Raw genomic sequence first — 71653 nt, 5'->3', positions numbered from 1 at the left:
TAAGCTATAAACTGGAAGAAATTATTTGCAAGTCACATATCTAACAGAAGTCCACTTTGGAATAAAGAACTCTCAAAACTGAACAGTAAATAAATAATAATAAGTCAATTAGAAAATGGGCAGCCGGGGGCGGTGGCTCACGCCTGTAACCCCAGCACTTTGGGAGACCGAGGCAGGCAGATCACAAGGCCAAGAGATTGAGACCATCCTGGCCAGCATGGTGAAACCCTGTATCTACTAAAAATACAAAAATTAGCAGGGCATGATGGCTTGCGCCTGTAGTCCCAGGTACTCAGGAAGCTGAGGCAGGAGAATCGCTTGAGCCCAGGAGGTGGAGGTTGCAGTGAGCCGCGATTGCACCATGCACTCCAGCCTGGCAACAGAGCGAGACTCCTTCTCAAAAGAAAAAAAAAGAAAGAAAAGAAAATGGGCAAAAGGCGCATTTCACCAAAGAGGATATACAAATGGCAAACAAGCACAGGAAATGATGTTCAACACCATTAGCCATTATGAAAATGCAAATTAAGACCACAATGAGTTACCATTACTCACCTATTAGAACATCTGAAATAAAAAACAGTGACAGTATCAAATGCTAGCAAGGATGTGGAGAAACTAGATTTCTTGTATGTTACTGGAGTGTAAAATCATATAGCCACTCTGGAAAAATAGTTGCCACTTTCTTAAAAAAAAAAAAAAAGATACACCTACTATATGACCCAGCAATTGCACCCCTGGGCATTTACCCCAAAGAAATGAAGACTTATGCCCACACAAAAACTGATCTATGATTGTTCATAGCAACTTTACTTGTAGTCGCCAAAAACTGGAAACAACCACTATGTTCCTCGATGGGGAGTGGTTAAAGAAACTGTGGTACACCCATGTCATGGAATCCACTCAGTAATAAAAAGGAATAAACTACTGATACACACAACAACTTCGATGGATCTCAAGGGCTTTATGCTGAACAACAACAACAAAAATCTCCTCTCAAAAGGTCACATAGTGTATGATTCTATTTATATAACATCCCCAAAAAGACAAAATTTTAGACATGAAAAATACATCAATGATTGCTAGAGGTAAGGGATGATGGAGAGAATGGGGGTGACTGTGACTATACAGATGAAAGGGGGCCGAGTGTGGTGGCTCACCCATGTAATCCCAACACTTTGGGAGGCTGAGGCAGGCGGATTGCAAAAAAACAAATAACCCCATTAAAAAGTAGACAAAAGACATGAACAGACACTTCTCAAAAGAGGTGTGGATCACTTGAGGTCAGGAGTCTGAGACCAGCCTGGCCAACATGGTGAAACCATATCTTTACTAAAAATACAAAAATTAGCCAGGAGTGGTGGCTTGCACCTGTAGTCCCAGCTACTTGGGAGGCTGAGGCATAAGAATCATTTGAACTGGGAAGAGGAGGTTGCAGTGAGCTGAAATCGCACCACTGTACTCCAGTCTGGACGACAGAGCAAGACTCTGTTTCAAAAAAAAAAAGAGAGAAAGGAAAAGATGGCAGCTTTTCCCAGCTCTGCTGCTTATTCTGAATTCATTTATACAACATTTGGCTCACACTTATCAATTACCTAACGTATGTAAGTATAATGTATATTGGGGATGTAGTTATAATACAAAATTATTTTGTTTATAATATAAGTGTATTGGGGACATATTTATAATATAAAATTATTGACCCAGCACAGTGGCTCATGCCTATAATCCCAGCACTTTGGGAGGCCAAGGTGGGTAGATTACCTGAGGTCAGCAGTTTGAGACCAGCCTGGCCAACACAGTGAAACCCCGTTTCTACAAAAAAATACAAAAATTAGCCAGGCATGGTGGCACGCACCTATAATCCCATCTACTCAGGAGGCTGAGGCAGGAGAATCACTTGAACCCAGGAGGCAGAGGCTGCAGTGAGCCGAGGTCCCACCACTGCACTCCAGCTGGGCGACAAGAGCGAAACTCCGTCTCAAAATAAATAAATAAATACATAAAATAAAATTATTTTGTTGTTTATCTGAAATTCCAATTTAACTGGATGTCCTGGGTTTTTGTTTGTTTGGTCTTTCCTGCTATTTTGTTTTCTGTTGTTTTGCTAAATCTGACAACACAACCATGGTCCTTGCCTTTATGGAATGTATAACAAACAGTTGAATAAGAAGACAAAAGTCTTCAACTAACCAAAATGATAAAGTAAAAGAACAACGGTTCTATAATCAAGACTATGGAAAATTGTTTTAGACAAGGGTAGTGATGTTTGACATACTGGGACATAAAGAGAAGCCTGGAATCAGAATGATCAATGTAATTGAACAGCAGGGGCTGTGGTGCAGAAAAAGGTTTGCAGGAACTAGAAGATGGCAGAGCAGCTGGAGCTAAGTGGGAAAGACAGAAGAAAGGACCCAAGAGAGTTTGGGGAGAAAAGCCGGAGCCAAATCCCACAGGACACTGAAGAAGTATCAACAGGTATTTCACACTCGAGAAACAATTAAGGGGGACAAACTGATCTCATCCTCACTTTTGAAAGATCAATTTGACCATTCTGTAGAGAATGGGTTTGGGCAAGCACTAGAATGAAAACAAGGAAGTCAGGTGGGAGATTATGGCCGTAGATAATCCAGGCAAGAGATAATACTGGTGACTTTGTGTAAGGCGATACCAAGCACATGCAGAGGCATGGATGAGCTTTGGAAGTAGAGTCAGCAGGACTCACTGATGGATGGGAAGGAGACAAGGGAAAGGGAGGGATCAAAGATAACTCCTCCCAGGAGGTTGAGGCTGCAGTGAGTCTTGATTGCACCACAGCACTCTGGTCTGGGCAACAGAGCAAGACGCTGTCTATTTAAAAAAAAAAGTAACTCCTGGGGCTTTGGCTTAAGCAGTTGGAATAATGAATGCTGTTTTCTAAGATGATGAAAATCATGGGACAAACGGGTTAGCAGAGGAGAGGAGTTGGGAAGTCAAACTCTCCATGACAGACATAATCTTTGAGATTCTTGAGAGACAACCAAATAAGAATGCCAAGTAAACTCCCTGGAGCCCAAAGGAGAGGTCTGCTACAGAGATTGAAAAGGGAAGGTTACCAACATAAAGATCAGTGGTTCTTTTCTTTCTTTTCTTTTCTTTTCTCTTTTTAGAGAAAGGATCTCACTCTGTTGCCCAGGCTGGAGTGCAGTGGCACAATCATAGCTCACTGTAGCCTCGAACTCATAAGCTCAAATGATCCTCCTACCTCAGCCTCCTGAGTAGCTGGGACTACAGTCATACACCACCACGCCTGGCTAATTTATCCTTTATTTTTTATAGATATGGGGTCTTGCTATGTTGACCAGGCTGGACTTGAACTCCTGGCCTCAAGTGATCGTCCCACCTCAGCCTCCCAAAATGCAGGTGTGAGCCACCACATGCAACCATAAATCAATGATTCTTGATCCTGGCCACTCAATAAATTACCTACAGAGCTTTTTAAAAAGTACTGTTGCCCCACATGGACGAAATTGGAGGTTATCATCTTCAGTGAAACAACCCAGGCACAGAAAGTCAAATGTTGCACATTCTCACTCTAAGCAGGTGCTAAAAAAAAAAAAAAAATGTACACACGGATGTGGAAAGTGAAATTACACACCTCGGAAGGGTGAAAGCTAAGGTGGGGGGTGGATGATGAGAAATTGCTTAACGAGAACAATGTTCATTGGGTTATAACGACCCTAAAAGCCCTGACTGGACCACTATGCAACCTACGCATGTAACAAAATGGCACATGTGCCCAAAAATTTATTTTTAAATTTTTTAAATTTCACCTTCAATTTTAGATTTGGGGGGTACATGTACAGCTCTTCTACGTGGGTATATTGCATGATGCTGAGGCTTGGGGTGTGATAGATCCCATTACCCAAGTAGTGAGCACAGTACCTACCAGTTAGTTTTTCTACCCTTGACCCCTTCTTTCCACCCCCCAAGTAGTCCCCAGTGTCTATTGTTGCCATCTTTACATCTATGAACACATTTATTTAGCTCCCACTTGTGAGTGAGAACATGCAGTCTTTGGTCTTCTGTTCTTGCGTTAATTCACTTAGGATAATGGCCTCCAGCTGTATCCACATTGCTGCAAAGGACGTGATTTTGTTTGTTTGTATGGCTGCACAGTACTCCATGGTACATACATATTCTTCATTCAGTTCACCACTGATGGGCACCTACATTGATTCTATGACTTTGCTCTTGTGAATAGTGCTGTGATGAACCCACAAGTGTATGTGTGTTTTTGATAGAACAATTTATTTTCCTTTGGGTATATACCCAGTAATGAGATTGCTGGGTCGAATGGTAGTTCTGTCTTAAGTTCTTTGAGAAATCTCCAAACTGCTTTCCATGGTGGCTGAACTAACTTACTTACTTACATTAACTAACTTACATTAATTAACATTCTTTTTTCTCCACAGCCTCACCAACATCTATTATCCTTTCACTTTTAACAAAAGCCATTCCGACTGGTGTGAGCTGTTAATTGGTTTCTCACTGTGGTTTTGATTTGTATTTCTCTGATGATTAGAAATGTTGAGCATTTTTTTATGTTTGTTGACTGCTTGTATGTCTGTTTTGTTTTGTTTTAGATAGGGTTTCGCTCTTGTTGCCCAGGCTGGAGTGCAATGGCGTAATCTTGGCTCACTGCAACCTCTGCCCCCTGGGTTCAAACGATTCTCCTGCCTCAGCCTCCCAAGTAGCTGGGATTACCGGCACGTGCCAACACGTCTGGCTAATTTTTGTATTTTTAGTGGAGATGGGGGTTTCACGATGTTGGCCAGGCTGGTCTTGAACTCCTGACCTCAGGTGATCTGCCTGCCTCTTTAAGAAGTGTCTGTTCATCTCTTTTGCCCACTTTTTAATGGGGTCATTTGTTTTTTTGCTGGTTGAACTGTTTAAGTTCCATATTACACTTCTTTTGGATGCATAGTTTGTTAATATTTTCTCCTGTTCTCCAGGTTGTCTTTTTACTCTGTTGACAGTTTCTTTTCCTGTGCAGAAGCTCTTTCATTTAATTAGATCCCATTTGTCAATTTTTGTTTTTGTTGCAAATCGCTTTTGAGGACTTAGCCATAAATTATTTCCCAAGACCAATGTCCAAAATGGTGTTTCCTAGATTTTCTTCTAGAATTTTTAGTCTCAGGTATTACATGTAAGTCTTTAACCCATCTTGAGTTAATTTTGTGGTGATAAAGGTCCAGTTTTATTCTTTTGCATATGGCTAGCCAGTTATCCCAACACCATTTACTGAATAGAGTGTCCTTTCTCGATTGTTTATTTTTGTCAGCTTTATCAAAGGTCAGTTGGTTGTAAATGTGTGGCTTTATTTCTGGGTTCTCTATTCTGTCCTATTGGTCTACGTTTCTATTTTCATACCACTTCCATGCTGTTTTTGTAACTGTAGCCTTAGAGTATAGTTTCAGTCCAGGACTATGATACCTTCAGCTTTGTTCTTTTTGCTAAGGATTGCTTTGGCTATTGGGGCTTTTTTTTTTTTTTTTTTTTTTTTTTTGGCTCCATGTGAGCTATAGAATAGTTTCTTCTAATTCTATGAAGAATGGCTTTGATAGTTTGATAGAAATAACATTGAATCCATAGACTGTTTTGGGCAGTATGGCCATTTTAACAATATTGATTCTTCCAATCCATGAGCATGGAATGTTTTTCCATTTGTGTGTCATTTATGGTTTCTTTCAGCAATATTTTGTAGTTCTCCTTGTAGAGATCTTTCTCCTCCTTGGTTAGAGGTATTCCCAGACAGATAGGTTATTTTTTGTGTGGTCATTATAAATGCGGTTGCATTCTTGATTTGGATCTCAGCTTGATCATTATTGATGTGTAGAAATGCGACTGATGTTTGCACATTGATTTTTGTATCCTGAAACTTTACTGAGGTCGTTTATCCATCCTAGGAGCCTTTTGGTAGAGACTTTAGGATTTTCTAGATACAGAATTATATCATCAGGGAAGAGACATCATTTGACATATTCTTTCCCTGTTTGGATTACTTTTTCTTTCTCTTGCCTGATTGCTCTGGTTGGGATTTCCAGTACTGTTGTTACTGGAAAGTGGTCCCAATCCATATCCCAAGAGAGGGTTTTTGGATCTTGCGAAAGAAAAAACTCAGGGCAACTGCATAAAGTGAAAGCAAATTTATCAGGAAAGTGAAAAAAGAAAAGAATGGCTACTCCATAGACAGAGCAGCCCTGGGGGCTGCTGGTTGCCCATTTTTATGGTTATTTCTTGATGCTAAACAAGGGGTAGATTATTCATGCCTCCCTTTTTAGACCATATAGGGTAACTTCCTCACATTGCCATAGAATTTGTAAACTGCCATGGTGCTGTTGGGAGTGTAGCAGTGAGGACAATCAGAGGTCACCCTCGTGGGCATCTTGGTTTTGGTGGGTTTTAGCTGACTTCTTTGCTGCAACCTGTTTTATCAGCAAGGTCTTTATGATCTGTTATTTTGTGCCAACCTCATATCTCATCCTGTGACTTAAATGCCTTAACTGTCTGGGAATGCAGCCCAGTTGGTCTCTCAGCCTCATTCTACCCAGCTCCTATTTAAGATGGAGTTACTCTGGTTCAAACACCTCTGACACTATATTGAGTAGGAGCAGTGAGAGTGTTGGCCCATAAATTTGTACAAATAAATGTTCATACTGCTCTGTGAAAAATAATAATAATAATAATAATTTGCACCCACCAAAAAAGTGCTGCTGTCTAAGCAAATCAACCATTAATAAACTAGAATTTCTGCACGTGGAACCCAGGCATCAGATCTTCTAAGAAACGCTCACATGTGGAGATTGGGGAAAAGAGGAGGATCAAGCAAAAGATTGGAAAGAAGTGGACAATGATGGAGGAAGGAAACCAGGATATGTAGCTCCTGGAAGCTGAGAGAGGGCTGTTTTAAAAGGGAGATAAGATACTCCTGCACAAGGATTTTGTGAGCACTGAAAGAATGCATGCATATGGAAGCATTTTGTAAGCTGTTAATTGATGAACAAATACTACATGAAGTATTACTATCATCTTAAGGAAAAAAATCCTTCTCCCCAGTACAACATCTGTGTGCTTAGAGAAAGAACTTAGAAAAGCGCTGGGAGGGGGGTCCATTCCCAGCACTTACACTTATGAGAATTAACCAAAACTCTTTACAGTTATGAGGCTTAAACAAATTAATGTTCATTATGCTTAACTCAATGCCTAGTATATCATCATCATCACTATGTAATAATAATAATGATGATAGCTAATACATAGTGCTTCCTATGTGTTAGGCAATGTTCTAAGTGCTTTATATCTATTCAGGTAGCATTCAAGAATGATGAGCTATTGTTGTTTCTTTTGTTCTTATTACTAATTCCAAATGGTTTGGTTTACTTGGTGGGCATTAAGGGAGGTTATAGATGCTGGTTTGGCGTTCCAGAGCCACTACTGTTCTGATGTGAGGTTAATGATGTCCCCTGAGACCTCTCTGGAAGTAGCAGAGAAAGTGGGGAGGGAGCTTCCCTAGAACAGAGACCCACAGGTCTCCAGAACTGTGTGTCAGTTCTAGGGCCACCCAGCAGAGAGCAGAACTGTCCTATGGGAGGGCTGTGTCCCACTGTGATAACTGAATTCCTTCATGTAGGCTGTGCTTTAGGCCTCTTCAGAGCTATATGTGAAGGCGTCTGGACATGATGAGAACTTTATCTGGGTTCTTCAACTCAACTATTATTTACTGACCACTCATAGGCACCAGTGTATCTAAGCCTGTCATTGACTTTGAGAAGTAGAGATGGTTATCCCCATTTTCCAGGTCAGGAAGCTGAGGCTTACAGAGGCTAAATAACTTGCCCAAATTCACACAGCCAGTTAGCATCAGAGCCAGGACTGAAACTGGAATACCCTAAACTCAAGTTCTGACTTCTTCATCTCCCATGCATGTCACTTTTTTTTTTTTTTTTTTTTTTACCAAGTTTTGAGGGGGTAGGGCTATGGCCAAATTTTAAAAACCAAAACCAAGACCTAGAAAGACTTCACCTTCAATATGCTAGCAGGGGAAGGGAAATGGGCAAAGGACATAGGTAATTTGCAGAAGAGGCACACAAACACCAAAAATAAAAAGCGAATAAACGCAAACACACATTTTAAACATTTTAAACATTTAAACATTTTAAACACACATTTTAAAAATATACACACATCATTTTAAGCCCACCAGATTCATTTTTTAAATGTATAAAAGTCAGAAAATAACAAGCCTTGGAAAGGATGTGGGTAACACAACCCCAAGACACTATTGTAGATTTGTGCAATGACCACAGAGAGCAAGGTAATTGTATCTAAAAATGTTTAAGAAATGCTCACTCCTGAATCGTTTGAACCCAAGAAGTGGAGGTGGCAGTGAGCCAAGATCACGCCACTGCACTCCGGCCTAAGCCACAGAGCAAGACTCTGTCTCAAAAAAAGAAATGCTCACTCCCTACAACCCAGCAATTCCACTCTAAGTAGAGTCCACAGAGAAACTTCTCTCACTTATGTGCAAGGAGAAATATACAAGGATATTTCCATCAGTAACAGGAAACTATTTAAATGTCCAATATTAGAGAATGGATACATAAAAAGAGGTAAATTCATACTACATACTGTCTAGCAGTTCAAGTGAATAGACTAGATCAAAATATACCATACATGAATAGATCTGAAATAGGCAGACTTGATGGGAAAACGCAGGTTTGCAGAACAATGCATGGAATATGATATCATTGACTAAGAGAAGTGATTTGTAGGAAAAGTATAGGTCCTTGAACTAGCACAGAGTGAAGAGGGGATATATTTAGGGCCAGAGGATCTGTGGTTCAAACTTCTCGACATGTTTGTTTCAAAACTCTCCTCATTTTTTTCCAACTCCCTCTTCACCACTGTCTCCCGCTCCCTCCCTTCCTCCTTTCTTCTCTTAGAATCTCCTAATCTAGGTTCCATGAGTGGGTTTCAGAGGAACTGTAAATCCCCTAACATTTTAAGTAAAAAATTGTATTTATGAATATTTTTCTGGGGAATGGGTCCATGTCTTTCATCAGATTCTCAGAGAGGTTACAGACCCCTAAGATTAAAATTCACAGAAAAAAATGTTCAGAGCATAAATGTAGCTTTATGCAGTTTCACTGGTCTATCATGCCTTGGGAGTAGGAGTTATTTCTCATCAGAAGGAAAAAAAAAAAAAAAAACGAGAGAGAGAAAATGTGAAGTGATTTGTTCTGACCCTGTTTCCACTCATCCTGTGCCCTAGAAGAAAATGCTCTGCCTTAAGAAATAGAAACATCCCATCCTTCCCGGCCTGCCGGGCCGCTCATCCATCATCTCAGGCAGGCTCTGGGCAAATGCAGCCAGCTTCTTTTTCTGCCATTCATGACCCTTTCCATCAGATGTTGGGGTCTGACTCTGGCCAGCGTGTTGACAATTATGAAGATTTTTCTAACCCAGCCCAACAGCCTCTGCACCATCAGAACACTCCAGCTAAGGAAACTACAAGAGATCAGGAAGGGATAAACAGTTTTACAAAGGATGTCCCAGGAGAGTATCCAAATTCATAGGTCCAAGCACAACAACAAGGAGTCCCCAGGGCCTGAGGATGCTGGGATTGAATTAGGCTCTTCCACCATCTAGAGTTGTGGGATGCCATAGTTCTCTGCTCTAAACTCACAGGTCCTCTGGGGAGACCAGTGAAATGAAAGCTATCAATGCACACATCTTGGGGCAGCTGATGGTCAGCCACATGGCTCTGCTGATCCTGACTGGCTTGCTCTCATGTCCAGGTGTCAGCTGGCTATCCAGGCACCTGGACGGGCCTCTGCGGGGTGGCTGGGATGCTTCAGCTCTCCTGCAAGTGTCTCTCATGCTCCAGCACACAAGTCTGGGCATGTTCTCACGGTGATGGCAGAGGGACAAGAGACAGCAAGTGCCAGCATGCAAGCCTATTTCAAGGCTCTGTTTGCATCACATCTGCGAATACCACATTGGCCAAAGCAAGTCACAGGACCCAGCCTGGAGTCATGGACAGGTCTTGATGCCCTGACTACAGTGAGAAAGCATGGCAAGCCAAGTGAGAATCTGCAATATTTTTTAAATAATTTCACCTTTTATTTTAGTTTCAGGGGGTACATTTGCAGCCTTGTTGTGTTAGTACATTTCATGATGCTGAGGGTTGTGGTATGCTCGATCCCATCACCCAGGTAGTGAGCATAGTACTCAATAGTTTTTTAACGCTTCCCCCCCATCTCTTCCTCCCCACTCTAGTAGCCTGCAGTGTCTGTTGTTCCCATCTTTATGTCCATGAGTACCCAACATTTAGCTTCCACTTATAAGTGAGAACATGTAGTCTTTGGTTATCTATTCTTGCACTAATTCGCTTAGGATAATGGCCTCCAGTAGTATCCATGTTGCTGCAAATGAAATGATTGGGTTCTTTATTTATGGCTGTGTAGTATTCCATGGTGTATATACACCACAATTTCTTTATCCATTCCACCACTGATGGGCACCTAGGCTGATTCCATGTCTTTGCTATTGTGGATAGTGCTGCAATCAACATGTGAGTCCATGTGCCTTTCTGATAGAATGATGTGTTTTCTTTTGGGTATATACCCAGTTATGGGATTGCTAGGTCAAATGGTAGTTCTGTTTTAAGTTCATTGAGAAATCTCCAAACTACTTTCTACAGTGGCTAAACTAGTTTACATTCCCAACAACAGTGTATAAGCAAGAACCTGCATTTTGAGGTCAAGCTCTGCTTCTTACCAGCTACGCTGATGTCTTTTAAGTTCTCTGAGCAAATAAGACACTACTTTTCATCTATCTGATTAGTGAAATTTTTTTAATGTAATAATACACCGTGCATAATAAGGCAAAGAAGCAGGCACTGAATATGCTCTTGGTGGGATTTTATTCTATTTTCTACAGCAACTGAATCATACTTATCATGGTGGATTGCAAAAATACCCCCTAATTCTTCTCATCTTTGTAGGCACTCCCCTTTACAATGTTACTTAGCAGCTCCTACCTCCACGAATCTGGGTTAGTCATGGGCCTTGCTTAGGCCAAGGAGAGAACGGGAAATGTAATGCAACAGAGGCTTGAACATTGGAATTGCCTACTTTGCTGTGCTTGGAAGCCTGAGGCCACCATATGAATGAGCCCAAGCCAGCCTGCTATAGAATGAGAGGCCACGTGGAGGAAAACTGAGGTGCCTCAGCTGACCTTAGAAGCATGAGCAAGCCCAGTTAAGATCAGCCAAGCCTGGTCTAGAACAGAAAAGCCAACCACCTAAGCCCACCCCTAGTTGCCAAATCCCAGAATTATGCATGAGCTAGTAAAAGATGCCAATTCATTATATCACATCCTCATTAAGGTCAGTGTCTTTCATAAGCAGAGTTGTGATGTAGTTTCATTTGACAAATATTTATTAAGCCTATTATTATATTCTAGGATTGTCTAGGCACTGATGAAATAAAATGTAAAAAATGAAAAAATGTTTCTGCCCTCACGAAGCTTACATTCTAGAGGTAAGAGACAGAATATTGTTTTGTTCTTTTTTTTTTTTGAGACAGGGTCTTGCATTGTCACCCAGGCTGGAGTGCAATGGCACAATCATAGCTCACTGCAGCCTCAACCTCCCAGGCTCAGGCAATTTTCCCCACTCAGCCTCCTAAGTAGCTGGGACTGCAAGCCCACTCCACTGTGCCAGCTGATTTTTTATTTGTTTGTGGTAAAGATGAGGTCTTGCTGTGTTTCCCAGGCTGGTCTCCAACTCCTGGGCTCAAACAGTCCTCCCACTTCAACCTCCCAAAGTGCTGGAATGACAGGCGTGAGCCACCACGCCCAACCATAGAATTTTTTTATTTTTTTAATTACTAAGTGTAACAGATTGAACAAGAGTGATGAGTTGCTCTGGAGAAAAAGAGTAACACTATGTATAACACTATGATCCAGGAACCTTTCAAATGAGGGTGGAGAGTGTTGAGAGGGGTTGTAATAGTAAATGAGAAGGCCAGATAAAACCTCTATAAGGAGCTGACCGAGTGAAGATCTGAAGCAGGTGAGGGAATGAGCCTCACTGATATCTGGGGAGGAGTCTTCCAGGGCGAGGGAATAGCAAGAACAGTTTCTGAGGATGGGCTGGGGCCAAGAAGTGTATAGGATTCAAAGACAGAGAAGTAAAAGGGGGGCCTGATTGCATCGGGTCATGTGGTGACTCTAAGGAATCTTTTGTAAATTCTTGTATAGATCTAATATTTTAACCACGTGTGTGGTTTATAATTTTAAAAAAACATGCATAGATCAAAAACAGGCTGGGCGCAGTGGCTCATGCCTATGATATCAGCACTTTGGGAGGCCAAGGTGGGTGGATCTCCTGAGGTCAGGAGTTCGAAACCAGCCTGGGCAACATGGTGAAGCCCCCGTCTTTACTAAAAGTACAAAAATTAGCCAGGCGTGGTGGTGCGTGCCTGTAATCCCAGCTACTCAGGAGGCTGAGGCAGGAGAATCGCTTCAACCCGGGAGGCGAAGGTTGCGGTAAGCTGAGATCACATCATTGCACTCCAGCCTGGGTGTCAGAAGGAGACTCTGTCTCAAAAATACATACGTGTGTGTGTGTGTGTGTGTGTGTGTGTGTGTGTGTGAGAGAGAGAGAGAGAAAAAAAAAAACAAATAGCAATCCTGAGCTGCACCCACGGATTGCAGTATTAGTGCACTCTACATGAATTTTATTATAATCCTTGGCCCCATATTCATAGAGCTTGCCGGAGACAGCAAGAGAGAGATGTCATTTTTGGGCACAAGCTGCCCTCTGCTGTTCACTTTTGGATTAACAGCCACCGTTATCACCTGAAGAAGCAAACGCTGTCCTGGTGGAAAACAGATAACCAGTTATCAGGACACCCCGTCTTCCTTGCCAATAAGTTTAACTATCTCCAGAAGCTCTTAAAAAACAATATAAGAGGAAAGGATATCTCCCAAATCTTCATCATTCATTTCTATCCAAATATTACACTATCTCTTTTTCTTTTCTCTCTCTCTTTCTTTCTCTGTCTTGTCTTGGTCCAGTCCTGTCCTGTCCTGTCCTGTCCTGTCCTGTCTTGTCCTGTCTTGTCTTTCTGATGGGTCTTGCTGTCTCGCTCAGGCTGGAGTGCAGTGGCGTGATCATACCTCACAGAAGCCTCAAACTCCCAGGCTCAAGTGATCCTCCTGCTTTAAACTTCCAGGCGGCTGGGACTACAGGTGCACACCACCCTGCCTGGCTAATTTTTTTATTTTTTGTAGACAGGGTCTCACTATATTGCCCAGGCTGGTCTTGAACTCCTGGGCTCAAGGGATCCTCCTGCCTCAGCCTCCCAAAGTGCTGAGATTACAGTCATAAGCAACCAGCCCTGGCCTCTCTCTCTCTCTCCCTCTATATATATATATATATATATACACACACACACACAGATACATATATATATATATATATATATATACATACACACACACACACACACACACTTTTTTTTTTTTGAGACAGAGTCTCACTCTGTCGCCTGGGCTGGAATGCAGTGGTGTGATCTCGGTTCACTGCAACCTCCACCTACCAGGATCAAGGGATTCTCCTGCCTCAGCCTCCTGAATACCTGGGATTACAGGCACCCACCACCATGCCCAGCTAACTTTTTGTATTTTTAGTAGAGATGGGGTTTCACTATGTTGGCCAGGCTGGTCTCAAATGCCTGACCTCATGATCCACCTGCCTCGGCCTCCTGAGATGCTGGGATAACAGGCGTGAGCCACCACACCTGGCCTTATTTTTTAAAGATTTTTTTTAAAAGCAGTTTTAGGGTCATAGCAACACTATGAGGAAGGCAGAGAGATTTCCCATACACCCCCTTCCCCTACCCATGCATAGCCTCCCCCATGATCAACATCCTCCACCAGAGCGGTACAATTGTTGCAACTGAGGCACCTACACTGATGCGTCATTATCACCAAAGTCCCTAATTTACATTAGGGTTCACACTTGACGTTGCATAGTCTGTGGGTCTGGACAAAGGTATAATGTCATGTATCCACCATTACAGTATCACACAGAGTATTTTCACAGCCCTAAACTTCTGTGTTCCGCCTATTCATCCCTATCCACCCACCCCTAAACCTTGGCAATCACTAACCTTTTTATTGTCTCCATAGTTTTGCCTGAAAATCTGAAAAGCCTGCATACTGTATGATTCCAACTATATGACCTCCTGGAAAAGGCAAAACTGTTTAAAGATCTAAAATATTCACCCACTTGTTCACTTGATGTTCTGCAAATGCCTGTGAGGTGAGCTATGTGGGTAGTGTTAGCCCTTTTTGCAGATGAGAGAACTGAAACTTTGGAAACTTGTAGAATTTGCATTTAGTCTCATTAGCCAGTGCATGGTAAAACCAGGATGACAGTCAGAACGTTCCAACTCAGCTGGGTGCAGTGGCTCACGCCTGTAACCCCAACACTTTAGGAGGCCAAGGTGGCAGGATCGCTTGAGGCCAGGAGCTCGAGACCAGCCTGGGAAATACGGGGAGTCCCCCATCTCAACAACAACAAAAAAATTTAATTAGCTGGGCATGGTAATGCACACCTGTAGTCCCAGCTACTCAGGAGGATGAGGCTGGAGGATTGCTTAAGCATCGAGTCTGCAGTGAGCTATGATTGCATCACTGCATTCTGGCCCGGGTGACAGAGCAAGACCCTGCCTCTTAAAAAAATAAAATATGTCCGGGCACGATGGCTCACACCTGTAATCCCAATACTTTGGGAGGCCAAGGCAGGTGGATACTAAAAATGCAAAAATTAGCCAGGCATGGTGGCACACACCTGTAATCCCAGCTACTCGGGAGGCTGAGGCAGGAGAATGGCTTGAATTTGGAAGGTGGAGGTTGCAATGAGCCAAGATCACACCACTGCATTCCCATCTGGACAACAGAGTGAGACTCTATCTCAACAACAAAAAATGAATAAATAAGAACCTTCCAACCCACTTCGGTACAACTGAAGTGCAAAGAGGGTAGATTTGCTCAACATCACACAAATTTTAAGCAACAAATCCAAGATAAAAAGCCATGAGTTTTCATCACTCTTACCACAGACATGTCCAAGGAGAAGCCCAAGTAAAGACCCAGGGAGGAGATGGCCATCTACAAGTCAAGGACATAGACCTCAGAATCAGCCCTGCCAATACCTCGATCTCAGGCTTCTAGCCTCCAGAATTGTGAAAAAATACATTTCTATTGTTTAAGCCATCCAATTTGTAGTACTTTGTTATAGCAAATGACTACAAAGGGTCTCCTCTTCTTGATAATGATATGATCATTATGATATTAGAAAAGTCATACAAATGAAGTGAACAGAGCAAACAGTAATTACAGGCAGAACAGCATATGCGCCAGCCAGTTCCACCTCGGCGGAAGCTCTGGGAAGTTGTTCAGAAGGCTTTTGAACAGTGGACTGAGTTTAAGAGTGCATGTGGGCTTAGGGTGTAAATTCAAGGGATTGGGCTGCTGCTGGGAGCTCAGGGCATTCTTGGCTACTGCAGCCCTACTTTACCTTTCATTGGCATGGTCATAACTTAGGTAGAAAATGTTGATTATTTAATCATGTTGCCTTACTTTTTGGCCTGATAACCATTGATCAGTGGAAAGAAACACCTGCACAAGTCAAAGCAGGGCTCATTCCTCGGACGGTTTGTGAATTGGCTTACTAGCACTCAGACAGCTTACTGCCTTGTTTGCTTTCTTTATCCCTTGCTGTTACTGAGAAAGATTTGGCCTGATTAGAGAAATTAGGATATACAGAAGGAGTCAACAAACTGCATCAATAATCTCCAATTAAAAGACAAGGACTCAATATAAGGATAGACAAACCGATCAATGGAACAGAATAGAGTACAGGAATAGACCCACACATATTGAATCCACTTATTTTTCACAAAGGTACCAAGTCAATGCAATGGAGAAAGAGAATTTTTTAACAAAATGATGCTGGATTCGATATCCATATAGAAAAAATATAGAAGAACTTCTACCTCTACTTCACTTCATACATAAAAATGAACCCATGTTCTCAGGGTTTCCTGAGGGCTGTGTCATGGGCAAAAAATGTTTTTCAATACAAAATTTAAAGGCTGGGCATGGTGGCCCACGCCTGTAATCCCAACACTTTGGGAGGCCGAGGCTGGTGGATCACCTGAGGTCAGGAGTTCAAGACCAGCCTGGCCAACATGGTGAAACCCACCTCTACTAAAAATACAAAAACTAGTTGAGTGTCCTGGCAGGTGCCTATAATCCCAGCTACTCAGGAGGCTGAGGCAGGAGAATCACTTGAACCCAGGAAGTAGAGGTTGTAGTGAGCTGAGATCGTGCCACTGCACTCCAGTCTGGGTGACAGAGCGAGACTCCATCTCAAAAAAAAAAAAAAAAGGTAATGAATATTAATTATTAATGGAACATTTACAGGGTTAGGTCCCACACTGTGATAAAAAGGCTCATGTACATTCTGTCATGTAACCCTAGGAGATGGGTGTTGGTACTGATTACATGGGAACATGAAGCTTAGTAAATTTAAGTTAGTGGCTCTCAGTGGTATGCTAAAATCATCTTGGGAGATTTTATTTTTTAAAAAATTCTGATGATTGGGCTTCATCCCAAGTCTACTAGGTTAGAATCTCTGTGGATGGTGTCCAAGCATCTGTACTTTGTAAGTGCTCTCAGAGGTGACACTGATGTGCAACCAGGGCTGAGAATCAATGTGAATGTTAGACTGGAATTCAGGGCTTTACTGCCACTTCACATACAGAAGATGATATACAGAAGAGCTAGGAGGGAAGTGCCACAATTTTTTTTTTTTTTTTTTTTTTTTTTTTTTTTTTTAGACAGGGTCTTGTTGTGTCACCCAGGTTGGAATGCAATGGTGTGATCTTGGCTCACTGTAATCTCTGCCTCCCAGGTTCAAGTGATTCTTCTGCCTCAGCCTCCCAAGTAGCTGGGATTATAGGTGTGCACCACCACACCCAGTTAATTTTTGTATTTTCAGTAGACACAGGGTTTTGCCATGTTGACCAGGCTGGGCTCAAACTCCTGATCTCAGGTGATCTGCCTGCTTCAGCCCCCCAAAGTGCTGGGATTACAAGCATGAGCCACTGCACCCAGCCTACACTTTTAAACCAGCAGATCTCATGAGAACTCACTATCACAAGAACAGCTTTGGGGCTGGGCGTGGTGGCTCACGCCTGTACTCCCAACACTGGGAGGCTAAGGCAGGTGGATCATCTAAGGTCAGGAGTTCGAGACCAGCCTGGCCAACATGGTGAAACCCCGTCTCTACTAAAAATACAAAAAAAATTAGACAGGCTTGGTGGTGGGCGCCTGTAATCCCAGCTACTCGGGAGGCTGAGGCAGAACAATTGCTTGAACCCAGGAGGTGGAGGTTGCAATGAGCCGAGATCGTGCCACTGCACTCCAGCCCGGGCGACAAGAGTGAAACTCCGTCTCAAAAAAAACAGAACAGCTTTCGCAAAGCTGCCCCCATGATCCAATTACCTCCCATCAAGTCCCTCCCCCAACACGTGGGGATTACAATTTGAGACGAGATTTAGGTGGGGACACAGAGCCAAACCCTATCACCTAGTATTGAATTTGTTTTCAATTACTGATGAACATCTCAAGTATAAAACCGACTGGCACTGTTTCCTCTCCTCACTCCTTTCAGTACTTCCATCCTCATGTTGCTGCTTTCTCTTGTGGTCACTGAAACTCCTGAGCAGTGAGAGTCCAGACAGCTCAGAAACTGACCAATCAGAATGCAGCACTGAAACTGACCAATCAGAATGGATGCTGGACTTATCGCTGGAGCAGGATTGAGACGTTAACGTTTTGATCACTGGATCCTGAAGAGTGAAGATTCCAAGGGAGGGCAGCAGTGGGGAGCCATTCAGAGGGCTCAAGAAAGCAGCTATTTTCCAACTGAAAGTAATGCCAGTGTCTGCCTGTGCCTTGATCTAAAAAATTGAAAATACCTACTATTTATTGAGAATTATGTGGCAGACACTGTGATACATACTTAATAAACATTATTTTATTCCATTTGGTCATTGTTGAAAACATTTCCTTTTTTTTTTTTTTTTTCTTTTTTTTTGAGACAGGGTCTCACTCTGCCACCTAGGCTGGAGTGCAGTGGTACAATCATAGCTCGCTGTAGCCTCAAACTCCTGGGCTCAAGCAATCTTCCCATGTCAGCCTCTTGTGTAGCTAGGACTACATACATGCCCCACCACACCTGGGTAATTTTTTCGGGGGAAGGGGAGCACTGACAGGGTCTCACTATGTTGCCCAGGCTGGTCTCGAACTCCTGACTGTGCCTCAGCCTCCCAAAGTTCTGGGATTACAGAAGTAAACCACCGTGCCCAGGCAGGTCTGAGTAATTTTTAAAGGTAACGTTAAGATGGTCTGCCTGTCAGACATCTATTTCATGTCTCTACTCAAGGATTGCTTCTTGCATGTTGGGAGGAGAAGGAAGAAGCTAGCAGGCAGTCTACAGTCCACACTGGGCTGCCCCCACCAGCTGTCGTGTGCCTGGCAGCGCTGCTTTCAGCCCCATTCATTTCCAACTCCAAGGGGGTTTGTCACTTTGCCGGTTGTTGCCACATTTCCATCCTGAAGTGGCAGCTCCAGTTGTGTTTCCCAGATAATTTCCAAGATGCTAATTGCCACCTGCTGATTTCCTGTAAACACTGTACTTTACACATGTGATTAATCAGAGAGCTGTGGACTGTTCCGAGGAAATGTGTGTGCATGTTTGTGTGTGCGTTTCATTACCGTGGTGGATTTAAATCACGGGCAATGTTTGCTCACAAAGCTGCATTAGCAAAACGGCAGGGAAAACAAAATTACAAAATACCATAAACTGCAAGTTCACAGACTGTATACACAACAACTCAAGTCAGCCCAACAATTCCCTGACTAAATTCTGGAACCAAGCAGCAGGAAGGTAGCATCTGTAAAGGAGACTTTGAAGACTTTGAACCATTTCTTCTTCAGATTCAAGATCGACTTTGTGCCAGACCTTAGCTTTTCACTGCAAGTTACCTGCACCTTTAAACCTCCATCTCCTCATCTGTAAAAATGGATTTTTGAGTCACAGAAGATACCATGTGTTTATTTTGTATATCAGTCAGAATTGTGTGAGTTGCAAGTGACAGTAATTGAATTCAAAGTGACTTAAGCAAAACAAGGGAATATATTGGCTCAAAAACCTAGAGACAGGGGTCTAGTTTCAGGTGCAGTTGCATCTAGGAGCTCAAATAATGACTTCAAACTCTGTGGCACCCTCTCTGTTTTTTTATCTTGCCTCATTCTTTGAAGACTCTCCTTACAGCAACCTAGTAGACTTGCCAACAGGTCCAGGCATATATTTTATCTTCTCAGCAACCACTGTAAACTAGTGTAGATAGCATCTCACTTGGGAAATGACCCACTAGTGTAAGAGTTAAAGGAACATGAAAAGCAGCTTAACAGTCAAAGTCAGGTTTTTTTTGTTTTGGAGAATAAACCTGAGAGGGGCTTCTGGCCAATTTCGGTCAGGAGTACTCTTACAGACTAAGGATGTTTAAGGATATACAAAGTGGGGAGCTTATCGTAGGGTCACAATGTTTCTATGTGAGGGAAAGTTTATTATGGGGTTGGAAGGTCTCTGGTTGGAGGTGAAGCTATCTCGGGGTTGGCATGTTTCTGGTTGGAGCAGGGTTTATCTTAGGGTTGAAATGTTTCTGGTTATGCTGACATTAGCCATTAGGCTGATGTTTTGAGGCTGGATTTAGGCAGTTTTGTTTGTTTGTTTGTTTTATTTTGTTTTTAATCAAGGGGAACTTAAAATGGTGGGGTTTGTCCAAGATGGCAACGCTACTGCTCTGTCCACTAACCCATTCTCAGACCTCCTGATTTGGGTAGAGTTAATTGCCTGCTTGCTTACACCTACCCAAACTCCCAAGACATGCACAGAATCAGCCACATACATGAAGACACTGCCAGACCTCTGACCCCTAAACCAAACCAGATGGTTGTAGGGACAGCCTGGCACCATCTGATGGTGTTCGTAAGAGAAAAAAAAAATGGGGATTCCAACATCAGGATATGGATTTCACAACAGATACTCAACCTCCCATACAAACTTACGTGCTGAGTGACAAGAGGGAGACGTTTACTCAACTCGGAAGTAACTGGTCAGCCCCTTTTACACATGCCTGTTTCAGTCTTGGGCCAATAGTGGAAAATGGGTGGTTCACAGACCCAAATACAGGCACATCTGGCCAAGGTCATTATTTGCCATTTTCTGTTTCTAAGCCTCCCCAAGCCTCTATGGCTATTTATTTATTTATTTATTGAGATGGAATCTTGCTATTGCCTAGGCTGGAGTACAATGGTACGATTTCAGCTCACTGCAACATCCACCTCCTGGGTTCAAGTGATTCTCCTGCCTCAGCCTCCCGAGTAGCTGGGATTACAGACAAGTGCCACCACACCCAGCTAATTTTTGTATTTTTCATAGAGACAGGGTTTCATCATGTTGGCCAGGCTGGTTTCGAACTCCTGACCTTAGGTGATCCACCCACCTCGGCCTCCCAAAGTGCTGGGATTACAAGTGTGAGCCACTGAGCTGGCCTCTATGGCATTTCTTATAGGAAATACTGATAGAATCCCAGCCTGAGATTCTGGTCTTGAAGTATAGAACCCATTGCTCTACCTAATCACACAGCCCCTTTTTCCCATCCTACTGGGGCAAGATCCTATCCCCTGATCCCTTCATTTCCATTGTTCCTCCTCTTCAACTTCTTCCCTAGTGGGAAGACAGTCATTAGTATAATACATGAAAGCTATCCTGTGAGAGTTGACCAATATTAGCCATAGAAGTTTGATGGTCTTTGGGTACCCTGCTCTGAAAAAATGCAAGAACTCAGGGAAAAGTGGTCTTATCAAGACAGATAAAAATTTTCTGTTTAGTTCACTTAGGATAATTGCCTCCAGCTCCATCCATGTTGCTGCAAGGGATGTGATTTCATCCTTTTTATGGCTGCATAATATTTCATGTTGCAGATCTGCCACATTTTCTTTTCTTTTCTTTTCTTTTTTTTGTTTGCTTTTCTTTTTTGAGACAGGGTCCCACTCCACCAGCCATCACAGCACCATCATAGCTCACTGCAGCTCCACCTCCTGGGTTCAAGTGCTCCTCCCACCTCAGCCTCCCTAGAAGATGGGACTACAGGTGCATGCCACCACACCTGGCTAATTTTTTATTTTTATTTTTGTCATTATGTTGCTCAGGCTGGTCTTGGTCTCAAGCAATCCTTCTGACTCAGCCTCTCAAAGTGTTGGGATTACAGGTGTGGGCCACCGTGTCCAGCCCACCACATTTTCTGCCTGTCAACCACTGGCAGACACTTAGGTTGGTTCCATGACTTTGCCATTGAAAACAGCTGCATTTGATCATCTGATTAAGAGGGATTTTTCTTCTGTTTGACAGGATTGCAGCAAGCTCTCCTAAGGTTTTACTCTGAAAATAGGGAAAGGCCTGCAGCATATTTTCCTTGTCCCAGGCTAAAATGACTTGGCACAATCAACTACAAGGGGTGAGCTGGATTGGTCACAGGAGGGCATACATGGACATCAGACTTTTCCAATAACTAGAAGCCTCATCACAAAGTAGGCAATGGGGTCAGTAACAGGTGTTCCCAGAACTCCAGAGACAAAGGCCAGCTAGAACCCAAAGTGCTATCCATGCATCCCAGACAAGAATAGGGATTAGACCACAGGTTGGCTCAAGTAAATTTTGTCAAAAGGTTTGCTTGCAGCTGTCTTGGCCAACGTTATCCAATCAAGGTAATCAAAGTTCTGGCATTTGCAACCTCTCTCCCTTCACCAACTACCCACTCAGATCACCCTGGTCCGTTGAATGTACTCTAGTCCCGCCCACCTCTAGAACTCCTCTTATCAATTCCTGCCCATTCCTCAAGCTCAACTAAATTTCAGTCTCATCCATGAAGTTTGTTTTGACCATTTCCAAACCATCTGAACTGACAGCACTAATTGCCCAATATAATATGGAATTATATATGGTTTTATGAGACCTCATCTACTAGGGCCTTCAGGGAGAGTGAACATCCCTTGGTTTTACCTGTATAGCATCTTTTACCCTTCTTCTAGTAGTAGCATCCACTCAATTTTTCTTTAGAAAAAAAAAAAAAAAACCCCTTCCAAACTCTTGGACTAGGTGGCTCAGAAGGAGCTGGCCACACACCACAGCTCCAGAGTGGACACGTGACCCAGGCCTCACCAAGCAGGAATTCCCTCTCCCTGGTCACAGTGATTGGTTCAGGATGGGCACATGACCCAAGTCAACCCTATAAGGGTCAGCCCCAGGACATTTGCTGAAACTATTGGGGGTCCAGGCGAGTGTACTCTCTTTCAGAAGGCCAGCAGCTACTACATGGGGAGAAACTACTGAAAATAAGGGTGATTCAGGAAAAAGCAGAGCTGAAAATAGAGGGGAATCAATTGCCTGAGGATATCATCTGAGGACAGAGCAAGACACTGCCTCAAATTTTTTCCACTTTACTGTAACACTTTAAAGGGTCATGTCTTACGTATCTGCCTATCCCATTAGTGCCTGGCATGATGCCTTATAAAGAGGCATGTAGCTTAGTGAAGAAATCATTATTTGAAAATATTAATACTATGTCTGAAGTAGACACCAGTACACACATATCCAATCTTCTCATTTTTACTTTTCAATTTGTAACAAGCGGATCAGATTTGGCATAAAAGAAATGAGAAGGCTGGGCACAGTGGCTCACACCTGTAATCCCAGCACTTAGGGAAGCCAAGGTGGGTGAATCACTTGAGGCCAGAAGTTTGAGACCAGCTTGGCCAACACAGTGAAACCCTGTCTCTTACTAAAAATATATATATATATACAAAAATTATCTGAGCGTGGTGATACACACCTATAATCCCAGCTACTCGGGAGGCTGAGGCACAAGACTCTCTTGAACCTGAGAGGTGGAGACTGCAGTGAATCAAGACTGCACCACTGTACCCCAGCTTGGGTGATGGAGTAAGAAAAGGAAGGAAGGGAGGGAGGGAGGGAGGGAGGGAGGGAGGGAGGAAAAGAAAATTTAAAAAAAGGAATGAGAAATAACTTGGCATGGTGGCTCATGCCTGTAACCCCAGCAGTTTGGGAGGCCAAGGTGGGCGGATCACTTGAGGTCAAGAGTTCGAGACCAGCCTGGCCAACATGACGAAACCTCATCTCTACTAAAAATACAAAAATTAGTTGGGCATGGTGGCGTGTGCCTGTAATCCCAGCTACTTGGGAGGCTGAGGTAGAATTACTTGAACCTGGGAGACAGAAGTTGCAGTGAGCCAAGACTGTGCCACTGCACTCCAGCCTGGATAACAGAGTGAAACTCTGTCTCAAAAAAAAAAAAAAAAAAAAAAAAAAAATGAAAAAAATGAAAACAAAAAGAGAAGTAACAGGCATTACTAAAAAATTCTCTATCTTGGTGGCGGGCGCCTGTAGTCCCAGCTACTCCGGAGGCTGAGGCAGGAGAATGGCATAAACCCGGGAGGCGGAGCTTGCAGTGAGCTGAGATCCGGCCACTGCACTCCAGCCTGGGCGACAGAGCCAGACTCCGTCTCAAAAAAAAAAAAAAAAATTCTCTATCTTGGAGTTTTTATTTTTTATTTTCTACCCAACATAGGCATAGATATAATTTCTTAGGACTTTAATGCATATTTAATGTTCACGTTTACGGTGACCCTACATTAGATCCCACTGGCCGACACCAAGTTATAGTTAATCAGCTTGCCGGCCAAAAGGCTGGTGGCTCAGCACCATGGACAGAGGAATTTGGTGCAAAAGATCGATCTGCGCCTACTTACAAAATAACAGCTGTGAGCTGTGATATATGATGTTCTACCAAGGAAAGATTAGTGTGAACATTCTTCTTGGCATCAAAGGAAGAGAGTGGCTCTGGGTTTGGATCAACTCAGAGGATTAAGGTCTTGAGAAAATAACCACTCCTTAAAGATACCTCTGAGTACCATGACTTGCTTCATTTACTGACCTATATATTGATCCCACTACTTCTTTGACAATCTGCTCTTCTGTTCCCAAGACACCATTTTCATGCTGAACTAAATGTAAACACCTAGTTAGCAAATGTGGAGGACATCTGTTCTTTTTACATGTCCAGCATCTATAACCCTTTTTTCTTTTGCAAACCACCCTTCAAACAAATTAGCTGTCCTGAGTTTGCTCTTTGTTGTTGTTTTGAAGAAATAGAGTCTCAGTCTATCACCCAAACTGGAGTGTAGTGGTTCCCTCATGGCTCACTGCAGGCTCGACCTCCCGGGCTCAAGTTACTCTTCCACCTCAGCCTCTTGAGTAGCTAGGATTACAGGTGTGTGCCACCACACCTGCTTAACTTTTATCTTTGTAGAGATGAGGATCTCACTATATTGCCCAGGCTGGTCTTGACCTTCTGGCCTCAAGCAATCATCCCCCCTTAGCCTCTCAAAGTGCTGAAATTACAGGAATGAGCCACCACGCCTGGCCCAAATTAGATGTTTCTTTAAATGGTATTAAGGAATTGTTGATACAATTGTGAAGGGCTTATGATGATATTGAAGCTATGTTTAAAATAAGAGTTCCTGGCCAGGCAGAGTGGCTCACACCTGTAATCCCAGCACTTTGGGAGGCTGAGGCAATTGGATCACTTGAGGCCAGGAGTTCAGGACCAGCCTGGCCAACAAGGTGAAATCCGTCTCTACTAAAAGACAAAAAGTTAGCTTGGAGTGTTGGTGCACGCTTGTACTCCCAGTTACTTGGGAGGCTGAAGCAGGAGAATCACTCGAACCTGCGAGGTGGAAGTTGCAGTGAGCTGAGATCACATCACTGCACTCCGGCCTAGGCGACAGAGCAAGACTGTCCCAAAAAAAAAAAAAAAAAAAAGTTCCTGTCTTTACACAATACATTCTGACAGTTTCAAAAAAAATAATATCATGTCCAGAATTTGCTTCAAAATAATCCAGGATCAGAGCAGGCAAGACAAGATTGGCCATGAATTGCTCATTGTTAAAGCTGGAGGACAGAAACGTGAGGATTCTATTTTATGTTCAAAATTTTCCATTAAATATATACATATGCAAATATATATACACACACATATGCACATATATGAGGCTGTGTGTGCGCACTTGTGCGTGTTACTGAGATGCTACCAAAAATTGTAACAATAATTCCTGAACAACTTATGATCCTGCACCTGAGCAATAATAAAGAGCAAGCCTGATTCCCTCTGCTCCCTGAGGAGCTTTCAGGAGGCAAGGTTCTAAACGCCCCATGCAGACCTGAGATTTTTCTCTTGCTCAAGCCCACGTGATGGAGCAGGAAGCCCAGATGTCCAGGAATGATCACTTTTGCAAGATGTCTCAGGACAGCAATTTCTAAGAAATGAAACCTTTTCATGCACTTTTCCCTGACAAGCAGCTGGGAGCAGGGGCTGGGCCAAGTGTAAGTGAAAGCACACCTGATTGTGGTCATGGGCCCCACGTCAATACATAAAGTCTAGGTGAGAACCAAAGCAACAGCAGCAAAATATTAAATACGAAATGGGCTGGATAACTAGAGGGAGCCAAGATATAATGCCAAGCACATTACGATGGAGAAAATGTAAAATACGAAGATGACAGAAAGGTATAAACGGAAGACACAACTAAGTATTCCTCTAGGGAGCCTTTTGGGGGACTTTTCATGCAGCAGCCACATCAGGACAAATGAGGTGCCAGCAGAAAGACTGGTGGATAAAATGACTATAAAACTGCTTCCAAAACTGTGAAACCATGCGCACATGGGAGGAACTGCTTAGAGGCTACATATCACAGTTGAGGTTGAGTGCTTACTATGTATAAGGTACTTTATAAGCTCCCAGTACACAGTGGTTAAAAACATAAAATGTCCTGCCTCATTGAGCTAACATTATAGTGAGGCAAACTGATGTAACTCTCAATTATTTAAAAGTGTGATAACTTCACCTAAAAATACTGCCAGCTTCTCTTTAGAAATCAGAAGATCTAGGCCGGGCGCAGGGGCTCACTCCTGTAATCCCACCCCTTAGGGAGGTCAAGGCAGGCTGGTCGCTTGAGCTCAGGAGTTTCACACCCTGTCTCTGCAAAAAGAATATAAAAATTAGCCAGGTAGTGGCACGTGTCTGCAGTCCCAACTGCAGTGACCTATGATTGCACCACTGCACTCTAGCCTAGGTGACAGAGCAAGATTCCTTCTCAAAATAATATTAATTATCAGAAGATCTGCAAGGCTTGGTCTGTATCCCTGCATGGCAACAAGAGGCTGGAACTAGTGGCTGCTTCCTTTACAGGAAATGTGGCCTGTAGCTCACCACCCTCCCCACCATTCCCTATTGTATTATACTCTGCCTTACTTCACTCTGTTATCTGCCTGAGCTCTGCAAGCTTTCAAGTTTGTGACTCCTGCTCCCTCCTGTCCCCAAGTTGTGATGCTTGCCTCTCCTAAAACCACCAAATAGCCCAAGGAGAATGTAAAGGACCCCACTCTTATTTGAATCTGAATCCTGGGTTACCATTTAATCTGATGTAACCTTGGGCAGTGACATCACCTTGCTGAAGTCTCAACGCCCTAAACTCTAAAATGGAGGCAATCATATCTGGTTTATAGGAATTTTGTGAGGACTAGGCTTTGGCTAATTAGCTCTTACTCCTCCTTTGGATCTCACCCCTAGCACTGCTTCTTAAAAAAAACCTTTCCAGACCTCCCAAATAGATCAAATCCCTCTGATAGACACAGGTTCTCAGCACCATGTCTCTTCTTGGTGGCACCCATCTCCCTTAGAATTATACACCAGTTGGTGGATTACTTGCTTAATTCCTGCCTCTCCCACCAGTCTGAAAACTCAATAATGGGAGGGGAATCCTGCTTTTGCTCCCTACCTACCACCATATCTGCATTAAATAGGTCCTCAGTATTATTTAGAAAGAAAAATGAGCTGTGTACAGATGCTGATACAACCCCTGGCATATACGAGGTGCCCCACTGATTCTCTCTGCCCCACCCTCAGCTAATGCCTGTTACGTACATGGTATCCTAAGCTTCCGGGGCTAAAACTGGCTCAATTTTTAACATTTGGGAAAGAAGTGATTAGGTTGTGTGTTCTAATAAGCTATCTACCTCCCAGAATAAGGATTTCTGTTTTGCCCACTGACATACATGTAGCCGAACTGGTGTCCAGGCCACTCGTCGCCTGAAAGCCAAAAACTCAAAAGACAAGTTGTGGTGAAAGTAAAGTTAGCTTTATTCAAGAAACCAGCAACCTGCAAAAGGCAGTGCACTAGCGTTCAAAGACCACCTTTCTCAGTTGTGCCTCTAGATCCAGGAATTTTAAGGAAAATTAAGAGAAATAATGATCAAAACATTCTTGTGGGCCAGGGGCAGTGGCTCATGCCTGTAATCCCAGCAATTTGGGAGGCTGAGGCAGGTGGATCACTTGAGGTCAGGAGTTCGAGACCATCCTGGCCAACATAGTGAAACGCCATCTCTACTAAAAATACAAAAATTAGCCAGGTGCGGAGGCGCACACCTGTAGTCCCAGCTACTCAGGAGGCAGAGGCTGCAGTGAACCAACATCACTGTACTCCAGGCTGGGCGACGGACCAAGACTGTCTCAAAAAACAAAACAAAAAACATTCTCGTCAATCATGCACAGTCTCAGATGGGCAGTTAATCATTACTTTCTTGGTCAATGCCTTGTGACTAGATTGTGCAGGGACCATCAGCCCGTTCCCAGAGCTGCTGGTCTGTGTGTTTTATCTGTTGAAGAAGGTCCTGTTTTTGCTGTGACTGTTTTTAGTGAATAATTTACAAAGTCAGGCAAAACAATAATTATACTCAAGCAAGCAAGCTTTTCTCTAACATACAGTCAGTACTGCTGTTACCTGTTGCACGGCCTAGGGGACTTAGCTGGACGCCTACCTGGCTTTTGTTACCCAATGCAATGCCTCCATGACATAGCTAAATGCCTACTCAGATTTAACTCTGCTTATTTTTAGAAAACAGGATGTCTGTGGTCATAGGTTCCTTCTTAGCTTACTCCACCTCTCAAGAACCTCTAGCTTCATCTTCATCCAACTTCAGTACTAAATGACATTCCCATTGGCGCCATGACAGTTGACAATCACCATCATGACCCGAAGAGACCAAAAAAAGGACAAAAAAACAGGCAGCTCCTTAATTCCAGGAAAATCTACCTCCCTTCCCAAGAAAAAACATGAATATTCCTCCTCCTGTTCTTATTTTTTTATTTTTTACTTTTTTAGAGACAGGGGTCTTGCCATGTTGCCCAAGCTGGTCTCCAATTCCCGGGCCCAAGCGTTCCTTCTGCCTCCTTGCCTTGCTCTTAATGCCTAGCCCCTTCATTAAGGACACCTGAGGACTAAGCTCTGCTTTGTATGTTTTTTGTTTTCTGTTTTGTTTTGTTTTTGACCTAGTCTCAATTTGTCACCCAAGCTGGAGTGTGGTGGCACTAACTCGGCTCACTGCAACCTCTGCCTCCCGGGTTCAGGCGATTCTCACACCTCAGCCTCCCTCAGCCTCCCGAGCAGCTGGAATCACAGGTGTGTACCACCATGCCCAGTTAATTTTTGTATTTTTAATAGAGACGGGGTTCCACCATGTTGGCCAGGCTGGTCTTGAACTTCTCACCTCAAGTGATCCACCTGCCTTGGCCTCCCAAAATGCTGGGATTACAGGCGTAAGCCACCACGCCCGGCCTAAACTCTGATTTTCTAAATCCTGCCCAAATTCCTATCTAAGGGATTTGGGGAGTCATGCCCTACAAACCATAAATTCTCATCAGATGGGTTTTATTTAACCCTATATATGATGACTTACTTTCCAATCTGCCTCTGGCATAACATTACGTGACAAAGAAGAAAGTCAAAATATTTTACCCCAAAACATGTTTCTTTGCCTTATTTTGCAATTTCTTCCATAAAGGACAGCATTTTCCCCCAAAACCTATCCTTTGTGGGGGAAAATGTGCCTCTGTAAAGAACATCTATTAACATAGCTAGATCTTTTTCTTCCAGGCCCTCCCAATCCTAAACAGATTAACTAAAAGTCTAACACCTTTTGAAGATCTGAATAGGAAACATTTATCATCTATTATCTCTAAAGGCAGCCACCATAAGACTTCAAAAGAACTTTGGTCTCCACTTTTATCTTAACCTGTACATTTCCTTTCTATCAATCCCAGGTCTTTAGACAAACTCAACCAATTGTCAAGTACAAAATGTTTAAATTTACCTATAGCCTGGAAGCCCCCACCCCGACCCCCACCCCTTTGAGTTGTCCTGCCTTCCTGGACCAAACCCATGTATTTCTTTAATGTATTTGATTGATGTCTCACGCCTCCCTGAAACGTATAAAAACTAGCTGCACCCCGACCACCTTCGACACATGTTCTCAGGCCCTCCTGAGGGCTGTGTCACGGGCCACGGTGACTCGTATTTGGTCCAGAATCAATCTCTTCAAATATTTCAGTTTTACTTTTCGTCAACACTCCCTATTACCTGTAACTTCTCAGTTTTCAAGAGCTGAGAGCTTGACTTGCGAGCTACGCTTCCACTTCTCCAATTCCATGGCCACTGAAGGCTGAACGGCCTGACACTCACACTTGGTCTCATGCGCTAGCTCTGCAACAAGGGACAGACAAAAGCCCCTTGGGGAGAAACCAGCACCCCCTGGTGACACTGTTGCCTCTGCCAAGCACGCAAAGCGCAGCCTGGCACATAGTAGGTGCTCAAGAGAAGGAAAGCCGGTCTATGAAATCGGGGACAGGGGCAGCACCATGAGGGAGCAAGCTCGGGCCTGGCTGGCGGAACGCTGGCCCCGAGACCCCTCTGCCCGCTTCTCCTCAAGCTCGACCACATCCACCTCCCCAACGCCAGAGGCAACCAGGGGCAACAAGAAAGCACTGAGCTGGGACAGCGCCGGGAAAGACCTGGAGCCACGCACAGATCCCTCCGCATACAAGACGAAGGCCACACGTGCGCCTCCGCCAGGGCAAGAAAGTCCCACGGAGTCTGGTGACCCACTCCAGCCCCGACCGCGGCCCTGGTCCAGGAACACGGCCCAAATCCCTCCGCCGCAACTCCGTGTCCCTCCGCCAGCCACACGAGTCCGCGCTCCCGTGCTCTTCTTCCCCGGCAGCCAGGCCTCGGTGGCGGCAACTCCGCCTCAGGGAGGTCCCGCCACCGCCTGGATTCTCCGCCTGAAGCGGCACTCGCCTCCCGCTCCCATACTGTTCGCGATGGCAGATGGCCTAGAGTCCCTCTGTGTCCCTCCGCTACGGGAGGACTCTCAGCACCCAGTCGGCGCGCAGCGCGCTCTCGCGAGAGTCCTCCACACGGGCCCCCTCCCCCAACCCCTCGCCCGCGAGGACGCCTCGCGCGGGCCCCGCGGCGCTTGGTGGCAGGCGGCGCATGCGTGGCTGCGGCTCCCAGCGCCCCCCGCGCTCTCCGCGGGCCGAGTGGACGAGGCCGAACGCAAGGAGGCGGCCGCTGCCCCCTGCGAGGCCTAGCTTCGGCCTGCGGCTCTTCTCCCCTCCGAGCGGAACTGTTTTTGCGGCCTTTCCTCAGTGGGCAGAGGTTTCCTGAGGACGGTTGGGGCAGTAGTGGGCCCGAAAGAGCCCGGCGCCGCTCTCGGACTCCGCCAGGCCCCAGCGGCACCCGCAGCGGCCTGGGCATGCTGCCGTGACCCGAGCCCGGACTCTGGCGCCGGGCGGGGCCTGCACATCCGGCCCCACCCACTCGGGGCCTCGCCTCTCGGAGCCCGACCCTGGAGTAGCGGACACACCCCCTCCTGGCCCGGCTGTCCGCCTCCGCCCAGCCTTTCCTCAACCAGCTTCATTTTTCTACCAGTCCTCCAGCGTCCCGGTTTCCGACTTTGCACTAAGAGGGATGCACCCTGGAAAACCACATTTCGGGGTCACATCTTGTTTGGAGAAAAGGCCGGGCTTTTGCATCTTAGGGTATACATTCACCTTTTCAAGGGCCTGGCATAGATTTGATTAATCAGCCTGGAATACCCTGTTCCTGCTGACCTGGCCGTTTTTACCTCCCTACCTTACCACACTCCCAGGAAGATTAAGCAGGGAGCGCTTGGCGTCTTCTTTGGGTCCCCACCTTGAGCTAGACGTGAAATTGACCCCTGGGCTGCAGCATGGCTGTAGCCCTCGACTCTCAGATCGACTCGCCCCTGGAGGTTGAGGGATGCCTAATAATGAAGATGGAAAAGGACCCCGAGTGGGCATCAGAGCCCATTCTGGAAGGATTGGATAGCTGTGAGACCTTCCGCAAATGCTTCAGGCAATTCTGTTACGAGGATGTGACCGGACCCCATGAAGCTTTCAGTAAACTCTGGGAACTTTGCTGCCGGTGGCTGAAGCCAGAAATGCGTTCCAAGGAGCAAATACTTGAGCTGCTGGTGATTGAGCAGTTTCTCACCATTTTACCCGAGAAGATTCAGGCTTGGGCACAGAAGCAGTGTCCGCAAAGTGGAGAGGAAGCGGTGGCCCTGGTAGTGCATTTGGAAAAAGAGACTGGAAGACTAAGGCAGCAGGTGAGAGATGATTTTCCAAATGTTTGTACTTAGAAAAAAGGGAATGGGAAAGGCTTGTGGGCAGGATGTATTGTAGAAAGAAGTGCTTTTCAGAGAAAGATAAATGGTACTAATAAAAGACCCTGTAAGGGGATCTTTTCACTTTAAGTGAATCCACTTAAAAGGGGATCAGAGTTTCATATGAAATACAAAAGTAAAAGCTTTGGTTGAAATATTATTTTGCAATGGAAACCAGACATTATTCACCTAAGCATTTATCGTCATCTTTGGCATGTTTGCAACAAAACAATATAAGAGAACAACATGGTTTTGCGTCATAGAGGTTCACTTACGCATTTTGATCAAAAAAGGCTATTCTGTTCCCCCTTTAAAAATAAATAAATAAATAAAAAGACTTCATTCGTTATCCCAGAGCTGTCTCCAAGCATTTACTATTCCACTCAGTGTCTTCTGAAGTGCTCTCATGCTGTCATTTCTGTCACTCTCCTCCAGTCTAACTGCCACATCTTCATTTCTCAGTGGCTTGCATGCTCTTCTAGTTGTTCTTCAACCTCCCTTTCATGAACCTCGTGAAATCCTGCAGTATTTGCAAGATTTGCAGTTTCACCTTGCACCAGACTTGCATTGTGTATAGATCTATCAGCAGTTTCCTGTGTTCGTCAGGGATAGACAGATCGATGTGGATATTAATTTTGGAAGTTTTCATTTCACTAGTGAATATATTCATGTCCTGGTAACTTTTACTTCTTTGCGAATTTAACAAATATAAAGAGTCAAATAATATCTATTCTAGCAACAAAGAGGCTCTTTCACTCCTGACAGATTTCCCCTTCTGTTTAGTAATAAAGATTACTCTGGCTGGGCGTGGTGGCTCACATTTGTAATCCCAGCACTTTGGGAGGCTGAGGCGGGTTGATCACCTGAGGTCAGGAATTCGAGACCAGCCTGACCAACATAGTGAAACCCCATCTCTACTAAAAAAATACAAAGTTAGCCAGGTGTATTGGTGCATGCCTGTAATACCAGCTACTTGGGAGGCTGAGGCAGGAGAATTGCTTGAACCTGGGAGGTGGAGGTTGCAGTGAGCCAAGATCGTGCCATTGCACTCCAGCCTGGGCAACAAGAGCGAAACTCTGTTTCAGAAAAAAGAATGCTCTTCTGTTACCTTACACCCAGACTGCTGGACAGTACTCTTAGCCCAGCGCTCTCAGATACTCCATTGGGAATGGAGTGGAATTTTCATTCCTTCTCATGTCTCTGTCCTTCTTTGATGTCTTTCCTAGGAGAATTTCGCCCTGATATGGGCCTGTTTCACTCCCTCTTATGGTATTGACTTCATTTCTCAGGTCAGCAGTCCCATGCACCCGGAGAAGCATGCCCTACTTGGAGCAGCGTGGGAGGTGGCAGACTTCCAGCCAGAGCAGGTGGAGACCCAACCCAGGATGGTGTCTCGGGAGGAAGCTGGAAGCCTCCACTCAGTACACCAGGAACAGCTGAACCGAAAGCGAGAACGTCGGCCCTTACCGAAGAATGGTAAGAGGGAAGACTTGGAGCATGCCCAGTGCAGAGGCTGGGGCAGATTTCCATGGTACCCCCAACGCTGCGAATGCCCAATGGAGGGCCTCCCAGATACATATTCAAAATAGAGTATTTAAGGAGAAAGATTTCATTCACTTCAAGAATTAGGAACATGTGCAATATAAGTGAAAAGGTATCATAAAGTTGGAAACTGAGTCTGGGAAACGTGGGAAAACCCAGTCTCTACAAAATTGCAAAAAAAAAAAAAAAAAAAAAAAAAATTAGCCGAGTGTGATGGCATGCACCTGTGGTCTCAGCTACTCAGAAGACTGAGTCAGGAGGATTGCTTGAGCCCAGGAGGTTGAGGCTGCAGTGAGCCGTGATCACACCATTGTATTCCAGCCTGGGTGACAGAGCGAGACTGTGTCTCCAAAAAAAAAAAAAGATCCAAACTGGGGAAACAGATTGCCTGGACCAGCTATGAGATCTTGTGGTGGTATTTAAACTCTCCACAGCTAGACACAGTGACTCACATCATAATCCCAACATTTTGGGAGGCCGAGGCACTACAGTAATCTTGTGTTTTTCAGTCCTGCCATGTGTATGTGCTCTTGGCTGACTAAACAAGTCAAAAAGCTGTTTGAAAGGGAACAAGACATTTGTGTTTGAAGTTCGACTCACAAGGCATCACAGAAGTGGCATACGAGAGGGTTAAACAGTTCAGACTTTGCAGAGGAGGGACCGCTGACATTCATAGCTGCCTTGCACATTAATGAATCAGGTCAAATACTAGGCAATGAATACCTTGTCCTTCCCAGTCCACAGTGATCTCTCTATCTCCTGAACTGTGGCTTCATCTCAGCCTTAAAGAGAGGAAGGGAAACATCACTGGACCTGCCGTCAGAAGTCTTCTGTTTATATCTTGTCTCTGCCACCCTCTGTCTGTGAACTTGGGCAAATAATATGAAAAGGAACATGAATGCACAGAGACTAAGAGCTTAGGCTTTAGAGGCAGACAGACCTCGATTCAAAACCTAGCTCTGCCATTTTTTTTTTTTTTTTAACGTATGAGGCCTTGGTCAGGATACTTCTCAGACTTTGCACTCTCTCATCTTTATTTTATTTTATTTTATTTTATTTTATTTTATTTATTTTATTTTATTTATTTTATTTTATTTTATTTTTTCTTTGAGGTGAGTCTTGCTCCAGGTTAGAGTGCAATGGCACAAACTCGACTCACCGGAACCTCCGCCTCGCAGGTTCAAGCGATTCTCGTGCCTCAGTCTCCTGAGTAGCTGGGATTACAGGCGTGTTACATCACACCTGGCTAATTTTTGTGTTTTTAGTAGAGACGGGGTTTCACCATGTTGGCCAGGGTGCTCTTGAACTCCTGATGTCAGGTGATCTGCCCGCCTTGGCCTCCCAAAGTGCTGGAATTACAGGCGTGAGCCACTGCACCCAGTCCTCTCATCTTTAAAAGGGAAGTAACAAGGCCATTAGTGCAGATTAAATGAGGCAGCGTAAAGGAGCCAGTGCATAATAGTGCTCAATAAATGTTAGTTTCCTTTCCCCCAGAATGGCACAATTATTTTTAAACCTCAAGTGTGTCTGACTTACACAGCTCTTCACTGAGAGGCAAGATTCGGTACTACTGTACTTTTTTATGCCTCCCCAAATTTATATTATGATGGAATGCATTGCAAATGTCCATGGTTGAGAGAGAGAGACTCTGAGAGAGAGAGAGAGAGGGGGAGGAAGGGAAAGGAAGGGAAAGAGAAGAGGGGGGAAGGGAAGGAGGGGAGGAACCACAGCCATAGTCTCACACTGAGACGTGAGTGGGACCTGAGCATTGGCGGTGCCCTTTCAATCAGATGTGTGCTCTCCAGTTCCCACAGTCCTTACCTGGTCCCCTTCATCTTGTACTTTACTTGCTTACCCCCAGAAAGAATTTGAGGTTATGATCCCAGCTTTAGGGTACTGTGGTTCTGGGCATTGTTCTCAACTCACAGAGAAAATGGTGAATTTATATTTGTTGGTGTTTCAATACATACTCTTCTCTTAAAACGAGAGACAGCATGAATTAAAGGGTCGAAGACCAGATTACTAATCGTTTCTTTCTATTCTTACAGCTCGGCCTTCTCCCTGGGTTCCTGCCCTTGCTGATGAATGGAATACCCTAGATCAGGAAGTGACAACCACACGGCTTCCTGCTGGGTCCCAGGTACATTGTAATTGTCTTTTTTTTTCTTTGAGATGGAGTCTCACTCTGTCACCCACGCTGGAGTACAGTGGCACAATACCAGCTCACTGCAACCACCTCTGCCTCCCGGGTTCAAGCAATTCTCCTCCCTCAGCCTCCTGAGTAGCTGGGACCGCAGGTGCATGCCACCACACCTGGCTAAGTTTTCATATTTTTAGTAGAGACGGGGTTTCACCATGTTGCCCAGGCTGGTCTCAAACTCCTGACTTCAAGTGACCCGCCCACCCTGGCCTCCCAAAGTGCTGAGATTACAGGTGTGAGCCACCATGCCCTGCCATAATTGTCTTCTCTGGCCTTCCTTACTAGGGTATTTAGGCACAATGCTTTTCTGTGCCTTCACTGTCCTCAAATTTTTATACTCTCCACAAGAGACTTTTTCCCCGTTACTCCTTTTCCCAAAAAGATGGGACCCAGTCTTCTGAGTAATGAGACTCCTTGCTGGATCATCTTGCTTATCTTGTCATCTTATGATTCTTTCTCTTCTGCTTCATTTGGCACAAACTATCCACTTGTTCGTCGATTTCAGTTCTTGTTTAGGGTCCTTCTCTGCCTCATCCATGATTGTTCATCCTTTGAAGACCTGTGCAGTTATCTTGGTAGTCATTGGTGTTAGTGTCATTACAGGAACCAGTGAAAGATGTCCACGTGGCCAGAGGCTTTTCCTACAAAAAGAGTGTGCATCAGATTCCTGCCCACAGGGACCTCTACCGGGATTTCAGGAAGGAGAATGTTGGGAACATGGTCTCCCTGGGTAAGGATTCCTTCCCTTTCCAAATATAAGACTTGGGGCTTTCTAATGTATTCATTTCTACTGATTAGAAGATAGTCAGATATAAATGTTAACACTTAAAGGATCTCTAAGGATTGTCTAGTGTAATTACTTAGCCAGGTTCTCTTCCCTCACCCATTCCTTCTTCCAGTAAAAAAATAATAATAATTTAGTGATTAAAACATTGGAGAGGAGTTACATATGAATGTCATATTTGTATTATATAAAATGGTATAGTACAGTAAATGGTATTATTCCATAGGAAACTGAGGCTTAGAGAGCTTAAGGAACTTCCCCTGATCAAAAAGTGAAGGAAGCAATGTAGCTAGGATTCAAATTACGACATGTTCATCTCTTTTGTATTGTAAGCTGGCACATTCTCAATTTGCCTTCTGTTCTTAACAGCTCTTTCCTATTAACCTCACCAAAATGTCTTCAGAAGTTCTTTTTTTAAATGAAATACGTTATTAATGAAATATTTTGTTTTCAATAAATACTTATGAAAATATATCTGTACCAATAATTTTCAAATGTGAAGTCACAGATTATCTTTCCCTTCATGTAATAGAAGAGTGGATCTCAATCTCTTTTGAGGAGAAAGACATCTTTGATGTGTCTCAGGACCACAAAGCTCTATAATAAGCTATAAGGCTTTCTTTGCCCACCCACCCTCAACCTCCTTAAGCAAAACAAGTCAATTTTATTTCTTTGATGTATGTATTTGTGGGTTCCTGTAAGTTTTTGTTTGAAAATTAGGTTCTTCTACCTAATTTTTTTTGGCTTTACTGGGGTACAAATAAATTTAATATTTATTAAATATATGCAAATAAGGCCAGGCACAGTGGCTCATGCCTGTAATCCCAGCACTTTGGGAAGTCAAAGCAGATGGATCATTTGAGGTCAGGAATTCAACACCAGCCTGACCAACATGGTGAAGCCCCATCTCTACTAAAAATACAAAATTAGCTTGACATGGTGGAACATGCCTGTAATCCCAGCTACTTGGGAGGCTGAGGCAGGAGAATAGCTTGAACCCAGGAGGCGGAGATTACAGTGAGCTGAGATCACACCGTTGCACTCCAGCATGGGCAACAAGATCGAAACTCCATCTCAAAAAATATATATATGTATGTATATGCAAATAAAATTGTGTATATTTAAGAATATCATATTGCAACTTGATGATTTTTTGTACATATATGTTGTAAAATAACAACCACGTTTGAGTTAACACATCCATCACCTTACATGGTTATGTACTTGTGTGTTGAGAACACTTAAGATCTACACTCTCAGTAAATTTCAGGTATACACTATAATATTATTAACTGTAACCATCATGCTGTATAATTAGAATTTATTAATCATATAACTGAAAGCTTATACCCTTTGACCAACATCTTCCCTTACCTAAGCCTCTGGCAACCACTGTTCTCTTCTCGCTTTCTCTAAGTTCAGCATTTTAGATTTCACATGTAAGTGAGATCATATTTGTCTTCCTGTGTCTGGTTTATTTCACTTAGCACAATGCCCTCCAAGTTCATCTGTGTTGTCACAAATGGCAGGATTTCCCTTTTTTTTTTTTTTTTGAGACAGGGTCTTGCTCTCACCCAGGCTGGAGTGCAGTGGTGTAATCTCGGCTCACTGCAACCTCTGCCTCCCAGGTTCAAGCAGTTCTCCTGCCTCATCCTCCCAAGTAGCTGGGACTACAGGTGCATGCCACCATGCCCGGCTAATTTTTGTATTTTTAGTAGAGACAGGGTTTCACTATGTTGACCAGGCTGGTCTCGAACTCCTGACCTTGTAATCCACCTACCTTGGCCTCCCAAAGTGCTGGGATTATAGGCATTGAGCTACTGTGCCCAGACTTCTCCTTTTTTTTGACTGACTAGTACTCCATTATATATATATATATTTTTTTTTTCTGTATTTTCACATTTTCAGTATTCATTTGTCAGCAGATTCTTGGGTTGTTTCCATGTCTGGACTATTGTGAATAGTCCAGTGACTATTCACTGTGAACTGTGAACACGGGAGTATGGCTCTCTCTTCAAGATGCTGATTTTGTCTACTTGGGATATATACCATAAGTGAGATTGCTGGATCATATTGTAGTTTTGATATTTTGAGGAGCCTCCCTAATGTTTTCCATAATGGCTGTACCTGTTTACATTCCCACCAGTAGTGCACGACGATTCCCTTTTCTCCAAAACCTTGTTATTTGTCTTTTTTTAATTGACAGAGAATTGTATATATTTATGGGGTACAATGTGATGTTTTGATACATGTTTACTTTGGGGAATGATTAAATCAAGCTAATTAACAAATCCATCACCTCAGCATGGTGTGGTGGCTCATGCCTGTAATCCCAGCATTTTGGGAGGCCAAGGTGGGTGGATTACAAGGTCAGGAGTTCAAGACAAGCCTGGCCAACATAGTGAAACCCCGTCTCTACTGAAAATACAAAAATTACCCGGGCATGGCAGTGTGCACCTGTAGTCCCAGCTACTCGGGAGGCTGAGGCAGGAGAATTGCTTGAACCTAGGAGGCAGAGGTTGCAGTGAGCTGAGATCCTGCCACTGCACTCCAACCTGAGGGACAGAGGGAGAATTTGTCTAAAAAAGAAAAAAAAAAAGAAAAAAATTTATCACTTTACATACTTATTTTCCCATGGTGAAAATATCTAAAATCTACTCTTTTAGACCAGTCACAGTGGCTCATGCCTGTCATCTCAGCACTTTTGGAAGCCAAGGCAGGTGGATCACCTGAGGTCAGGAGTTCGAGACCAGCCTAGCCAACATGGCAAAACAATATCTCTACTAAAAATACAAAAATTAACTGGGTGTGGTGGTGGGCACCTGTAATCCCAGCTACTTGGGAGGTTGAGGCAGGAGAATCGCTTGAACCCAGGAGGCATAGGCAGATTGAGATTGTGCCACTGCATTCCAGCCTGGGTAACAGAGCGAGACTCTGCCTCTAAAATAAAAGAAAATCTACTCTTTTAGCAATTTTGAAATAGACAAAGCATTACTACATATTATAGACACTATATAATAGATTACTAAATCTGTGTAATAGGTTACTAAAGTTTATTCCTCCCATCTAACTGAAATTTTGTACCCTTTGATCAAATCTCCACTTTCCCCATTCCTTCCTCCTCTTCCCCCAGCTTCTGGTAACCATCTTTTACTCTCTACTTCTATGAGTTGGACATTTTTAGATTCTGCCAAGAAAGTGAGATCATGCGACATATGTCTTTTCTGTACCTGGCTTACCTTAGTTAACATATGTCCTCCATGTTCATCCATGTCGTTGCAAAAGGCAGAATTTTCTTCTTAAGGCGGAATAGTATTCTTTTGTGTATATAGACCACATTTTCTTTATCCATTCAGCCTCCTGGTTGCTTCCGTATCTTAGCTATATGTGAATAATGCTGCAGTGAACGTGGTAGTGCCTCTTTGGCCTACTAATTTTAATATTTTTGCATATATACCCAGTAGCAGAATTGCTGGATCATATGGTAATTCTATTTTTAGTTCTCTATGGAACCTCTGTACTGTTTTCCATAATGACTTCCCAATTCACAACTCCGCCAACAGTATTCAGAGGTTTCATTTTCTTCTCACCAACATTTCTTATTTTTGTCTCCTTGATGATAGCCATTCTGAAAGGTATGAAGTGATATCTCATTGTGGCTTCGATTTGCATTTCCCTGATGATTAGCGATGTTGAGCACCTTTTCATGTACGTATTTGCCATTTGTATGTCTTCTTTGGGAAGATATCTATTCATGTCTTTGGCTTATTTTTTAATGAGATTGTTTGTTTGTTGTTGTTATTTTGGTATTGAATTGTAGGAGTTCCTTGTATATTTTGGATATTGACCCCTTAGCAGATGAGTGGTTTGCAAATCTTCTATTCCATAGATTTTTTCATCACTTTGTTGACTTTTTGTTGTTGTTGTTGTTTTGGACTAGATTTTTTTTGCTGTACAGAAGCTTTGTAGTTTGATATAGTCCCACTGATTTATTTTTGCTTTCATTGCCTGTGCTTTGATGTCATATCCAAAAAAATTATTGCCAAGACCACTGTCAAGGAGCTTTGTCCCCTGTGTTTTCTTCTAGGAGATTTATGGTTTCAGGTCTTACATTTAAGGCTTAATCCATTTTGAGTTCGTTTTTGTGAGTCGTGTAAGAGAGGGGTCCAGTTTCATTCTTTTGCATCTGTATATCCAGTTTTCCCAGCACCATTTGTTGAAAAGATGACCTTTTCCTAGTGATGTGTTCTTGACACTCTGTCAAAGATTATTTAGCCATATATGCATGGACTGCTTTCTGGGATCTCTATTCTGTTCCACTGGTCTTTGTGTCTGTTTTCATACCAGTACCATACTGTTTTGATTACTATAGATTTGTAATACAGTTTAACAAAAAATTCTTGACTTTTCATCTCTTGTAGTCCCAGTACATATATATGTATATATGTTGGGGTGGGCATGGAGGGGAATGTGGGGAAAAGATTCACTTTATTTTACAAGTAACAAATACTGAGTAGAAGCATACCCTGAACCTAACACAACATTGGCTACTGAGAGGGAATCAAAGATTAAAAACGTATATTCTTACCCTTAAAGGTTTTCTTTTAAGAACTAGCTACGAAAAGAAATGGTACATACATGAGAAGTAAAATGATCATGTTAAGTTAGTAGGTGTTTGTACCAAGGAAGTCATGTAAAAATAAATGTGCAGTGTCACAGCTGAGAAAGGTTTGGGTGTGAACAAGTGGCCCAGGAGAGCATGTGACAGCAGAAGATTGAGGCATGCAGTAATGACTTATATGTCTACCATGAAATATGTTTCTTTTACTATAGGAAGTACAGCATCTACATCTAACAAGATAACCCAGTTGGAACAGAGAAAGGAGCCATGGACTCTAGGTCTGCATTCCTCTAACAAGAGAAGTATCCTACGAAGCAACTACGTCAAGGAAAAGTCAGTTCATGCTATTCAGGTCCCTGCAAGGAGTACAGGAAAAACATGGAGAGAGCAGCAGCAGTGGGGTTTAGAAGATGAAAAGATAGCAGGTGTCCATTGGAGCTATGAGGAAACAAAGACTTTCCTGGCAATTCTCAGAGAGTCTCGCTTTTATGAAACACTTCAGGCCTGTCCCCGAAATAGCCAGGTATATGGTGCTGTGGCTGAATGGTTGCGAGAATGTGGCTTCCTTCGAACCCCAGAACAGTGTCGAACCAAGTTCAAAAGTCTCCAGAAAAGCTATCGAAAGGTGAGAAATGGCCACATGCTAGAACCCTGCGCCTTCTTTGAGGACATGGATGCTTTGTTGAACCCTGCAACCCATGCTTCGTCCACTGATAAGCCAAAGGAGATGATACCTCTCCCCAGACTGAAGAGAATTGCCATCAGTGGTAAGGAACACATCAGCTTGGTGGAGGAGGAGGAGGAAGCCGCAGAAGATTCTGATGGTGATGAAATAGGCGTTGAATTTATCCGCAAGTCTGAAATCCATGGTGCCCCTGTCTTATTTCAGAACCTCAGTGGTAAGAATTGTGCTTTGTTTCTCTGGTAAGAAAACAGATGTGTGATCTTGTGGAAAAAGGAGTAGACCAGAAGTAACCAAACCCAGGGGGGTGCTGTCACACACACCTCACCACTTTCACTGTGGTGTGGCCACATCACTGAAGTACTCTCAGGTGCTTGCTGCTACCCCTATTGCAGTCAGAGAGTAATAGCTCCAAGCGGCCATGGAGGAATCGTTTTCACTTTAGAGCACAGCATGGATTTTGAGTGTTTGGGTCCTCGTGGAAGGAAGACAAATGGAGTTAAAGGGTTCTAAGGATCTAGTATTATCTGATAATTGACATAAAGCAGTCAATTGTATTGGATTATAATAAGTCAAGCATGCATTATTACATTATCTAAAATAACCAGTACAAAATTGTGTAACAGTTTCAACAGGTTTTCATTAAAAATGAAATAAACCTGTTTTGCGTAATCTAAAATTAGAAGACGAGAAAGGAGAGAAAAAAGAATACAAAATAGATGAGTCAGATGGAAAAAAATAAGATATAAATCCAAATATATAATTAATTCCAAACTTAAAGGACTGAGATTATCAGACATTGATTGCTTATAAGAGAGCCATCTTAAATATAATACAGAGACATTAAAATTAAAAAGGCAGACAGATACACCTTGCAAAAGAGAGCTGGTATTAAATATTTCGTCACTGAGAGATGCAGAATTAAATCGCCAGTTAATAACTGTGCGACAGTAGACACATCATGTAACTACTTTTGAGTTTCAATTTTCTCATCTGTAAAATATGAGTAAGAATACCTCATAGGGCCATATTTTCTTAATCCAGTCTGTCACTGATGGATATTTGGGTTGGTTCCAAGTTTTCGCTGTTGTGAATAGTGCTACAATAAACATACGTGTGCATGTGTCTTTATAGCAGCATGATTTATAATCCTTTGGGTATATACCCAGTAATGGGATGGCTAGGTCAAATGGTATTTCTAGTTCTAGATCTTTGAGGAATCGCCACACTGTCTTCCACAATTATTGAACTAGTTTACAGTCCCACCAACAGTGTAAAAGTGTTCCTGTTTCTTCACATCCTCTCTAGCACCTGTTGTTTCCTGACTTTTTAATGATTGCCATTCTTACTGGTGTGAGATGGTATCTCATTGTGGTTTTGATTTGCATTTCTCTGATGGCTAGTGATGATGAGCATTTTTTCATGTGTCTGTTGGCTACATAAATGTCTTCTTTTGAGAAGTGTCTGTTCATATCCTTTGCCCATTTTTTGATGGGGTTGCTTGTTTTTTTCACGTAAATTTGTTTGAGTTCTGGTGGGAACTGAACAATGAGATCACTTGGACATAGTAAGGGGAACATCACACACACTGGAGCCTGTTGTGGGGTGGGGGGAGGGAGGAGGGATAGCATTAGGAGATATACCTAATGTAAATGACGAGTTAATGGGTGCAGCACACCAACATGGCACATGTATACATATGTAACAACCTGCACGTTGTGCATACGTACCCTAGAACATAAAATACAATAAAAAAAAAGAAAAAAAAAGAATACCTCATAGGGTTGTTATTAGTGTTAAATAGAATAATATAAATGAAGGCACTGTGAAAATGCTAAAATACAATACAGCATTGCCTGGTATCACTGTTGTTAGTAATGTTTCTTTACTCCAGCTAGAGATAAATTCTTTTTTTTTTTTTTTGGAGATGGTGTCTTATTCTGTCGCCCAGGCAGGAGTGCAGTGGTGCAATCTCGGCTCACTGCAACCTCCTCCTCCTGGGTGGGTTCAAGCAATTCTCCTGCCTCAGCCTCCTAAGTAGCTGGGATTACAGGTACCCACCACCACACCTGGCTGATTTTTGTATTTTTAGTAGAGACGGGGTTTCACCATGTTGGTCAGGCTGGTCTCAAACTCCCAACCTCAAATGATCCACCCACCTCGACCTCCCAGAGTGCTGGGATTACAGGCGTGAGCCACCGCACCCAGCCTATAAATTCTTACATAGAATGGAAAACTAAATCAGGCTAGGGAACGTATTCATGACTAAACCCATTCAAAAGAAATATCTGCCTGGATGCGATGGTTCATACCTGTAATTCTAACACTTTAGGAGACTGAGCTGGAAGGATCTCTTGAGGCCAGGAGTTCTAGAGCAACTGGGCACACAGCGAGACTCTTTCTCTACAGAAAATAAAACAATTAGCCAGACATGGTGGCATACTCCTGTAGTCCCAGCTATTCAGGAGTCTGAAGCAAGAGGATCGCTTGAGCCCAGGAGTTCAAGGCTTCAGTGAGCCATGATTGTGCCACTGCAGTCCAGCCTGGGCAACAGAGTGAGATTATATCTCAAAAAATAAAAAATAAACATCTGCTAAGATGGGAAGATGCATTAGGCCTAGACAGGTCTCACCAATCTGAAAATCCATCAACATGAGGCTGGGACTCTTGGGGTAGTCTCAAATATGGGAATCCAGTCATAGGCCTGGAAGAGACCACCTAGTAAGATAGAGGATAGAGATTTTTTCCTATTATAGATTACAAAATGTACAAAAAGTATGTTTTACAAATTATATTTAGATATGCCCTGAAAAGTTTTATTCTGTTATAAATGCAGAACATAGTCTTGTCATGCAGATCATTTCATCTCAAAGTAGAGGATTCAATGACATCCAAAAACTACTCTTAACATAGTTCTGCTTCTTAAGGAAGACTAGTTACAAAAGTGGTAGGAAATTTGAGGGGAAAACTTCCTATTGGAAATTCTAGTCATTATTCTTAACCACTTTGGAAAGAGCTTTCTAGAGAACTAAATCATTTAGTTAATCACCGTAGCAATGGCAGATTTGGGGAGTGCATTTTTATTCTTCCAAATAAGCTTTGAGATTAGTTTACCAATTTCAATTTTAAAAATCTGATTGGGATTTTGACTATAGATTCATATGAGAAATGATATCTGTACAGCTTGAGTCTTCCTATTCATAAACAGTGTCTCGTCATTTTTTCTAGTTTTGTGATATTACACATTTTTATATAGACCTTCTCATTTCTTGCAAAGCTTATTCCTAGGCATATTGTAGTTCTTGTTGCCACTGTAAATGGGATTTTTTTTACCTCTATATTTCTTAATTTATATAGTATAGAGGCTACAGACTCCTTTTCTTTCTTACATTGTGAACTTTATCCCCAAATGGCAGGTGTGCACTGGGGCTATGAAGAAACCAAGACTTTTCTTGATATCCTCCGTGAGACTCGGTTTTATGAAGCGCTTCAAGCCTGTCATCGGAAGAGCAAATTGTATGGGGCTGTAGCTGAACAACTTCGAGAGTGCGGCTTCCTCCGGACACCAGAACAGTGCCGAACCAAGTTCAAAAGCCTTCAGAAGAGTTACCGCAAGGTGAAAAATGGCCACGTGCTAGAGTCCTGCGCGTTCTACAAGGAGATGGATGCCCTGATTAACTCTCGGGCACCTGCTCCTTTCCCCAGCACCCCAGAAGAAGTCCCATCACCTTCAAGGCAAGAAAGAGGGGTTATTGAGATTGAACCCCAGGAACCTACAGGCTGGGAACCTGAAGAGACCTCACAGGAGGCAGTAATAGAAGACTCTTGCAGTGAGAGAATGAGCGAGGAGGAAATTATGCAAGAGCCAGAATTCCAGGGACCTCCAGGTCTGCTGCAGAGCCCAAATGGTAAGGTGCAAAACCAAGGAGTTTTAGTCCAAGAGAGGAGTAAGTGTGATTTACTGAAAAATCAGTAGATCTTGCACATAGCTCATGAATATTCCTTCATTCAACAAATATTTGAGTGCCTGTGCTATTTGAAGAACAGAGGATATAGCAGTGAATAAAACAGTTCCTGGCCAGGCATGATGGCTCACACCTCTAACCCTAGCAGTTTGGGAAGTTGAGGTGGGTGGATCACCTGGGGTCAGGAGTTTGAGACCAGCCTGGCCAACATGGAAAAACCCTGTCTCTACTGAAAATACAAAAATTAGCTGGGTGTGGTGGCGGGCACCTGTAATTCCAGCTACTCAGAAGGCTGAGGCAGGAGAATCACTTGAAACCCGGGAGGCGCAGGTTGCAGTGAGCCAAGATCGTGCCATTGCACTCCAGCCTGGGCAACATAGACCCCATGTCTACAAAAAATAAAAAATTAGCTGGAAGTGGTGGTGTGCACCTGTAATCCCAGCAATATGGGAGGTTGAGGTGGGAGGATCACTTGAGCCTGGGAGGTCAAGGCTGTGGTGAGCTATAATCATGCCACTGCACTCCAGCCTGGGTGACAAGAAAAGTACTAATAAGTGAAAGATGGAATTGTTAGGGCTTCTTACTTAAGTGACTAGATTGATTGATGGCTGCCCTCCTTTCCCCTTCCCATGCCACAGCCTCCGCACTTGAGAGTTATCTGTGGTTTCCACTGAATGTATGGAAGGAAGGTAATGTTGAAACTGGCAATAGAAACAAGGCAGGAGAGTAGATGCTTCAGAACAAGGGTTTGGGAATCAAGTCAACCTGAATTGGGCCTAAGTTGCACAGCTTGTGAAATGTTTACGGATGAAATAATGTGATGTGTGGAACTGGCTGCAAAGTAGTCTGGATGGAGGGAGCAGGGAGTGTGTGGGAGTGGAAATGAAATGGGATTGGCCATGAATAGGCCATAGTTAAATGTAGGTAAGTGGTTCATGGGAGTTCATTATACATACTGTTCTCCAGACTTTTCTGTGTTTGAATTTTCCATAATAAGTTAATACAAAAATCACACAGTTAATAACTGACCAAGATGGGACCAGACCCAGAGCCGTGTAATTCCAAAGCTTGTCTCTCTTCACTATGTCATGCTCTCTGTCCAGAAAACTTCACAGAAAATCTGGATCCAAGATGTAGTGAACGTGGGATGTAGATGAAAAGAGTGAGAAAATAATTCCAATTTGGGGAACAGTGAGAATTAAGATTTCAATTAGTGTGGTTTATGGGACAGCCTGAAAAATAAAGTGAGAAGAACATTTGAGAAGAAACAGGTACTCTTGGATGGGATACGATTAGATATGTAGAGGAATTTAGTTACTCAAGTCCCTCAAGGAACTTGGACTTGGTCAGAATCTAATCTATAGATCAGTGTGATGTAGTGTGCTTTAGTATAGAGGTGAAATTATGAAAATAGGATGAATTAGAGTGGAACTTCAGGGAGATAAGCCAGGTTGCCCTCATGTTAATTGGGATATGGATGGGGAATGATGGCTTGGATTATAATGCAGGAACCATTTCTGAAGGCCTACTCTGTGCTGGCTGTTATTGGCCTGTTTATGAATGGCAAGAAATACAGCAGAATGAATCAGGGAAGAGTCACAGGGTCTGAGGTTAGAGAAGTGTATGGAGAGCAAACGGATCAAGCCTTGCAAGCCAGGTTGTTTATGGTTAACATCAGACTTGTATGAAATTTGTATTGTCTTTTGTTTTTTCAGATTTTGAAATTGGAAATAGCATCAAGGAGGATCCAGCACAGATAGTTTATAAGGACATGGAACAGCATAGGGCATTAATAGAAAAGTCTAAAAGAGTTGTTTCCCAGAATACCGACCCCAGCAAATATCGCAAAAGGGAATGCATCTCAGGAAGACAATGGGAGAATCTTCAAGGAATTCGACAGGGAAAGCCGATGTCTCAGCCTAGAGATTTAGGGAAAGCTGTTGTGCATCAGAGGCCTTTTGTGGGGAAGAGACCCTACAGACTTCTCAAATACGGAGAAAGCTTTGGAAGGAGCGCTCGTCTGATGTGCCGGATGACCCACCACAAGGAGAATCCTTACAAGTGTAGTGTCTGTGGGAAGTGCTTTGGTAGGAGCAGGAGCCTGATCAGACACCAAAGAATCCACACAGGCGAAAAACCTTTTAAATGTCTTGACTGTGGAAAAAGCTTTAATGACTCCTCAAATTTTGGTGCCCACCAGAGAATCCACACAGGAGAGAAACCCTACAGATGCGGAGAGTGTGGAAAATGCTTTAGTCAGAGCTCTAGTCTTATTATACATCAGAGAACCCACACTGGTGAGAAGCCCTATCAGTGTGGAGAGTGTGGGAAAAGCTTCACCAACAGTTCTCATTTCAGCGCCCACCGGAGAGTTCACACTGGGGAGAATCCCTACAAATGTGTGGACTGTGAAAAAAGTTTCAGTAACTGTACAAGATTTCGAGAACATCGGAGAATACACACTGGAGAGAAACCCTATGGATGTGCCCAGTGTGGCAAACGTTTCAATAAGAGTTCTGTTCTCACCAAACATCGGGAAGTTCATGTGAGAGAAAAGCCTCTGCCACACCCTCCATCTCTGTATTGCCCTGAGAACCCACATAAGGGAAAGATTGATGAATTTAGGAAAACTTTTTGATGATGATCTTCTCTTCCTAAATGCCCCTTTAGCCATTTTACCCTAATCTCATTCTTGGAAGCAATCTTTTCTTAGCTATGAAGTGTAATTCCCAAGATAAACTTGAGAATATAAATAAACTAGACACTTTCATCCTGTTCTCACCTCTGCCTCTAACTTGATCAGTCTGTTCCTCTTCTTCTGTGTGTCTCAGCTTCTCCTTTAAGAATGTGGAGAAGATGTATTGTCCAAGTTCAGAATGAAATACTCCTCAGGACGTTGAGGCCACTGCAGCTGGATTGCTAAGTCTGGCAACATTCAAGATCCTTCCATGTGGATGAGAGTGGTTTTCAAGGATATAAAAAATGCCAAAAGTTTTTTTGTTGTTGTTACCTACTCCATGAGATCCTGGATGCAACTTGATAACAGATTTTCACATTTAGGGAGAACTTTGAGGAGTCTGATCAGAACTACATCAAATCCATCTTGGTTTTGAAGAGATCCACAAAAGAAGAGTGAAGATTTTATAGCTTTCCTCAGAAGTCCGTTACAGTGTACCTTTTTTTGTGTCAAGAAGTTGATCCAAATAGCTAGGGCAGAATCCCTGTATTGTTACTGAAGTCCTGTTACTAATGCCTTGCCCTACATGGAGGTGAGAAGCAATTGATCACCCCTCATCCTTTTCTGTACCTGAAGACTTAAATCCCCTGGCTGCTGCTTCTCCGGTCTATAAGTAATGCCCGGTCCTTGTACTGTTTCTTGCAGCCCTGCACTTACCTCTCAGTTGTTCTGGGTGCACCTGCCAACCTCTTCTGAACTATCATGCCCTCCTCAGATGGAATAGGAGGCCTGTTCATGGTGTCTCTCACTAAAGTAAAGCAGGATTTCAGACACGTTCTAGTTCTATCCTCTAATTTCTCTGGCTCTTATTTAGAACATGACTGGTATGTTGGCATATTTCGTACCTCCCACCCCCACACTGCAGTGTAATAATAGTGTTTCTAAAACTTTAAGGGGCTAGGGAAGAGGTAATAGACACCTGAAACATTTCTAAGACCGGTTGTACTCCTTTGGCCTGCTGTAGATCAGATGGCCATCTCAGCTTAGACCAGTGCTCTCAGGGCTGGCTGTTAAATCTCCCAGTCTCCATTCCTGAGGCTTCTAGTCCCTGTTCACCGCATCAGAAACCTAACTGTAGTGCCCCAAGTAACTTATACAACCCTAGAGCTCACTGGGTGAAAAGTGGGAACAGTCATAAAAACCTCGGTCCAGAAATCCAGAACACTGTTTTTGTTTTCCTCATTTACCTGTTTTGTCTGAAAAATCTCTTTGAGAACCCCCAGCAGTAACCCAGTAAACGCTGAAGGAAAAGTTCTGATGGGGGATGGTTAATTCACTTTTGAAGTTGCAGATAAAACCCAGAAATTTGATTTTCCAGGGCCAGTTGCTTCAGGATGGAGCCAGTGGTGTTTATTCCCCTAGTATGTAGGTAACCCAGGGTGGCTTTGCTTTGGCAAGGGAGAAGTCGCAAGTTTAATGGGAAGGGAACCAGAGTCAGGGCTGTTTGTAAGTGATTATTTTGCTCTTATCTCTCCCTTTCTTTGTCAAATGCTCTTATTTGAAGCCATCTGGAAATGATACTGTTCCTTTTGGTATGTTTCAGTCTTTTGAAACTTGTTCAGCAAAGTACCTAGGAGGGTAGGCGCTGTACAAAGAAATCTAATTTGTGGTGCCAGAATGGGGCGTGGCCTGTTGGAAGGCAGGTGACTCAGGTAAACATTGATAAATGTTTCTGATTTATGTTTGTTGGAAATGTTATGACTTTTCACATCTCAGTAGGTTGATTTTTCTGTGTCGTCTAAGTTAAAGATTTCTAATGCTAAGTAAAGTTCCATGTTGGTAGTATGCATAGCACAGTAAGATGTGTGTGGTGCTAGTGGGCTTGTGTTTGTATTGTGTAGATGTTCTGGAATTCCAGCTCTAGAGAAGATGCACATTAATAGAAATAACCACTTAGTAATGCGTACACAGGATTGATATTATATGGAAGCATGATTCAGGAAAGTAGATGACTTATTCATAAATATGAAGCACTGTTATATGTAAGGCCATGTTCTAGCCACAGTGAAGGATACAAAAAGGAAGGAAGGGGCATGGTGCCTGGGTTCAAGGAACTCACAGTTGATAGAGGAAGTATCACAGCAAAAGGTGGGGACACTTACACCATGGCAGCTACAGAGGGCCAGGAGCTCAGTCATGAGAATATCACCTTCACCTGCAGAAGAGTTTCGCTAGGTTGCCCAGAATCATATTCTGTACCTTCATCTCTCGCCCTTCCCCAGTGGCAGGAAAGGGTCAAGAGCCTTTCCCTCTCTAGTGGGACAAACTGATTCTATTTAACTCTTACATGCCTGGGAGCAAGCTGAGGCGGAATTTGGGTTCCCCTACCTCTACTCCTAATTGTAAATGGGCTGTCTGGAAATGTGTTACATTAATTTGATGAACTTTGTTCTGAAGAAATGGAAGGTCTATCCCCCATTTTAGACCAACACTACTTGTCTCCCTGCATTTTATTTGTTTTCATCTGGTACATGTAAGTCAAAATGAATAATCATGTTCTGATCAGTGTGTCTTTTAGATCATATAACATTGCCTTTATGAAGATTCATAGAAAAAGGTTTTTTTATCTAGATCTCAGTACCAAGGAAAGCTCTGATCCTAAGCGCAGTATATATACACACACACACATCTACATATGCGTGTAGATCTGTATGTATGTATCACAAACACTGTGATTTTTGTAACTTAAGCTGCTTTTTCTCTCTCTCTTCTGGCTGCTGGAAAGCTCAACAAAACTTACAGCCCACCTCAACCACCTACCCCAACCTATATTTATTTCATTTTGTCTTATTTCCTTGTAAATTGTGTCAAATCCTGTTTTTGAAAAACAGCATAGACTGACAACTTTTCACTGTCATCTTATCAAAGGCATTTTGGAAACTGGGCTCGTGTGTCCCACCTAGGCTTGCTTTGTTACTGCCACGGATACCTCCAGTTCTTACCAGTGATGTTATTATTGCATTCAACCTGATTCATTCATCTGGAAAGAAACAGTTTTTAAAAGAGGGAAACCTCACACAAATGACTCAGGGCAGCCTGCCTTGGTGGAATGAGTATGAGACCAGAAGCTGAAAGAGACAGTTTCAGTCTTGTCACTACTTAATGAGCGTTGTTTGATACATCATAGCCTCTCTGGGCCTTGGCGCCTCATCTGAAGAGAAGTTGAACTTGATTGCCAAGTTGCTGTGGCTCTAATGTTTCTTGAGGCTGTGGAGCGTGATACAGATGCGGAAGGTGTTAGAAGACCAGGCTGCTGGCCCAGCTCTCCTGTGCCTGCCGCATCCGGCCATACCAAATCCATCTCATGCCTCAGGAAAGGGAAGGGATGCTGTGACAGCAAAGTCAGCCCAGGAGCTTGTTCGGGAAGGAGAAAGGGCAAGTCCCTCATGATCCACAGCAGGCAGCCCCCCAAGCACCTCCATAACCAGTGGCAGGTAGGCTGAAGTGAAGGAAGCCTGTCAGGAGGTCTGGCTCCCGGTGACAGATAAGATTCAGCTGTGAGGAGCTGGGGCGGCCCTGGCTAAAGGAGTGTCTGAGTAACTTGTGAAACTGGAAGCCTCTGCCTCTGAATGCATTCCAAGACCCGGAGCAAATAGATGTCGATTCATTGTTTTGTATCAGTGTTCACTTAGATGTCTTCTTGAAAACTTGTTCGTGGAATAAATGTCTAAAATAAATGGCTCCCATTGGTTTCTGCCATACTTTGAAGGGCGTCATTCTATTAAGGGAAAATATAATGTATCCAAAGAAGTTGATAAAAGCTGATCCTAGTAGCCAATGAAAAGAATTCCAGTCTCATTCGAGTTCATTGCTGTCGCCCACAAGTAGCAGGGGTCTTTTGTGAGTCCACAGCTGTCTGTGGGCAGCAGTCCTCTGGTGGTTGTCCCTGCCATTGTCCCAGTAATGGTCGTCTCCAGTGCTAGGAGGGAATTAGCCTTGGATACACGTGCTGCCTGTGTTTCTGAGGCACTCCCCCATAGCCTAATTGGTGGAAGAAGCCTTGAAAGTTTCTTGGGAGATAGAGTAACAGGAGGGACAAAACTGTACTCTTTTGGGGTCTCAGGCTAGGCGTGAAGATTGAAATAACACAAAACAGATAAGAGAAAAGCATACACAGGAGTTTCCACGAGAAATGAAGACCCAAAGAAGTAGCAAAACCTAACTGTATTATGGATTGAACAGTCAGTTGTGGAAAAGTACCTAAAATATGGGGGAGGACCAAAGGAAGATAAGAATTATTTTAACAAGGTCTGTACAGATTTCCCTCGACCTTGTCTCCCCATCTTGTGATAAGAACATTTCTTTCTTCCCAGGACAGAGAGGGCATCTTTCACTTGGGGGTTCATCTCCTGCTTTCAGGAAGTAAAAGAGGAGTGAGAGCACCCTGTGGCACCTGCTGTTTCTCAAGTGCTTTTAACTCAATTCTTATTCCCGAAAGGGCACACATGGGGGTGGCATCTTCTGTCATCCTTCAGCGTTGCTTTTGATTGACAATTTTGGCATACAGGAAGTGTTCCAGTGGCTTCCACTTAGCCCTTCCTGCCATAACAACTCCAGCTGCATGGGCTGTAAAGGCATGGTAGAGATTTTACCACTTGCTGAGGATCTATTTCCAACTATACCATTAGGAACTGTAGGAGGAACTATAGGATGGGTCCAGAGAGCCAGTTCACCTAAACATGAAAGTATCTGTCACGTGGCCTTGATAAGCCTCTGCTCTATGCAGCATGCTGCAGTGGAACCCAGAGGCCTTATCTGTAGAGTATCCATAACTAGATTAGTCCCCCTGTACTTTCCTTGAGTAAATGGCCACAAAACTTTTTGGCGAAAGCCAAGATAAAAGCTCGTTATCTTCACAGGCCGTGTTCCATCAGGGTTCTTCCACAGGGTTACCTGACCTCCCATTCCTTCACAGAGACTTAAGTCTATGAACTCACTCAGGTCTGGAAATTGGAAGAGAGACTTTAAGTCTCTGAGGGGAAAAAAATCTCTTAAGGATTACAAATTTTCAATTCCTAAAAGTCAGTTGAGGCAATTAGACATTAAGGGAGGAGAATGAATGTTTTGTGTTCCAAGCACTAAAAGGAGCATTGCTCATCATAACCCCCAAACTTTATGATGGATCCAGGGACTTGGAGGGGGAACAGTGGCTTTGGGTTCCAAGACAGGTAAATATCTAACTCACTCTGAGGTGGCCGGACTCTGGAGGGAAAATGGTGGTGGTGGTGGTGGTGGTGTGTGTAGGGATCTAGCGGGGCCAAGGGGAGAGGAAGGACCTGAAAGGCCATAAGCTTGCTTGGATACATATGCAGAGTCCATGGAGCATGCAAGTGTGCTTGGCATGGACGTTGTGGAATTATCAGTAAAGGAGCCCTCTTTGAAGACACCAGTGTGACTTTGCTATAGCATATACCATTTCTGAGAACCTCTTCCAACAGCGGCACCATGTGGCAGCGGAGAGAACAGCAGCTGCAGGCACGAAGTAATTTCCCTACAACGTGCAAGGTGTTATGTTTCGTTTCGTTTTGTTTTGTTGTCTGAGATGGAGTCTCACTCTGTCACCTAAGCTGGAGTGCGATGGCGCCATCTCGGCTCACTGCAACCTCCACCTTCCAGGTTTAAGAGATTCTACTGCCTCAGCCTCCCAAGTAACTGGAATGACAGGCGTGCGCCACCTCTCCTGGCTAACTTTTGTATTTTTAGTAGAGAAGGGGTTTCACCATGTTGACCAGGCTGGTCTTGAACTCCTGACCTCGGGTGATCCACCCACCTCAGCCTCCCAAAGTGCTGTGATTACAGGCATGAGCCACTGCAACTTTTGGCTTGTTTAAACCCCCAGGGTTCTTGGAAAATGTAATCCAGTAGGGATACTAGAATTCCTAACAACATGGCATGTGAGGACCTCAACACAATTCTGGCAAAAGGAAATGGCTCGGTACTTGTACCCCAAGGATCTGGAGAATTAAGTACACACCTGTTGCAGTAGAAAGGGAACTAGACTGTGTGTTCAAGATCCTGGATTCTAATTGAACTCTGCTGCTTGACAACTGTGTAATTACAGTCAAATTATTCAGCTTCTCTGGATTTTGAAATCTGGCGTTGGACAGGATGAATGGGTTCCAACCTTTTTCCCTTGGGAGACCCTAATGGTCCCTATATGAGAATACTTGACTGAGAAAATACATATATGCCAAGTCTATTTATAAGTTTCTTGCCAAGGTTGGTAATCACGCCTGTAATCCCAACACTTCGGGAGGCCAAGGTGGGAGGACGGCTTGAAGACAGGAGTTCAAGACCAGCCTGGGCAACACAGAACCCATCTCTACAAAAATAAGTTTTTAAATTAGCCACTGTGGTGATGTACACCTGTAGTCTCAGCTACTCAGGAGTCTGAGGCTCGAGGATCGCTTGAGCCCAGGAGGTCGAGGCTGCAGCAAGCTGTGACTGCACCACTGTACTCCATCCTGGGTGACAGAACAAGATACTGTCTCTAAAAAAGAAGAAGAAATTTCTTGCCAAACCCCACCCCTTGTCATGATTCTGATACCTGCAAATTGCAAAACCTTTGATTAAATGATAAATGTAAGAGCTAACAGATTGTGTACTTACTATGTACTGGGCATTGTGCTAATACTTTATAAACGTTCATTTTCATAAGCATTCTGAGGTAGTAGTTGCATTTTACAGATGAGAAAGCTGAGGCTAAAGAATTTCAATAGCTGCTTCAAGCACATACAGCAAAAAGGTGACAGTTCTGAAACTTAAACTTGGATCTTCCTCAGGACATAAACTTACAGCCACCATATTTTACTACTGTAATAGAGTTTCTAGCTCTAACACCCCAAAATTCTGTGACCTGGTTACTGAGAAAAAGGGAGCTGGGAGAGAGATGAACCTGATGATCTGCATGAGTTTTGGATTCCACTCTGTAGGGTCAGAATGAATTTGGAAGTCACTGGAATCAGCCTATGCCATTCTTCCAGTCAGTGAGTACTGAGTCCCTTCTGGCCAGGCACGGTGGTTCACGCCTGTAATCCCAGTACTTTGGGAGGCTGAGGTGGGCCAATCACTTGAGGTCAGGAGTTCAAGACCAGCCTGGCCAACTTGGTGAAAACCCGTCTCTACTAAAAATACAAAAATTAGCTGGGCGTGGTGGCACACACCTGTAATCCCAGCTACGCAGGAGGCTAAGGCAGGAGAATCGCTTGAACCCAGGAGGCGGAGGTTGCAGTGAGCCGAGATCACACCGCTGCACTCCAGCCTGCGCGGCAGAGCAAGACTCCATTTAAAAAAAAAAAGAAAAAAAAAAAAAAAAACTGAGTCCCTTCTATTCAGCAAATGCCAAACACATAATGTACAGTTATTTAATACAAAGATGAATTTATATCCATCTTGCTCTTGAGAGCTTATAGTCTAGAAATGGAAATGAAAGCCACAACCTAAAATCCAATTGCAAGTTTGAAATGAGAAGAGTTACAATGAATGTCTTTCTGTCCTCCTTTTTTTCTCCCCCCAGACAAAGTCTTACTCTGTCACCCAGGCTGGAGTGCAATCATAGCTCGTTGCAGCCTTGACCTCCGGAGCTCAAGCGATCCTCCCATTTCAGCCTCCTGACTAGCTGGGACTACAGGCACACGCCACCATGGCTCTGTCCCCTTTTTAATGAGGAACTAATAGGCAAGTAGGAGAATAGGCAGAGGACATAATATTGTCCCTTATTCAGAAACAGAAAAGTATGATGACAAAGATCATGGACCCTGCAGCCAGATATACCCGACCTTCAACAGTTGCCCCACCAATGCACTAACTGTGTAGCTTAGCATAACGCCATCCTTTGGAACTCCATTGGCTCCTCTGCACAATGAGAATAATGAGAGAATCTACCTGAATTCGTTTCCTGGAACTGCTTGAACAAACACCACAAACTTCATGACTTAAGATGACAGAAACTGTTCTCTCTCTGTTCTGGAGGCCAGAAAGTCTGAAATTAGACTGTCAGCAGAGCCAGGCTTCCCACAAAGGTTCTAGATGAGAACCTTCCTTCCCTCCCCCAGCTCCTGGTGGCTCTTGGTGCTGTCTTTTGGCAGTATAACCCTAACCTCTGCCTCCATCTTCACGTGGCTTTCTCCTTTGTGTCTCTGCACCTCTTTTACTGTCTCTTACTAGGAAAGGGCACCCTAATCCAGTGGGATCTTGTCTTGACCCTTACTTTAATTGCATCTTCAAAGACTGTATTTCCAAATAACGTCACACTCTAAGACTGTAGACTGACACAGATTTTGGGAGGACATTATTCAACGCACTGTACTATCTCATAGGATTGTCATAGGGAGTAAATGGCATAATAATACGCGTAAAGCATTCAGCACAGTGCCTAACACTTAACAAACTCTCCATAAACATTAGCCACATACATGTAGGTATACATATATATGGATATATAACTGTTGTTATTTACTAGATTTGTCAAAGATTTATTTCATCATTTCACCGAACAAAATAGTAACTTTTAACATTTTTTACTCTTATTTTATTTTTGTGGCAGGGTATCACTCTGTTGCCCAGGCTGGAGTGCAGCGGTGCAGTCTTGGCTCACTGCAGCCTCTACCCCCTGGTTTCAAGCAATTCTCCTCTCTCAGCCTACCAAGTAGCTGGGATTACAGGCGCCCGCCACCATGCCTGGCTAATTTTTGTATTTTTAGTAGAGACAGGGTTTCACCACGTTGGCCAGGCTGCTCTTGAACTCCTGACCTCAAGTGATCCACCCACCTCAGCCTCCCAAGGTGCTGGGATTACAGGCATGAGCCAGAGCACCTGGCTTTTTTTTTTTTTTTTTTTTTTTTTGAGACAGAATCTTACTCTGTTCCCCAGGCTGGAGTGCATTGGTGCTGTCATAGCTCACTGCAGCCCCAACCTCCCAGGTTCAGGCGACCCTCCCACCTCAGCCTCCCGATTAGAAGAGACTACAAGCATGTGCCACCTGCCCAGCTAATTTTTTTATTTTTTGTAGTTACAGGGTCGTGCCATGTTGCCTGGATGGTCTCGAACTCCGGGCCTCAAGCAATCCTCCACCTCGGACTTTCAAAGTACTGGGATTACAGGCGTGAGCCACCATGCCTGGCCCATTTTTAACTCTGTGTAGATGTCCTAATTTGCTTGTTTCTGGTTGTATCATATTTTTTCCTCCCCTTTTCTATTCTGTCAAGTTGTCATCGTTATTCTGGTTTGTTATCTCCCTTTCTCTGAGAATGGTTTGGATGTGTGACTATATCGTGAATCTATGTTCTCAATGGGCAGTCTCTTATTGTAGTGGTGATTTTCTTCATTTTCACTCAAGACAGCATTTTGCTCATCTCCTTGAAGGGGGCAAGTTTTCACTTGTTGTTGAGAGTGGTTTCTCCCTGCCCTTCTTTCTGGTGTAACAATGATCATCTTCCATAAATGACCCATTGATTCTTAGGGAGAAGACACACACTCTACTTCGAAGGGGTGACTTCCAGAGTGTGTCTTTCCATCCTTTATTTGTTCTACTCCTATCTTCCACCCAAGTGCCACGCTCTTCAGGCCTGTACTGTGTCACTTGTTCAGGATTCTATTAGGTTAGTGCAAAAGTAATTGCAGTTTTTGCCATTGAAAGTAATGGGAAAAACCGCAAATACTTTTGCACCAACTGGCTGGGCACGGTGGCTCACGCCTGTAATTCCAGCACTTTGGGAAGCCGAGGTGGGTTGATCACTTGAGGTCCGGAGTTCAAGACTGGCCTGACCAACATGGTGAAACCCCATCTCTACTAAAAATACAAAAATTAGCTGGGCGTAGTGGCATACGCCCGTAATCCCAGCTACTTGGGAGGCTGAGGCAGGAGAAGCCCTTGAACCCAGGAGGCAGAGGTTGAAGTGAGCTGAGATCATGCCACTGCACTCCAGCCTGGGTGACAGAGCGAGACTCTGTCTCAAAAACAAAAAACGAAAAGCAAAAAAATATATATATATATATATATTTTTTTTTTGGACCAACCTAATATTTCCTCAGGGAATTCTTGCAGCCCACTCTAAGCCCACACCCTGCCCCCCACCCACCTCCCCAGCTACAGTGAATGAATAGGCTGATTCATGTCCTGGACAGCACGGAACACTCAACTAAGGACAGCCCTGAGTACTCAGCCAGACCCTGGACTCTGCCTGGGGCTTTTCAGCAGGGGCCTGAGGTCTGTGATCTGGAATTGACTCTGACTAGAGTCCAAATTGTACTCAACATGCACTCTGAGCTCCAGGCAGAGCTCCAGGATGGGCCTGTCCAAGTGGGGACCGGCTCTAGGCTGGCCTGAACTCCAAATACCTGCCATGGCCCAGGACTCTGAGCTGGGCTGTAGGATCAGCCGCTCTGGACAGCCAAGGCCTAACCCCAGACTTTTTTTTTTTTGCTTGCTTTCTCCTCAGCAATGCCCATTTCTCAAATGAAAGGCAAGCCAGTAAGCACATGGAAGGAAATACTGGACTATTTATTGCAAAGTGAGAATTGTCAGCTTGAGAAGCAAGGAAGTGGCCGGGCCCCCAGAAGGCCCTTCTACAACAAAACAATCAAGAAACAAGAGGAGGAGAAAGAAACGGAGTGCGAGAATGAGCTGATGTGCAGAAACAGCCTCCTCGTCCAACTTGGGGACCTTCCTCTCAAGAAATACCCCCGTGTTGTGGTGTTTGCACCGCACTCTGGGCAGCGCGGGCAGCGTGTTCCCCAGGCTGGGGTCTCTGATGAGCACAAAGGAATTCCAGGAACCTAGAGCCTCCTCAGCAGTCAGTCTGTCTGAGAAACCAGGCCCAAGCAGTGAAAGCAGGGGGTGGCTCCTCCGGGCCTCTGCCTTAGCAGGAAATGCAGGAACTCTCTGGTCCTCAGTCTTGGATAGGTGAGCTGAGGACACCTGGAGCAGCAGGAATCCCATGAGCTCGGCTTCACCGAGACTTCAGGATGAGGCGGGTCTTCCCATCTCCAATGAAGCACCTGAAAGAAAGATGACCCAGTAAGGTCTCAGCCCCGGAGGAGAGACCCACCCCTTCGCCACATGTCTCCAGGCTCAGAACTCTCCAGAGAGACGACTTCCTGAGCCTCCCCAGCCTTAATAGCCAAATTCCCTTGGGGAGAGGGAGACACTGTTTCCTGCTTGGTTTCTTTTTTTTTCTTTTTTCTTTTTTTTTTTTAATTGAGATAGAGTCTCACTCATCCAGGCTGGAGTACAGTAGCGTGATCTCAGCTCACTGCAGCTTCCACCTCCCGGGTTCAAGCAATTCTCGTACCTCAGCCTCCCGAGTAGCTGGGACTACAGACAAACAGCACTATACCTGACTGATTTTTGTATTTTTAATAGAGATAGGGTTCTACCATGTTGACCAGGCTGGTCTCCAACTCCTGACTTCAAGTGATCCACCCACCTTGGCCTCCCAAAGTGCTGGGAGTACAGGCGTGAGCCACACGCCTGGGTCCTGCTTAGTTTCTAACCCTTTTCCTGAAGATGCTCATTGCTGCCACTGTGAAAGCCCAGGAGAAAATGAATAGTGATGGCCGGGCACAGTGGCTCACACCTGTAACCCAGCGCTTTGGGAGGCAGATCACTTGAGGTCAGGAGTTGGAGACCAGCCTGGCCAACATGGTGAAGCCCATCTCTACCAAAAACAAAAAAAATTATAAAAACTGGCTGGGCACGGTGGCTCATGCCTATAATCCTAGCACTTTGGGAGGCCCAGGAGGGTGGATCACATGAGGTCAGGAGTTTGAGACCAGCCTGGTCAACACAGTGAAACCCTGTCTCTACTAAAAATATAAAAATTAGCCAGGCATGGTGGTGTGCACCTGTAATCCCAGCTACTCAGAAGGCCGAGGCAGGAGAATTGCTTGAACCCAGGAGGCAGAGGTTGCAGTGAGCCGAGATTTCGCCACTGCACTCCAGCCTGGGTGACAGAGAGAGACTCCGTCTCAGAAACAAACAAAAAAAAAAGTGCCTGACCCCCGTAGCTCAGTGATTGATTCTGAAGTGGGCAAATCACCCACGCACGGTGGGCCAGTTCAAACCAGTGAATACCAGACTCTAGCTTTTTGCTAGATCTTGTTGTTCTATTTCCTCTAGAGTTGTTAAGCTGCCGAGATACAAGCCTCGAGTGACTGGTAAGCATCTTCGCCTCCATTGGAGTCTATCTAAGCATGAAGCCCACCCGGGGAAAACAGAGCCTATGAGAAAGACCAAGGCAGGGCACAGTGGCTCATACCTGTAATCCCAGCACTTTGGGTGGCCTAGGCAGGAGGATCATTTGAGGTCAGGAATTTGAAACCAGCCTGACCAACATGGTGAAACCCCATCTCTACTAAAAATACTGAAAAAATAGCCTGGTGTGGTGGCAGGCGCCTGTAATCCCAGTTACCTGGGAGACTGAAGCAGGAGAATTGCTTGAATCTAGGAGGCAGAGGTTGCACTGAGCTGAAATCACACCACTGCTCTCTAGCCTGGGCAACAGAGGGAGACTCTGTCAAAAAAAAAAGGAGAAAGACCAAGTCCTAAAGACATTGTCTGAGCACCACCTGAAACCACTGCTCCTTGTGACGTTTCTGATGATGTGAGCCAATGAATTCCTCTTTATGGTAAACGCTGTTTTGAAATAGATCTGTCACTTGCAACCAAAGCTCCTAAATGGAGCCATTTTCTTTGCCTCTAAAGTGGCTCCCTCTTTTCTCTTCCAAACCTAAGTGAGAGCCTAGCCCTCTAGCCCCGGACTCTCTGGGAGACGTTGCCAAGTGCCCATCCCATGGGCCAGTGACCCTGTGTCACACTCCTACCTAATGAGCAGTCCAACAAGCAGGCCAGCCAGGAGTGGGCCCAGCCAGTAGATCCAGTGGAAGTCCCAGTGGTTGGCCACCACTGCAGGTCCAAAAGCACGGGCCGGATTCATGCAGCCTCCAGATACAGTGCCCCTGCAAACACCCAGGCACCCCGGTCACCAGGATCCCAGCCAGGCCCCACCTCACCTCACGCTCATGTCCCCAGCTAGGCCTAGTCACACACCACCCAGAAACCCTCTCTAAACTCCCACATCATGAGCTCCTGGGTAGATCCTAAAGAAGGTAGAGAGGCTATCAGCACTAGGAAGCAGAAGGTGTGGCTCCCCACTGGGCGTGCAGTCCAGCACTCCCCACAAACTCCTCTAGAACGCCCAGCAAAAATGCCTGCTCAGCGACGGCAGGAAGAGAAGCTGGATCTACATCTGTTCCAAAGTCTACAGAGCAAAGTCCATCAGTTTCAGTCCTTTTGGAGTCAAGCTGACCTAGATTCAAAACCCAGCCCACATATTATAAAATAACGAAAAGTATATCATTGGATTGTTTGTGACCCAAAGAATAAATGCTTGAAGGGATGAATACCCCATTTACTTTGACGTGATCATTACACATTGCTTACCTGTATCAAAACACCTCATGTAACCTCAGCCAGGCACGGTGGCTCACGCCTGTAATCCCAGCAGTTTAGGAGGCCGAGGCAGGCAGACCACTTGAGGTCAGGAGTTCAAGACCAGCCTGGCCAACATGGTGAAACCCCGTTCCTACTAAAAATACAAAAATTAGCCAGGTGTGGTGGCGCGTGCCTGTAATCCCAGCTACTGGGGAGGCTGAGGCAGGATAATCGCTTGAACCTGGGGGTTGAAAGTTGCAGTGAGCCATGATCATGCCACTGCACTCCAGCCTGGGTGACAGAGCAAGACTCTGTCTCAAAAACTAAAACTAAAACTAAAATAAAATAACGAACAGTATAAGTGGATTGTTTGCAACACAAAGAATAAATGCTTGAGGGGATGAATACCCCATTTGCCCTGACATGGTAATTATGCATTGCATGCCTATATCAAAGCGTCTCATGTAACCCAGGAATATATACACCTACTAGGTTCAACCACAAAAATTAAAAAATATATATATATAAAGAAAGAAAAACCCCAGCCCAGATAGTTCTAGTTGCAGGGAGCTCCATGAACCTCTCTGTACTCAAGTGAGGTGAAAGTGACTATCCCATAGGTTGTCATCAGGAGTATGAGAAAACACCAGTGGAGCCCACACCTCGAATATAATTCATGTACAAAAAGCATTAACTAATCTAAATGGTCCAGATGAGGCCCTTGTTGCACCACAAGCTTAAGGCCCAGAATCTTCTACAGGGAGACTCTTCCCCAGGTGCACCTCTCTCGTTCTGGGGCTCTGTCTTTACCCCATTCTCTCAAGCTGGGGGCCTGTAGACCTCATCCCCACCCTGTGTCCAGCTTCGAAGTCAAAAGACTTGTAAGTGAATCAAAGGCCACTAGGGGGCAGCAAAGCATGGCCACAACTTTACACATTCCCCAGGCTCCACCTCCCAAAGCTGAGGGAGAGCTGACCCAGGAGAAAGGTTAGGCTTGGTTCTGTGTCCAAAAGAAAGCAAAGAGTCAGACATTAGGGAGAGGCTCCCTGGGCTGGGCAATGTAGCTCATGCCTGTAATCCCAGTACTTTGAGAGGCCAATGCAGGAGGATGGCTTGAAGCCAGGAGTTGAAGACAAGCCTGGGCAACATAGCGTGGTCCCCATCTCTAAATAAAATAAATAAGAAAAATAAAAAGGGCTCACTCATCCTCTTGTCCCAAATCTGTCACTTAATTTGCCACTGCCCACTGACCTTAAATAAGTCACTTCTATCATCTCTGAGCCTCAGTTTCCTTATCTATAAAACGGGAGACATCATCCCCAATCTTGTTGCCTTAATCCCTTCCAAAGCCTGCTGGGAAACTCAAAATAAAGGAGACAACAGCTACAGATGCTTTTTGTAATCCTGAGTCTAAAACCTGGCTGCCCAGTGACCAAATGAACACAGTTCACAGAAATGTTGTATTTACGCTACGAAAATTGGAAAACATCACGTACAAATTTAAATTTCTGACTTCCTTTGAATGAAATCATCACCCCAGACCCATGTTCCCAGCAATAATTGATAAGAGCTGAATTGACTGGAGCGCCTCTGACACCGCAGTCCCCACCACTCCCTGTTGTCCGCCTGATGCCAGCCCACGTCCCCATTTGCAGCACCTTCCTGGCCCCTAATAGCAACTGAATCTGTGGCCCTCAGGCCTGAGCTCCTCCAGAGCTGAACAGTGCAGATCTGGGCATGGTCGCCCCACTGCTAAGGGACACTCACCCAGCCAGGATATCCACGATGACAGCAAAGCCGATGGAGAATGGGGCCAGAGGGCCCTTTGTCTTCTCATTGATGGCACCCATGCACACGGCCAGGGCCAGCAGCGTCGTCAGGATGATCTCTGCCCCCAATGCCCCTGCCACCTGCCCGTGCTCCTGGACAGTCACAAAGGCTGCCCCAGACGCATTCCAGAACTTCTCCTCGGGACTCACCGCCTGCACAGAGAAGCTGCTCAGCCTCACAGTGGGGCAGAGAGACAGCTGGAAACTGAGGGGAGAGGGCCTAAAACATGCCTGCCCACCGTAAGGGCCAGTGAAGGGTTATGTCCAATTTCAGTTACATAGACCTGGATCCACATCCCAGTTCTGCCAGATTTTACTCTGTGACCCTGTGTGAGCTACTAAACCTCTCTGAGCCTCACTTTGTTCAGCTGAAAAATAGGAATGGGGCTAGGCGTGGTGGCTCACGCCAGCAACCCCAGCACTTTGGGAGGCCGAGGTGGGTGGATCACTTGAGCCCAGGAGTTCGAGACCAGCCTCGCCAACATGTGAAACCCCATCTTCACTAAAAATACAAAAATTAGCAGGGTAAGGTGGCAGGGACTTGTAATCCCAGCTGCTCAGGAGGCTGAGGCACAAGAATCACTTGAACTCTAGAAGCGGAAGTTGCAGTGAGCTGAGACCACACACACCACTGCACTCCAACCTGAACAACAGAGCAAGACTCCATCTCAAAAGAAAAAAGAACAAAGAAAAAAGAAAAAGAAAACTGAGGATAACCCAGTCATGGCTCCAGGTTACAGGCCTAAAGCTTATGTAACTTAGATGATCCTCTTTGAGAAAAAGAACATAAACTGTCTTTTTTTTCTTTCTTTGAGACAGCGTCTAGCTCCATCACCCAGGCTGGAGTGCAGTGACCCGATCATAGCTCACTACAGCCTCGATCTCCTGGGCTCCAGTGATCCTCCTACCTCAGCCTCTCATGTAGCTGGGATCACAGGTGCATACCAACCACGCCCACCTAATTTTTTTATTATTATTTTTTGTAAAGATGGGGGGTCTCACATGTTGCCCAGGCTGGTCTGGAACTCCTAGGCTCAAGTGATCCTCCTGCCTCTGCCTCCCAAAATGCTGGGATTACAGGTATCAGCTGCCACGTGCAACTCAAAATAGCTTACTCTTACAAACTTTACACACACATATGATCAGGTGAACTCATTGCTAGGCCCCCATAGAACCGTGGAAGGGGCGTATACAGGGGGACCCTGAAGCCTGAGCTCAATTCCTTCTACGGGCAGTCAGCCTCAGGGCTGTCACAGCCTCAAAGGGGAAAGACAGCGCAGTGCGCAAGCTTCTGGACTCTGGACCCGGTCGGGGCTGCGCTGCTTACAAGCACGTCTGAACTTGAGCAAGTTGCCTGCTTCTCTGCCCCTCTGTTTTCTCATCTATAAAATAGGGATGATACTGACAGCTCCCGGCTCACAGACAAGGCCGCTGGTGTGCCTGGCACAAGGTAAGTGCTGTCTATGAACTGACTGTCGTTTCTCGTAAAGTTGCTGGGAGGTGAAATAAGAGAATATGTGTAAAACATTTAGCAGGGAGAATGTGCTCAGGGAACCGTGCTGTCCCACAACTGGCAGAGCCGTGTTTGACAGGTTTTAAGTGGCGGGGCTTGAGCTAGGTCTGGGCACTGCTTTTCCTAAAGAAGCAGAGCAGGAAGGTCCCGGGCATGTTCCATAGATAGGGGAACAGACTGTGGCTCTCAAATGGGAGCATGGAGAGACCAGGGCAGGGGATGACAGTAAAGTGAGGCTTGAGAACAAAGTCTGCGGTGGGTCAGCAGTTACAGCTTCAGACCCTGTCGCAGCCCAGCTAACAGAGCTCCCCATCCACCACCCCCCACACACCCGCCAAGCAAGGCCCACATCTTGATGGGCTTGAAGGGTCCCTGGCTGAACTGAGACTTAAGGGCAAAAGGAAAGAAAGAGAGAGAGGAAAAAAAGAAAAAGAGGGATGGAGGGAGAAAGTCTATCCATGGATTTATGCGTAAAGCTATGAAAACTCTGTGGCTGGCCAGGCTCGGTCACTCATGCCTGTAATCCCAGCACTTTGGGAGGCCAAGGCAGGAAGATCACTTGAGACCAAGAGTTGGAGACCAATGTGGTCAACAGAGTGAGAGCCCACCTCTGCAAAAAAAATTTTTAAATTAGTTGGGTGTGGTGACACACACCTATAGTCCCAGCTACTCAAGAGGCTGAGGCAGGAGGATCACTTGAGCCCAGGAGGTCCAGCCTGCAGTCAGCTATGATTGCACCACCACACTCCAGCCTGGACGACAGAGTGAGACTCCATCTCTAAAATAAAAAAGAGAGGCCGGGCGCAGTGGCTCACACTTGTAATCCCAGCACTTTGGGAGGCCGAGGCAGGCAAATCACTTGAGCTCAGGAGTTCAAGACCAGCCTGGCCAACATGGTGAAACCCCATCTCTACTAAAAATACAAAAATTAGCCAGGCGTGGTGGCATGCGCCTGTAATCCCAGTTACTCAGGAGGCTGAGGCAGGAGAATTGCTTGAGCCCAGGAGGTAGAGGTTGCAGTGAGCCGAGATCACACTACTGCACTCCAGCCTGGGTGACAGAGCGAGACTCCATTAAAAAAAAAAAAAAAAAAAAAAAAAAGCAAATAAATAAAAATAAAATAAAATGCAAAAAGAAAGAAAGAAGAAAAACATCCACCAATTCCACTGGCAGAGATAAGCAAAAGATTGGACATTTCCCCACTTCCCACTGTCCCCCCCGACACATACACACATCATACACCTCCAGCAGCCCCATCAGAGAGGAAGCCACTAGCCCAGTGCCTGGGGTTCACCTACCTTGGCCAAGGCAGCCCCGAGCATCCCCCCGAGCAGCTGTGAGACCCAGTACGGGAGAAGCATCACCAGGTTGAGGCCTCCGATCAGCGTGGCTGCCAGGGACACCGCAGGGTTGAAGTGTCCACCACTGTAACCCACAAGAGCAGAGGGAGTCATGAGCCCAGGGCTGACCACATGGCTGGCACTCGAGACAGCATGTCCCAGCCAACCCACCAGGCTGGTTTCACAGGGTAAGAGTCAGTCCAGGGCCCAGCTCAAATACAAAGAGATGCCAAATTGCTTCCAATTTCCCTGAGATGCCAGGCAAAGGGTAAGAGATAAAGGGCAGCCTCTACGTCCTAAGTCCAGCCCCCAGGATGGCCCTGGAGGAAGCGTGTATAGGGAGACCATCCCTTAACTCCTCCCTGACTCCCTCTGAGCCTCCCTCCAGCCCTTCAGAGATGTGGCCACAGGTCAGATTGAGACACCAAGGCTCCAAGTTAGTAGCCCATGAGCCATATCCAGGCCTCCCTTTATGATTTGTTTGATTTTATGAGACGGAGTCTTGCTCTGTTGCCCAGGCTGGAGTGCAGTGGTATGATCTTGGCTCACTGCAACCTCCACCTTTTGAGTTCAAGCAACGCTCCTGACTCAGCCTCCCAAGTGGCTGGGACAACAGGCGTGTGCCACCATTCCCAGCTGATTTTTGTATTTTTAGTAGAGACGATGTTTCACCATATTGGTCAGGCTGGTCTCAAACTCCTGACCTCAAGCAATCTATCCACATCGGCCTCCCAAAGTGCTGGGGTTGCAGGCATGAGCTACTGTGCCCGGCCCAGGTCTCCCCTTATGAGTAGCTAGGCTCTGAATAAGACCTCCTGATTGGTTGAAATGCTCAGCCAACGAAAACCCTACTTGTGGTCTGAAAGTGTGATGGGTGTAAAATGCAGATTTGGAGTTTGGGCTGGAAATAGCATGGAGAATCATGGGGTGGAATTGGAGGTTCATGACCAGGTTGGGGACTGGGATTGGGAATTTGGGGTGTGGAAGGGAATTAGACAAGTCAGAACCTGAGGTCGAAGGGCAGGTTGCAGTTGATCAGCCACTCCCTGGCCCATGGGTAAAGAGCCTTCCTGTTCACCAAGATGTTCAACCAGCCCAGGCCCCGGAGCCAGGGTGGCTGCACTCACCAGTGTCCCATCCAGTCCCACTCTAATGGAGGAACTATTGTCACAGTTTGGCCTCCTGAATCCATCTGGTTTCCAGGAATGGATACTCCCCAGTGAGAGAGAAAGGGACCCCAAGACTCCCCATGTCACACAAGAACCAAAGTGCCCCCCAAATGTTAAGAGCCCACCAATGAGTTTACCCAACCTCCAGTGGACATAGGACATTCAGCTGAGACTGGACAGAGGCCCTCAGCTCTACACAAAAGGACTTCGTCCAACACCCTGATACCTCGAGACCAGCTGCCCCAACTTGTCTGACTCAGCTCTGGGCCCAGACCCTCATGCATGGTTTGATTTGATTTGATTTTTTTTTTCTTTTTTTGAGATGCGGTCTCACTTTGTCACCCAGGCTGGAGTGCAATGGTGCAATCTCGGCTCACTGCAACCTCCGCCTCCTGGGTTCAAGCGATTCTCCTGCTTCAGCCTCCCAAGTAGCTGGAATTACAGGGGCGTGCCACCACGGGGTTTTGTCATGTTGGCCAGGCTGCTCTTGAACTCCTGACCTCAGGTGATTCACCTGCCTCGGCCTCCCAAAGTGCTGGGATTACTGGCGTGAGCCACCGTGCCCAACCTCCATGCATGGTGTGAAAGCACCAGCCAGTGCTCAGACTCCACAGGTTGGGAAGAGGGGCAGCCAGGCCTATTTGGCCTCAAGTAGCTTAGCCTGGGCTCTGCTGAGATACACAGATGGAGTCAGGGTGAGGCGGCTTCCCACGGGAGCCCCAAAAGGGAGAGAAACTGTCATTCAGAGCATGGCTGTGCCAGGAGGGCCAGGTGACGAGAATCACACATTTCCTGGTTTACACTCATTAGCAATAAAACAATCAAGACACATTCATTCCTTCATTCACTGTTCACTCAGCAAATATTTATCTAACACTTACTATGTGCCAGGTGCTGTGGTGCTTATAACTTACATACATAACTTATCCTGGATCCGGTGAACAACCTCAAAGTCAGTGTCTGGCACGCAGTAGGTGCTGAATAAATATTTGTCAAAAAAGCCAAACAGAGAGGCAGTATTTGCAGTGCCAAAGAGATGATCTTTCCAGCCAGCTGGCCTGGGTTCAAAGCCCAACTCTGCCACTGAAGAGCTGTGTGACACTGGCCAAGTTACATAACTTCTCTGTGCCTCAATGATCTCTGCCTGAGAAAGCTATTGCAAAGACATAAAGAATTAATACGTGTACAGCCCATAGTACTATCTATGGAGTTACATTCAATAAACATCAGCTATTATTATTACTCACATTTATACCACTGCACACAGAGGCTTCAGCAACTTGCTGTGGTCACCCAGCTAAGAAGTGATAAAGGTTGCCTTCAATCTCAGATCCGTCCAAAGGGAATATCATATACTTTTTCTTTCACTCACAGCCTCCCTTGGACGTCTAAAGAGACGTGGTTTTGTTTGTTTGTTTGTTTGTTTTTGGAGATGGAGTCTCACTCTGTTGCCCAGGCTGGAGTGCAGTAGCACAATCTTGGCTCAATGCAACCTCCCCCTCCTGGTTCAAGCAGTTATTCTGCCTCAGCCTCCCAAGTAGCTGAGACTCCAGGTACCTGCCACCACGCCCAGCTAATTTTTGTATCTGTAGTAGAGACAGGGTTTCACCCTATTGGCCAGGCTGCTTTCCAACTCCTGACCTCAGGTGATCCACACGCCTCAGCCTCCCGAAGTGCTGGGATTACAGGCGTGAGCCACTGCGCCCAGTCTAAAGAGATGTTAAAGCACTTTTCCATTCTGGTTTTCTCAGAAACAGTATTTCTGTTTCCTCATTCAGATCTATGTTTTGAGTGAGATTTAATACAGACCAACCATGTCCCAGATCACCCTGCCAGGCACCGCATTCAAGATCTTCGTCGTGCTGGCTGGCTCTCCTGGGAACCAGCAGCCATGTCCACAGACCTTCCCATTGATCCTCTACCCAGATGAGAGCTAAGCCAGAGAAGCCTGTTCCTTTTCCTGCCCCTCCTTCTTGATCACCTCTTGATAAGCCAGGACCACTGCAAATCCCCGCATACCCAGGTGGGAAAACCTGGCCCAGGTCTTCTATGCATTTCTGCTTTCCCTAAAACCCTCTTCTAGTGGTAACAATAACACAGCAACCAATGCCTATTGTGTGTTTGGTGTGTGCCAGGCGCTCTACTTCATTTAATTCTCACGCCTCCCCCATGAGGCACTTAGATTTGAGCGCTGGAGCCGGGCAGCTTGTTCTTGGCTCCCGGCTCTGCCACTCTCTGGCCCTCTAAGCTTGGACAGATTACACAGCCTCTCTCTTTTGCAGCTATAAAATGGGGTTAATAACAAGACCTACCCCACAAGGCTTTTGTGAGGATTAAATAACTAATATCTATAAAGTAATTAGACTAGTGCCTGGTACATGGTTAGCAATATAGATGTGTTGGCTTGAAGAAAACCATTTAAAAGTACGCTACTATTCCCATTTTATAGGTGGGGAACTTTGGGTTTAGAGAGTGACTTGCCAGCCAGGCATGGTGGCTCACGCCTGTAATCCCAAAACTTTGGGAAGCCAAGACAGGAGGATCGCTTGAGACCAGAAGTTCGAGACTAGCCTGGGCAACATAGTGAGACCCCATCTCTACCACAAAATTTAAAACTTAGTTGGGTGCTGTGGCACATGCCTGTGATCCAGCTACTCAAAAAGAGAATGACTTGCCCAAAGTCACAAGCTCACTGGCTGCGGGGTCTGGAGTTGACCCCAGACAGTCTGACTCCCAACCCCATCGTTATCCAGAGCGCTCCTTGAAATTCCCAATATATGCGCCCAGGGGTCCTTGACAATGGCTCTGCTTTCCACCCCCAGCGCCCCAAGTCAGCACCAGGCTGAATCCTCAGAGCTGGTCTCACCTGATATTCCCCAGCGTGGCAATCACGAGCCCCAAAGCCAACCCGTGGGCCAGGGCCGGCTGCAGCAGTCCAGTGTCCGTCCCATTCTCAATGACCGACAGGCACCCGATGAAGATGAAGAGAGCAGAGCCCAGCAGTTCCACCAGGCACGGCTGCACAAACCGTTCATACCACGACACTCGCCACCTGCCACCCACACTCAGCTCCCTGGCCTTGCCGTTGCCAAATTCAGGCTCACACATGGCTATCTGCCGTAGGGAAACAGGGACAGAGGACACGGGTGGGAGGCAAGTCCAGATACAGAAGGTCCCGACCCCCAGCCTTGAATTCATTCACAGCCCCCCTTGCTCTGCCAGCCTGGAGAGGAAGCTGCTGGCAGAGGGCTCACCTCTCCAGACATCAGGATCAGATGGCACAGACATCAGGCTGTTGCCTGAGCTGCTGGGAAGCCTGCACCTGCTGTCCAGGACACTGTTATCTCCTAGGGACAGGACCTGCTGGTCACACTGTAGGCTCTGCCCCTTTTAAAGGGCTGCAAAGGCTCAATGCAAGTGCAGAGAAAGCAATAAACCTCAGGTAGGAGGCGGTTCTGAGGCCCAGAAGAGGAAATTTTTTTAAATCTCAACAGGGCAGGATGAGGGAGTCAGGGATTGCTGAACTTTCCACCAATGAGAGAAAAACACGCCAGCTTGGCTGTGTCATCTGGGAGCACACTCCAGGTTGTAGAAGGTAGGAGATGGGTTCAGCACCCCAGCTCCCCATGGTCCAAAGCAGGACAGTGCATGTAAGTGGGCCCCACTGGGTTGGAGCCTCACATGTTAAGAAACAGCAAACTCAACCAGGTGCAGTGGCTCATGCCGGGAATCCCAGTAGTTTGGGAGGCCGAGGTGGGTGGATCACTTGCGGTCAGGAGTTCGAGACCAGCCTGGCCAACATGATGAAACCCCATCTCTACTAAAAACACAAAACTCAGTCGGGCGTGGTGCTGCATGCCTGTAATCCCAGCTACTTAGCGGGACGAACGCAGGAGAATCATTTGAACCTAGGAGGCGAAGATTGCGGTGAGCCAAGATCATGCAACTGTACTCCAGCCTGGGCAACAGAGCAAGGCTCTGGGAAAAAAGAAA

At 44.9% G+C, this 71653-nt stretch overlaps 2 protein-coding genes across 2 annotated transcripts; one reads left to right on the top strand and one right to left on the bottom strand.

The window, feature by feature from the left end:
- The first annotated feature begins 30670 nt into the window (after positions 1–30670).
- On the top strand, positions 30671–52058 carry ZKSCAN2 (zinc finger with KRAB and SCAN domains 2). Its single transcript, XM_007988315.3, has 7 exons — positions 30671–31789; positions 33136–33322; positions 35437–35528; positions 36192–36318; positions 41206–41892; positions 45092–45583; positions 47356–52058. Exons 1-7 carry the CDS (start codon positions 31391–31393, stop codon positions 48276–48278), a joined length of 2907 nt encoding a protein of 968 aa, XP_007986506.3. The 5' UTR covers positions 30671–31390; the 3' UTR covers positions 48279–52058.
- A 6799-nt stretch (positions 52059–58857) lies between these two features.
- AQP8 (aquaporin 8) lies at positions 58858–71025 on the bottom strand. Its single transcript, XM_007988300.3, has 6 exons — positions 70915–71025; positions 70527–70774; positions 66450–66576; positions 63577–63791; positions 61200–61334; positions 58858–59375 (listed from the first exon to the last, which is right to left on the bottom strand). Exons 1-6 carry the CDS (start codon positions 70924–70926, stop codon positions 59327–59329), a joined length of 786 nt encoding a protein of 261 aa, XP_007986491.3. The 5' UTR covers positions 70927–71025; the 3' UTR covers positions 58858–59326.
- Between the last annotated feature and the right edge of the window lie 628 nt (positions 71026–71653).

This window comes from Chlorocebus sabaeus, chromosome 5 (genome assembly GCF_047675955.1).
Source record: "Chlorocebus sabaeus isolate Y175 chromosome 5, mChlSab1.0.hap1, whole genome shotgun sequence".
In the NCBI taxonomy this organism is placed as follows: domain Eukaryota; kingdom Metazoa; phylum Chordata; class Mammalia; order Primates; family Cercopithecidae; genus Chlorocebus; species Chlorocebus sabaeus.
Note: the sequence above shows the minus strand (reverse complement) of the source record. Positions and strands in the feature narration are given on the sequence as shown.

Coding starts and splice junctions, on each gene's coding strand:
- ZKSCAN2 (XM_007988315.3), top strand. CDS start 31,391: ATGGCTGTAGCCCTCGACTCTCAGATCGACTCGCCCCTGGAGGTTGAG. Junction 33,323..35,436: donor TCGGCCCTTACCGAAGAATG/GTAAGAGGGAAG, acceptor CTATTCTTACAG/CTCGGCCTTCTCCCTGGGTT. Junction 35,529..36,191: donor GGCTTCCTGCTGGGTCCCAG/GTACATTGTAAT, acceptor GTGTCATTACAG/GAACCAGTGAAAGATGTCCA.
- AQP8 (XM_007988300.3), bottom strand. Junction 66,577..70,526: donor GCCACGCTGGGGAATATCAG/GTGAGACCAGCT, acceptor TGTGGGTTACAG/TGGTGGACACTTCAACCCTG. Junction 63,792..66,449: donor TCGGGGCTGCCTTGGCCAAG/GTAGGTGAACCC, acceptor TTCTCTGTGCAG/GCGGTGAGTCCCGAGGAGAA.